The 72089-nt window shown below is 38.8% G+C and overlaps 3 protein-coding genes across 3 annotated transcripts in view; all 3 read right to left on the bottom strand.

Moving 5' to 3' along the window:
• The window catches only part of LOC139734803 (serum paraoxonase/arylesterase 2-like), a 10816-nt gene extending 4973 nt beyond the window's left edge, over positions 1 to 5843 (bottom strand). The window contains exons 1-5 of the mRNA XM_071645588.1: positions 5780 to 5843; positions 4287 to 4342; positions 2934 to 3102; positions 1527 to 1650; positions 615 to 815 (exon numbers count right to left, since the gene is read on the bottom strand). Of these exons, the coding sequence (XP_071501689.1) occupies positions 615 to 815; positions 1527 to 1650; positions 2934 to 3102; positions 4287 to 4342; positions 5780 to 5843 (614 nt within the window). The remainder of the gene's footprint in view (positions 1 to 614; positions 816 to 1526; positions 1651 to 2933; positions 3103 to 4286; positions 4343 to 5779) is intronic.
• Positions 5844 to 22908: 17065 nt separating this feature from the next.
• LOC139734780 (GRIP and coiled-coil domain-containing protein 1-like) lies at positions 22909 to 49399 on the bottom strand. The gene is made up of 17 exons (XM_071645572.1): positions 49247 to 49399; positions 48524 to 48663; positions 47612 to 47767; positions 46901 to 46990; positions 45272 to 45400; positions 44262 to 44311; positions 42101 to 42242; positions 40835 to 41016; positions 37500 to 37702; positions 36266 to 36408; positions 35443 to 35640; positions 33266 to 33426; positions 32429 to 32452; positions 29059 to 29170; positions 27521 to 27720; positions 26645 to 26774; positions 22909 to 22963 (listed from the first exon to the last, which is right to left on the bottom strand). The coding sequence occupies exons 1-17, from the start codon at positions 49329 to 49331 to the stop codon at positions 22916 to 22918; spliced, it is 2193 nt and encodes a 730-aa protein (XP_071501673.1). The 5' UTR covers positions 49332 to 49399; the 3' UTR covers positions 22909 to 22915.
• An 8155-nt stretch (positions 49400 to 57554) lies between these two features.
• LOC139734801 (uncharacterized) lies at positions 57555 to 67175 on the bottom strand. Its single transcript, XM_071645587.1, has 8 exons — positions 67069 to 67175; positions 64961 to 65019; positions 63629 to 63785; positions 62435 to 62583; positions 61303 to 61710; positions 60565 to 60780; positions 59782 to 59970; positions 57555 to 57670 (listed from the first exon to the last, which is right to left on the bottom strand). The coding sequence occupies exons 1-8, from the start codon at positions 67092 to 67094 to the stop codon at positions 57555 to 57557; spliced, it is 1320 nt and encodes a 439-aa protein (XP_071501688.1). The 5' UTR covers positions 67095 to 67175.
• Between the last annotated feature and the right edge of the window lie 4914 nt (positions 67176 to 72089).

The raw sequence follows: 72089 nt of genomic DNA, 5'->3' as shown, positions 1-72089 counted from the left end.
GTTTGCTTGTCATTAACTCAAACTTCAAGAAGAGGGAAGAGGATGGAACGTGACTACAGGGTCGGGACACTGATAATCATTGGAAAGGGCATTGGACACGTAAAAAGGAAGTCAGTGCAAGTTCTGAGCCTGCCTAGTCTAGATTCAAGTATATGTATATATATATATATATATATATATATATATATATATATATATTATATATATATAGCTAAATACATTTTTTCCGTCGTAATATATTATAATATATATACATATATATACTTATATATATATATATAAGTATATATATATATATATATATACTTATATATATATATATACCTATATATATATATATATATATATATAGTGGTCTCCCGTTATACTTTCGTTGTATCGAAATTTCGCTATTACCGAACGAATAAACAATAAAAATACATTAACTGGACGACGTTACGGCCCAAATTTTTACTTCGTTATAACCGTGTTCGTTATAACGGGAGTGCACTATATACATGTATATATATATATATATATATATATATATATATATACATTTGTGTGTGTGTGTGTATATATATATATATATATATATATATATATATATATATATATACATATTCGTTATTTACCTCCCATCACGTGAGAGCGCGATCCCGTTCGGCACTAAGAGAGGCCCCGATACGCGCCGACACTCATCGACCTCACAGTACACGACATTGCCCCACGGCAGGCGCAGCATATGCTCAACGTATTGGAGGTTGTCTGCGAGGTTGTACCCGTCGTTGGTGACGTAATACTGATTCGGAGCGAGTGCAACGATGTCGTTCAAGCTAGATACAGGATAAAAGAAAGTGTAGATTCGTGCAGCGACGATAGAAATGTCATCAGTGAATTTGTAAGTATGTAATAACCCCTGCATGAAATTTCATGCTATCGTCTCTTGACCAAAGAAATTAGTGACAGTTATTCAGATATCATCAGGATGAATAAACAAATTGTTCATTAAAAATACAATGTAGAGGAAAAACATTCAACCATTGACATATGCATATGATTATAATGTTTTTATGTAAAACGACTTTGGATTTCTCAATGTAATTTGTATATACTTTAGCATGCACTTAATGTTATGTAATTCGTTCGTTACGACCGTTTTCGACGATTTAAAAGCATTTTATTTTACACTCTTCATGTGTCTCATATCAACACCTATAGCGGGCACGATAGTTGATGAGATTCTTGAGAATTGTCGGTGATCTCATCCTCCTTACAAATCGATCGTATTTATATTTCACTATGCTCTTCTCAGTGGCGGATGCAGAGGGGGGGGGGGTGCAACCGGCGCACGCCCCCCTAGTTTTCGTTAAAACAAAAGAAATAAAAAGAAACAAAATTAAATGAAACCCGAAAGTGGCACCAGAAATATTAGTTGCGCCCCCCTTTACAAAATTCCTGGATCCAGGAAGCATGAAATTGCATCCTCACCAGTACTCAGTCAGATAAGACGAGTATTATACACCATGCGACCCTTTTTATCCTACCTGGTAAAGAGCGGATTTCTGTCTGTCCGTATGTGAGTCATGGTCCTTGTCTCTCGTTCGTACTGGAACACTTCAATTGTCTCGTGGCCCACGAGATGGTTGACCACGAACAGGTACGCCTCCCCTGGAGTCACGTGACAAGAATAAGAACGAAGAGGCAATGATAATGACGGAAAAATGACTGTTTCCGATGGTAAGAGATGGTATGATAACAACGTCTTATCAATTATAGTAATGATAATAAAGTATCAGGGTCGAATCCAGGAATTCCGCAAAGAAGGGGCGCCTTTACAAAATTAAAGGTGGGGGGGGGGCGCACGCACCGCTCCCCCATTTTTTCTTTTTATTTCTTTTATTACAACAAAAATATAAAGGGGTCGCGCGCCCAGTGCGCTCCCCCCCCCCCCCCCCCCCCCCGATCCGCCACTGGAGTACAAATGATAAAGATGTCAGCTCTGTGTCCATTTGTGCCCTAACGGAGAGAGATGCTAAGCGAATAGGATGCAACTATTTCCGCTAGTTTACGGTCATGTGGTCTCGTGTATCAGGCCAGTAGCTAGAACTTTTCTGGATTTCATTGGCTGACAAGCAAAAAAGAAAAGAAAAAAAAGGCTTCAGCGCGATTTTCTGGTGCCACTACAAGCTCCTTTCATTTCTTTTTAACGGGCCAGGGTTCCGCGACTCATTTTTCTTTTTTTAATTTCTGGGGCTGCGGGCAAACGGATGGGGGGGGGGGGGTGCCGGGGAACCCATCAACACCCTCCTAGTTACGGGCCCGAGGATTTAGATACGGAGGGATCGCTGATTCGACATCCAAAAACGCAGTGCCATCGACAAATCTCACGATATTCGGAACTAAATTTCTAGCTGCGGTAGCATCCGGCAACACTTCGAAAGACTTGCATCTCAGATAGCAACATGGCAACATTAACCGTAAATGTAGAATTATTCATCAATGTTCGATATTTCTTCCGCAATCAGCGATATAGGATTTAACATTGAAGGTATTTCGCTTGACGAAAAACAATTCTGTAGACGAAATCAATGTTAAATCAATGTTATAGTGTATTCTGACACTAGAATACTTCTTTCGGATGCTCTTGTGTTCCATTCACCTGCTTTTTCGTTTGCCTTTTTGTAATCGTTTTTTTATTCTTTGAAACCGGAGCTTGAGCCGAATTAGATTCAGTCAAAGTCATGTAGAACAAGTTCGGGAAAGCCTCTTGGTAAACGTTGCTGTTCTGCGATGGCATATAAAATTTGAATGCACAAAGATACCCATCTTCGTCTTCGATATAGGATACGACTCACTATAACTTTATTCACAAGGAACTAGCTGCACCCATGCTTGCATGAAATGAATGTCACTTTTTCCTCGTTTCCTATTCTATTCCATGGCGTATATACCTGTGTCGTCGTCCTCGTACAGACTGAAGCCGTGGGGGTGCAGGTCTCGAGGGTCAAAGTTCCCCTTGATGAGGACCTCCGCCGCCTCTTCCTCGAGACGGTCAATGGTCAGAGAGTAGATATGACCCCTTGGCATCCCGTCCACGCGGAGTGAGTTGGGAATGTAGCCCTATACATGTTACAGAAAATACAGAAATAGTGGCTTGACACCATATTATTGGCTTACTTGTATTATTTAATTCTAAAAAGATGAATGATTGCTTTAAGTTTGGTAGGATAAACATCACCCTTGTATTGCATCTAAGGTTGAATGGATGGAATAACGCAGATTGTATTGTTAGGAGAAGACTTTAACTTCCTATTTACAATTGCCATATAAAATGCATATTCACAAACACACAAACACACACACACGCACGCACACACACACACACACACACATATATATATATATATATATATAGATATATATATATATATAATATATATTGAGGAGGTTGTCCACACATGTTGGCGAGATAATAAGATAAAAAACAAAAGTGGAACAAAGTTCATGCTGTATTCACCAACGGTGACAATAACAAAAATTAAATTTTTGTTGTTTTATTTTTGTTCCAGTTTTGTTTTTTATTTCATATATATATATTATATAAGAGTATAATATATACATATACATATATATAATTATATATATATATATATATATGTATATGAGTATATGAATATAAGAACGACCCAAGTCCAATTTTTGGCCAAATTCAGTTTTTAATGGGAAATTGTAGCTTTGGACTCATCTTGTGTGTAAATGATAAATCCTAATTACCCCCGGAAGTGCCTGAAATGAATGAGTTAAATCTTATATTAATGTAAGAATGAAGGACTTGGGTCATTCTTACATTCATATAATAGCGCCCTCTCTCATCCTTCTCCCATCTCTATAGCAGAATATCATGTATATGAATCAAAGAATGACCCAAGTCCATATGAATCAAAGAACGACCCAAGTCCACCACACAAAATGGCGTCTCCACAATTAATGTAAATGTTAATTGTCATAATAATATATATTCTAATTTGTATATACAATGTTGCCTTCCCATCACAGTTGAATAGAATATTATTGGACAAATAAAAAAGATATGAAGTTTTTTTTAGTTTACTCGAAATGATCCTCCATGGACTTGGGTCGTTCTTATATTCATATACTCATATATGTAAGTGTGTGTGTGTGTGTAACACATACATACTTCTGTCATATTCTACTTAAGAAATCGAATATGGGGGTGGGTTTTGTTACATTATTGCAAAGTTTCCTGAATTAAAGCTAGATATGTGTCTCGATAGTTTTCTTACCGATGAAACTAAAATTGTCCCGTCAGATACCAGCTCGATGTCTTCAGATCCAGCCTCTGGCAAGCAAAAGCAATTATTGTGAAAATATTTCTGTGATACGAGCAAACTCACGTTGTCCATATTATTCATCTGACTGGATCTAATTTCAATATACAGTAACTCGTCATGGCGTGTAAAACTGAGTATATAGGGGAACATTTTACTCAGGTGCAAAATTTTATCCATTCAAAACGGCTATGTGTGTTAAAAACAAATACTAATTATAGCCTGTGTCCTATAATCCCAAAATGTTTACAGACGTCCCTGCTGGAAAGCCGTGTTATTTATTTATTTATTTATTCATTCATTCATTTATTCATTTATTTAGTTCGTTAGTTAATTAATGTATACCAAAGATCCAAAGCCGTGTTATTTATTTATTTATTTATTCATTTATTCATTCATTTATTCATTTATTTAGTTCGTTAGTTAATTAATGTATACCAAAGATCCAAAGCCGTGTTATTTACTTATTTATTTATTTATTTATTCATTCATTTATTCATTTATTTAGCTCGTTAGTTAATTATTGTATACCAAAGATCCTAAATTCATTAATTACAAGTACAAGTTGCCATTTCAAAAATATTGCTCTAAAAAAGTTTGGCATACAACTTGCTTTTGGTGGCCGTTTATTCACAGCCGTCTCGACTATAATTGGTTTGGTTGATCTAATTTGTTAATCCTTGTTTAGCATAATTTATTTTTCTTAACGTTGATTACTTCTAATCACTTGGGTCTCTTACACAGCTTATTCAAATATAGGCATTTGATGGACACTTATTGCTTTGGCAAATCGTTTTGGAAATTGCACAACAGCCGATGTGCAGATCAATTGTGAATATTTTGTTTTAATATGATAATTGAATGAAAATAAAAAAAAATTATGAATAACATCATCGATAGATTACTCTCTTAACTCTTTCAAAAATGAAATACATGTATATCAAAATGAAAATGAAAATTTAAAAAAAAATTTAATGATGATGCAATGTTATTTCAAATCATTCTATTCGAACACAAGGTAATGGAAAGATTTGGGATGAAAGTTGAAAAAGTATTCATTAATCTCCCTAAAAGTACACATAAAGAATAAAGGATATAAGTGAAGACAGCGTTAAAGTTATGTTGGAAATCTTTCAGAGAACAATTTAGTTTCTAATCTAGTTTCTAATAATTATAGCCTGTGCCCTATAATCCCAAAATTTTTACAGACTTCACTGCTAGAAAGCCGTGTTTCACTTTGTTAATTAGAGCGTTTAAACATCGTGAATACAGTGTTCCATGGTGTGTTCACATAGTACGTTAGTATATAGTCGACACTGTACAGACACTGTGTATTGGTGGAAATGACTGAATGTTACTACCTCTATGGAATCGCTGTATGGGAGGAAAATGGTGAGTTACTTCTTTAAATGGTCGAGAGTTTATATTGACAAAATAGCAAAACATACCAATGCCTTTAACGAGCTTGCAGACACCCGGTAAATGGTTGTAAACAATTCGGTTGAAGCCCATCGTTCTTCTGAAATTTCAAACAAACAGGAAAGTTAAAATACATGCGTGACTTTTAACAACTAAAATAAAATAAAAAATCACTACAAAATCCATATGATATAGGATAAATAGCACTGAAGGCACGCAAGTATCTGAGACGAATGTATACCTGTAACGCTATCTCTGGAGAGCGGGGGGGGGGGGGGAGTAGGTCTACTGTGCATATTTGGGGGCATCTAAAAGTCTCACTTCACTTTTGGCTATGACAGTATGATTACTGTTACTGTTGCTCTTATTACCATTGTTATCATCATAGTCATCGTGATTCCCTACCCACCTCCCTCCCCCCCCCCCCCCCCCTTCCAGCCCGTCCCTCGTCCTGACTTCGCATAAAAATTATTAAATTTTCGAAATAATGAACCTTGGGAATAACCGTATAATAACGAACTGTAACCTATTATTCACTCTGTCGAGTGGGATATATATAAACGAAATGATTTCTCCTGAACATGTTTTGAAAATTTGCTATAGTAATTCATTTGCAGGTAACAGGTACATTGATATTCCAACCTTATGAACAAACAATTTATTATCTTTTAAGATTTTATCTAAACAAAATCATTCATTCGTATAATGTAGGTGAGCTAACCATGCAGTGTGATTGATAATTCGAATATCACTTTTTTTTTAATCGTGAGGAGTTTTTCTGAGTGGGATTTCTTGCAATTTTCCTGAGGAAGAATACCTTAATTCACGTGAGGAGAAATCAAAGCTGAGTACATAATTAAAATTAAAATTCAAATTCAAACTTTATTAAAAGATTAAAAATATTTGACGGAACACATAACCTAAGTTTATTTAGAATTTCTGTACCGGTACTCCATGTCAACAATAATGTGGTTATGTGGAATTTCGGAGATTAGCCACTACCTATATGGGAGCCCTGAATTCATCCTGTAATAGTTTTGTCATTGATCGTGACTTGTTTGTGTGATAGTTTCAAAGAATTACTAAAAACCATCTGGTAAATTGCTTTTTTTTCCAGCTCAGTTTTGAGCGAAAACTTAATCGCCTGAATCTGAGCTTGAACATTCTTTAGCTCACTGTTCATTGTATTGACACGACTGTAAGGGCCAAGATGTGACCTCCTAAAAATAGGTTTGAATCATTGGCAAAGCAAATTAGTAGAAAGAATTTGCGAACTTACATGACTGTGAACACATGTTGGCCAATCAGCGCCAAGAGGAGCAGTGCCAGGCAGGTCCTCCACATTGTGACGTAATGCGCCTCTGAGATTCTTCTTTTGTCTCAAACCACCTGGAAGTTACTATGACACGCCCACATCAAGTCGGGATGGACGAAAACCGTGAAACTAACAGAGAGAAGTAAACGTAGGTCCATATTATAATCCATTGGTTCTAGCTGTATATATAAAAAAAAAAACGAGTGAAAATATTCACTCTAAAGGAGTGAATACAAAAAAGAGTGAATTTTGAGTGAAATTGGAGTGAATTTTGAGTGAAAATGTTCATTTTCACTCATTTTGGAGTGACCTAAGGATCACTCGAAGATTTTGGAGTGATCCCTGAGGTCACTCTGAAACGAGTGAAAATGAACATTTTCACTCAAAATTCACTCCAATTTTATTCTAAATTCACTCTTTTTTGTATTCCCTCCTTTAAGAGTGAATATTTTCACTCGATTTTTTTAGAGTTGTTTTCGGTAGGGCCTATACGCAAGCTGGCAAACAAGAAATTTCCTAAACGTATGTGATATACGCATATTTTAACATTTATATACATATCTATGCATGGCAAGGTTCTATACCCGAGGTGGCCCGGTGGCCCGAGGAAACTAAAAGTTTATGTGGGGCCACCAAATTTCCAACGGTGGCCCGGTGGCCCGATCGGGCACATCCATTTTGTTGACGTACACTTGTAGTTATCATCGCGTTGTACAGGCCTATACGAACAAAAATTGTTAGGATACTGAATTTCTTATGGACTGCTATGTTAACCTTTATTTCGGGCCACCAAAATTGCAGTTTTAAAAGTTTTAGTGGCCCAAATCCACCATAAAAAAAGGAAGTTAGTGTCGAGCCCTGCATGCATAATGTGGTTATTTATAATTATTCAATAGATGATAGAATCAGTATGTGGTGACACAAACACGCACACACACACACACACACACACACACGATGTACATGATAGTTGTGCATTTCATACAAATCTTCAATCACATATAAACACACACACACACACACACACACACACACACACATGAATATCCATTTCGAGTTGTAGTCCTAGTACTTAGTAGGGCCTTGCTGATACGCTGTTCATAAGTGAGCATCCATGTTTCATGAATTTGAATTCCATTGTGTTTTATGTATAGCTGTTGATGCCAGGCTTGTTCAAACATGCTTGAACTTCTTTGATCGAGCATGTCGCTGTTCATTGTAATTGATGCACTGATCGAGAGTTTCTTGTACGGGTAATACTATACGTACTGCATGTCGCGATTCATGGATTATCAATCGCAGCAGCTTTCATAATGTAATACATCATGCATGCACAATTTTATCTACCAAAGGGGAAATATGTTGGCTCCCCAGTACGCTATTATACCAATTCGGAGTCAACGTTTTAGAGCTTGTTATTATGTATTCATATCAAGATAGGCGAGACATAAATCCGACTCCGAGCCCAAATAATATTCTGGACTGCATGCATGGGATTAACGGAAATCAGCAACTCACAGAGTTCACAATGACCATTGCAGCAATCTAATCTCTGACCCGATTGTCACACGCGAGTTCTCCACTTCAATAACATTATGCTCATGACAGGGGCGGCGCAGCCGTGGGGGCCGTGGGGGCTCGGGCCCCCACACTTTTGTGCACCATACAAACGAATACATAAGGTGTCATCACTTTGGGCCCCCACACTTGTTTCAACCCCGTAAGTGGCACTAAAATGGGAGGGTAGAAAATGAGCTGAGGACTTTTTTTTTTTGCTTGTTAGCTGAAGAAACCCGGAAGTGGACGGGGAGAGATGAGCTGAGGACCTTTTTTTTTTTTTTTTTTTTTTTTTTGCTTGTTAGCTCATGAATTCCGGAAGTGGGCCCCCACACTTTTGAAAACACTGCGCCGGCCCTGCATGAGATTCTGAAGCACTCCGACCCGACAAGGCCCAATCTGTCCTTCGCAGTCTACCCCCTACATCATATAGGCTTATATAATCCAGTTCCTATCAATTGTTTAATATTTTTTGCCCGTAGTTGCTCCTATATAATTTCACAGATAGAAATGGGAATTATGTATTTCTCAGGCTTATGTCCCCTCATGTTTGAAAACCATATATAGGCATATAGGCCATTCTCGTCAATGTTGTTGTATTTCTAATGCTTTTATAATGATGTCTTGTTATTTGTATTGCTGTCTGCTTCTCTCCTTATGTTGATTTCTGTGGAAGTGCTAAATAAACCTGAATCAATCAATCTGTAGGCCTACAAATAGTAAAACCACTGTCATGACTGTGTGAAGAATAAATTGAACCCAGAGTTATACTAAACAAATTACCACTCTGTTTGTTACCTACCCTTTCTGTTTAAAACTCTTACAAAGATGCATGGTTTATTCTCCAGACTCACTATTTCTTTTTTGGGTCAATATTTCTTTTGATCCTTTTCAAAATTCAATCGGCATTTCGCCCACACTATACAGAGGAAACCCTCCTTGTCAACGTGCCAAACTTAATTCATCCCACAGGTATATGAACTGGGGTAATATGTTAATGCTATGATTTTACTTGATTTGTTCTCCACCTTTGATACTCTAAACCACACAATTTTGTGAAACACAAACAGTTCTCTTGGAATCAAAACGAATGGTTTAAGTCTTACCTTTCTTGGCCGCGTGATTCACAGGCTTTCCGTCGTCAATGTTAGTGTCAACAGTTGCAAGTCAATCACTATCATGCGCTCTATTAGTATGCCTCTTTATTGTGATGTACCACATTACCCAGGGTTCTGTGGGACACATTTTGCGACATCAGTACAGTACAATAATCTTCTAGGGCTGTCTACTTCACTCAATTTACAACGAACTCGGCTCTCCATTGTAGGGCCTACTGTACAAATGCTGTAAATGCAGCACCACGTATCATTACATTGTCCAAGAAACCCGTGGACAAACAGATTACCCCCATTTTGAAATCACTCCATTCGTTACAGGTCAGAGATTGTATTATCTTCAAAATTTTCATTTTTATTTTCCATAGCTTCGCAGTATGATGTATAGACTCAGTTCAGACTTACACGCTGTTACGGCACATTTTGGTAAATTACCAAAATGTGCAGTTACCAAAATGTGCCATGACTATGTGTTACGGCACATTTTGGTAAGTTGCACATTTTGGTAAATTTACCAAAATGTGCAGGACACTGACGGCACATTTTGGTAACTTTCTGCTCCTCCACAATCATCACAAAAACAAATTGTAAGTGCAGTTGGTTTTTGTCCCCACAGAATGAATTCGGCAGCCTAAAGGCCGTGTCACACCTTTCCGGGCAAGCTACGCGGGCTTGTTGCGAGTAAGGTTTTCCCAGCACGCAGGAAAATTATCTCGTAGTTGCCCGGAGCTGCGCACGCAAGTCAGATTTACCCGCAGCCAAATTTTGAGCAGCACCTCGCAGGCAACTCCAACGCAGATACAATTGTACTTCGCAGTTCCCGTATGCGGTCAGCGCAGCCAAGATAATGACATTCTGTCATTTCTGTTGGACTTCTGCCATTCCTTCAGATGAATTTCTGAGATGTCAGCCCCCACGCGCCTAGCACGCAGGTCACACAGAATACCCGCAAGAAGAATATAAGTAGCACGCATCCAGCAAGTAAGACACATATGCACAACTCGCGCAAATCCCTGTCCGCGCCCTCAGAAATTGTCCGATATGCTGGAAAATCCTCACACGCAACAAGCCCGCGTAGCTTGCCCGGAAAGATGTGACAAAGTCTTGATATGGTTACGGGTAAAAATGATTTGCGTGCGCACCTCCGGGCGACTACGGACGAGATACGTGCTAGGTACTGTTATGCGCAGGTTGTTTTTCGCAAGTCGCACGCAAGGCTTGCCCGGAAAGATGTGACACGGCCTGTAAGGCCGTGTCACACCTTTCCGGGCAAGCTGCGCGGGCTTGTTACGAGTAGGAATTTTTTTTTCAGCACGCAGGAAAATTTTCTGCGGGCGGACAAGAATGTTTACGAGTTTCGCACTTGTGTCTTATTTGCTAGACGCGTGCTACTTACCTTCTACTTGCGTGTATTCCGTTTGATCTGCGTGAGAACTTTAAAACCGATCCGTTTTCTGTTACGAGCGACTTACGGGTACTGCGAAGTACCTGCGTTGGCGTTGTCTGCAAGATGCTGCCGGTAAGGGTCTCCTACTGGTGTTCTGCGTGTACCCCGCAACTCAGTCGGAACATATTTTGAATATGCTCAAGGCCTTGTCATACCGTATCTGGGGAAGTTTGACATGCGGGGAAGCAAATTTGCTACCCGGAGCTCTTGGTCCGCACCTGACAGTACCATAGCGCGTATCTCGCCTGTGTTTGCCCGGAGGTGCGCACGGAAGTCCGATTTACCCGCAGCTAAATTTACAGCATGACCAAAACTTTTTTCCGGGTGAGTCGTGGGAATTACCCGCAGAGGTATACACGCAGAACGCCAGTAGGAGGTCCTTAGCGGCAGCACCTCGCAGGCAACTCCCACCCATGTATTTCGCAGTCTCCGTATGCGGCCAAATTAATGACATTCTGTGGAACCACTGCCATTCCATCAGAGGAATTCCTTCACTGAGTTGTCAGCCCCACGCACCTGGCACGCAGGTCACGCAGTATACCCGCACGAAAAAAAAAAAAAAAAAATCGCAATAGCTTACTCGAGCCTTCAGCCCGGGTAGTGAGCTTAATAAGTGTCTTGCCTGTCTTTACTGCAGGACCATACCACCTTAACTCCTTGACCGTATTATACATTGTAAATCTCAAGCCCATCCATGGGTTTTTAGTTCAGTTACCAAAATGTGCAGATTGTCCAAAATGTGCCGGCAAATCCACTACTGCACATTTTGGTAACAGTTGATCCCGTCAGGAATAGGTGCACTGTCGGCACATTTTGGTAATTTACCAAAATGTGCCGATTTACCAAAATGTGCCGTAACATACGCCTGTTGGATCTCGTAATACGCTCATCCTTTTCTCGCTTTCTTGTAATTCCAAAATTTGCAGCATCCTCGATGTTTGTTTGTTTTTTTGTTTGATAGATACTTTTTTTTCTGCAAATCAATATACATAAGTTACATAATCATGAAAATGCAGGAAATATACAAAGTAAATTCAGCGCAGAGTCGTTTGACTTGCATAAACCACGATATATATACGTACATAATCATGAACATGTAGGAAATATATAAAATGAATTTAACACAGTCTTTTGACTTGCATAAACAACAATATGAAAGAAATATAATATACAATATACATGTCTATGCAGCAGTGATAAGAATAACATTTATAGTTAAGAAACGATTATGCAGAGGGCCGCCATTATAAGCATTGCTTGAAAAGATGGCCGGCCCGAGGAAAAGATAAGGACGTACATACTAGATTCGTAACAATATAAATTCTGCTGCGAAGGTAGCAGGGGAAAATAAACTCTAGTGTGTGATGGTGGTGGTGGTGAATGTGTGTGCAGGTGCTTGAAGGTGATGTGGCACACGTCTTGTGTGAGCTTCTGCCCACGCCGGTCCGACCTTATGAAATAACTTAATTACCTTCAGTTTAAAATAATTTGCCCTTTATCAGATTCCTTCAAAGGTGGTGTAAAACCCCACTTGATATATGTCTCTTTTTGATTATCTACTATATTTTTGCTTATGTATTTTCTTCTGGTAAACCTTCTTTAATTCGAGCCTATACGTTAGTCAGATGATTTGGCGCATTATAAAAATTATATCACGATTATCATGATCATTATTGTTGTCATCATATCATTATGATTGAAAATTTGGGGAAGACCGTATTGTATAGAATGTGTCGTTATGTGTGCTAAGATACACTGAATATACATTGTACTGGCATCAGGGATACATTTATTTGGTGAGATATGACATTTTGGCAGCATATAAACTAGAAAAGAAAATTTTAGTAAGAAAATAAAAGAAATTCGAGAAGGTCCTGAATAATAAACACCACAGTCTCTAAATCATAATTGCGGCATTATTGTCATCATTACTTTTTCAGCATCATCATTATTATTATCATTATTATTATCATTATCATTATCATTATCATCACCATCATCATCAGCATCATCATCATCATCATTACTTTTATCATTTGCTATTATTACTATTATATATGTTTTGAAGGTTTTTAGAGTTGGCCGATTCGTTAAACTGGTCAAGGACTGTTCATTTGTGTATGTGTGTGTGTGTTTGTGTGTGTGTGTGTGTGCGTGTGTGTGTGTGTGTGTGTTCACACAGGAGCTTTGCTATAGATTTATATGGCTTTCAATCGAACCACCCGTTTCCGCTTTTGGAATAAGATACCATTTTTATAATCGTTTCTCCATAATATCATGACACACACTGCCCGGAAGTGATTCATTCTATTGTAGTTGACATGTCTTTGTTGAGTGTGAGTGTGCACCATGTGTGCACGCATGCTTGTCCAGGTGAACTTGCGTGCGTGCAGAGCGTGCGTGTGTGTGTTTGTGTGTGTGAATTTGTGTGTGTGATGTGTGTGTGTGTGTGTGTGTGAGTGTAACAGCCTGTGTTTGATTTTCTTTCTGGGGACCTACTCCCACAAGCATCTGCTTCAAAGTAGGGCCTATATAGGTTCCCACCACATACACAATTTTATTTATCCGTCATGAATGTATAATGTACTTGAGAATGATTTCAATTGATTTTGTGTCATGTAGAAATTTATTTGTATATACTGAACTTATAATTTACGTGTTACTTAACAAATTTAATGGATGGATGTTGTAAATACAACACTGTATGATTTGTGTGGAAACTTGATAAATGAAATGAAATAAATGACATGCCAGCCAATATGGGCCCAAACATAGGGTGCATGTGGATTAACGAGGACTTGACAAATGTAGATAACTTGGTCTAGCTCCAGTCTCAAATGAATGAATTAAGTGAAAAAAAAAGACTTGACTCGGTTGAGATATTGTTTTAAGATAGTTCATGCATTGGTCGATTTTCTATATACACGTATAGAGTAAAAATAAAAAAACAAAACAAATATCAAGCCATAAAAATACACACAAGATTCACGTCAGTGGCTTTCGTACGTGTTCCATATCTAATTAGATCACTATTAGGCCTACTTCAGTCAGGTTATTTGCAAGGAGTTTTTCTGCAACACTGCTCAATGATCAGGTTTCCGTTTTACCACTCTAATTTTTGCGCACTTTCTGACTGAGGAAAGGCGGAACTTCTTTTAGTGCGTGTGTGTGTGTGGGGGGGGGGGGGGGGGGTTTCTTATACGCCGGAGCAACTAATACAGTCCCCTTAAATTAGAAAAAAAAACACAAACAAACCTAAAAAACTGTGTTCGATCTCCATTTGAGGTGTAAGCCATATTTCGTATTCAATTTGGTAGCTTTGTATAAAATGTGAATTGGTCGGAAGGAAAAGAGGTGGGGCTCGAGCTGGTCCGCTTATAATTTACAGGTGTAACATCTAAAATGATGAAAGATTGTTAGTGAACAATCAGTCTCCATAGGCCTACTATACATCTGGGACCAATCATTATAGCATAATTATGTATATCGTATACGTACACACATAATGTGTATGTGTGTGTGCGTGTACCGTAACTGTGGTTTGTTTTGTTGTGTGTGTGTATGTTTGTGTGTGTGTGTGTGTGTGTGTACCGCAACTGTGTTTTTTATTGTGTGTGTGTGTGTCTTTACACTCTTATCACAGAATCTGCACAAAATCATGCGCATCTTATAAGCAACATCAACAATCCGAAAACAACCAAACTCAACTGCACCTCCCATACTCGCATCCGATCTTAAATCATCTTTGAACTGATGTATTTGTACTCGCCCCATATAAAATTCATTCTGTATGAAATTATTTGAAACGATAAGTAAACCATATCTATGTATTATCAGAGGCCGTCATCAAGATCAAGCTTCCGCGTATTTTTCCGTGCATTTTGTTCCTGATAATTTGACTGGGTAATGAACGTTTTCATTTGTTCGTGTATGACTACTTTTAGGCCAACATACACTACTTTTTCATGATTGGTATGATTATACATAATTATTGTATTATGTATGCTCGATATTGGAAAATCGTTTGTCACGTTGCATATTCTAGTATTTGCTTTGTGAAAAAATGCAGAAATCAAATCAAACAAATCAAACTTATATAAACCTTTCCGATCACTTCCCTATCAATAGTGGAAATCTTTGAATGCTATATTATCATACTTGATGGAGTGTATCGCCAATGTCAGCCATTGCTCAATTACAAAATAGCGAGTCACTTTCCACACAAATCAAAAGAAACCACATCTCACACAAAATATATGTCGCAAAAAAAAAGAAAAAGTATTTAAAACACGATTATGAGTACTTGCCTGGTTTGGTGTTTGGGTGCAGGTAAAGTACGTACGCACTCACTTCGCGACCTTTCACGTCCGCAAGTCTATCTCCATTTGTAATAAATGCCCATTTCTCCTCTAGTGTAGAGCGAACATATAGTATACAGGAAATATATCCTGACCCGTGCGTGTTACTATAACAGGGTCAACGCCAATTAAAGCGAAGGTCACACACAAACACACAAAACTCCGTGTGAAATTGTATCACAATCCGTGTAAAATTTACCATCAGGCCCGACCGACTCCGAGGCCGGAAGTGACCAATATTCGCAGTCTATTTTTGGTATAAGATAGGCCTATGATTTTTCCTAGATTAAAACTCTGAAACTGAAGCCAGTTTAGAGTTACTCATATTTTGTATTTTTTTTTATTTGTTTTACTTACCGGGTATCTATTTATTTATCTATTTAGTAAGTTAGTTAGTTTAGTTACAGTAGTTAGTTAGTTAGTTAGTTAGTTAGTAAGTTAGTAAGTTAGTTAGTTATTGTATATCAAAGATCCTAAATTCATCAATTACAAGTTGCCATTTCAAAAATATTGCTCTGAAAAAAAAATGGCATGCAACTTGCTTTTGGTGGCCGTTTATTCACAACTGTCTCGACTATTGGTTCGGCTGATCTAATTTGTTAATCCTTGTTTAGCATTTTTTTTTTCTTAACGTTGATTACTCCTAATCACTTGGGTCTCTTACACAGCTTATACAAATGTGGGCATTTGATGGACACTTATTGCTTTGGCAAATCGTTTTGGAAATTGCACAACAGCCGATGTGCAGATCAACGGTGAATATTTTTTCTTAATATGATGATTGAATGAAAATAAAAATCTATGAATAACATAACCGATAGATCACTCTTTTAACTCTTTCAAAAATGAAATACATGTCTATGAAAATGAAAATAAAAATAGGAAAAAAAATGAATGATGATACAATGTTATTTCAAATCAATCTATTTGAACACAAGGTAATGGAAAAATTTGGGATGAAAGTTGAAAAAGTATTTTTCATTGATTTCCCTAAAAAGTACACATAAAGAAATACAGGATGTAAGTGAAGACATAGTTAAAGTTATTTTGGAAATCTTTCAGAGAACAATTTAGTTTCTAATCTGATCAGATCGATTTACGTATATTATGAAGAATGTTGTGCTATATGTATTTGTGGTTCACAAACTTCAATTTTGTTTATACAGTGTAGTTATTCTCGCAATACATATACAGATTTACATTTGGGCTGTGTATAATTACACTGTGATTGTGATAGCATGTGTGGTATGTAGGCCTATGTATGTGTGTGAACACGCTTGGGCGTGTGAGTGCGTGTGTGTATGCGTGGGCATAAAGAGGTTTGTTCTTCGGATATTATCTATGACAATTCAATATGTTCCTCGTTTGGAAGTATAATGTAATTACAAAGTAGGCTTTCTGGTTATGATATTGCAAGTTTTACCCAGCAAACCATTCTAATATGCACTAATAAATGTTGCTACAGAAGGACAGCCATGAAAGACAATGAAAGTGCATGTGTTATCAAAAAATAAATAATCTTTATTTCATTTTCAATAATGGCAATAAATCACCTTGGCCCACGTTTATACACAAAAAGTAGTTTGAATCAAACCCAGTGGTTAATCAAATGGGAGGGAAAAAAGAAGAAAAAAAAAACTCAGCCCTATTACATTCATGAACATTCGGACCTCTGTTCTATGTGATTCACCAGGTGTATGATATTATCTTACGATTAACATAAGGGGGGGGGGGTGGGGCTGCAGCCTCCAATACCCCCCCCCCCCCATCCCATTCTACGGCCCATGTATATCATATCATGTCTTCAAACAGCTCAGTAGGCACAGGGCCTTAAGTTTAAAGACATCAATGCGTGACTTCCCTTTACAACAATCAAATAGAGTCAAGCGTCTAGGTTAACATTTTTGTATCTTCACTTGCCGTTCCTTCTTACTATGAGATGAGATACCAAAACACTGGCACCATATTTTTGACATCTGGTTTCCACAGTACAAATACCCTGAGCCCTGTGTCTTTAAGTTACTGCTCTCCTTTGCAAATTGATTTGATCCTAATTACCATGAGAAACATTGAGACAATATTTCGTCGGGTGCCTGTGCATTGGCCGTTAACGCAATACAATATTGTATTGCCAATGCACAGGCACCCAACGATTTTAAACTAAGAAGAAGATCTATTCAATATTGGCATAAAATGAAGTTTGTAAAATAATCAAAAACCAACTGTACCAGCACTGTGATCAAGATAAAAATTTCATGCACACTATGCTCCGCAACAAGGAGGTTTTGACCAAGGAGGTCAGTTTTGACTAAAGAATCCAAGTGTGAAAAAGACACAGATTCACTACACTTTGTATCTCTCGACAAGACACCACTGACGTGTCAAATTTACCGATGATACCAGTTTAAGGACTGGACGTCTTCAAAGTTTGTGTCTAATTCCATGAAAGAGGCTGTTTCTGACAACCCAAAAACTCCCCTCAACATCGAAACAACTGATAAGCGCAAACTGAATTCTATGTGCTGAAATGCCAAGCCGATTGATAATACAGCTGAACTCAATAGCTTGTTGCTTGGTCCATACAGAAAGAAAAAATGTGATAGAGAACATTAACAATGGATTGGTATATAAGCCTAAGGTACAGAAAAAGGTTAAAGGGATCGTACAGTTCTGGTTGAGACCTAATTTCAGGTTTCTAACATTTTTAGGTGAGATAATGAGAAATGTCATATGAAATATGAAAGAGCATGTAATTCTATGAGGAATTCAACGTTTATTTGATAAAAATTGATTTTGAAATGGCTGAAATATCCAAAAAAGAACGATTCTAATAAAGTGTGGGACCCACACTTTGTAACGATCGCTTTGTTTTACTTTGTTTTTAGATGTTTCAGTTATTCCAAACCCGATTTTCATCAAGTAAACTTTGAATTCCTCTTAAAATGGTATGCTCTGTGCTATATCATAAGTGTTTTCTTGGTATCTTGCAAAAATTCGAAAGCCTATTTCTCATCTCAACCAAAACTGTACTATCCCTTTAACTGGATATTATGATCTTTTGAACATGTCATCTTCATTACATGTTTTCATATGGAAATATTATATACAAAAGATGTCTACCGATTTCAATAAGACTGCTGACTGGTGACTGAAATTTACTAACAGGCAGATGGGTGCAGAAATGTCAGTAAAAAAAGAAATCAATCATCACAATCAAAGGAATATGTGTAGGCATGTATACATAAGATGTACATGCTTGTAGCATGCGTCGTGACTTTACATTATGGGATAGAAATCACCTTCCCGGCACACTTTTACATGCAGTCTGCCAACAACAGCTGTGAAAAACGAATAAAACACTGTAGAGAGTGGTGCTTTACCAGCAAAAACAAATGATCTTTACATGAGCATCATATTCCTCATCGGTTCTTTGAGCAAAATACCAACTTAAAAAGAGTACCTGTTTTTCCAGTGTAAACAAGATGTAGTAAAGGCTCTATGTAGCACGGCTGCCATCGTCTACATACATGCAGTGTACTCCCGTTACAACAAATACAGTTATCAAAAAATTATTGTAACAAAAATAAAATAAAATAAAAAGCAAAAGTTATCAACTCTGTATCTTAAAACAATGTCCTGTTCAGACATAACAAAATTGTGACCTATAAGGAAAGGAAACTGCTGGTCCGGAGTTTGATATAACGCAAATAACTTGTATCAATACAACATACAGATACACACTATAAAACATGATAAATACTATACCATAAACACATACTGGTACTACACATGTACATGCAGTTGGCACTGTCATAGCCTTTGCACTTTCTTGTTTCTTAACACCACTCAGGTTTAAAAATCAATTTATTTACGTTTCTTTGCAGAGACTCCAACCCAAAGCACCTTCTGATCTGGAGATTCTCCCGCCTGAAAGCCCGAGCAAACGTGAGACTCCAAGTTGATGTGTGCAAAGCGCGAAGTTCCTAGGGTTCTAGATGCTCTCTGGTGCTATCTAAGGCTTATTTTTTCATTATACAATAGCAATAAGTAAGAAATCCTTTTCAACGGGAGACACAGAGCCAGAGCGGGAGAAATTAAATCTCAAGCGGGAGAACAGGAGATTTTGCAAAAATGGGTTTTCGGCGGGAGATCTCCCGTCGAAAACGGGGGAGTTGGAGTCTCTGTCTTTGGCATCTTCACAAGTATTGAACTCTGGTAAGTGAAATTACGAATGCAGCCTTTGAGTTATAGTCGTTTGTTAAATCTTACTTGTAGAGGAGGCAATTGGGTTAAATAATAGAAAAAAAAGCCTGAATATGATGTTAACCTAAAACTTTTCAACTTTGCTACTGTTCTCAATAAGCCAGTATTGGGGTACACTTTGAACATGGGCAGAAGAAGGTCATTTGTACCAACAGGGCATGCTAGTTTTTAAATTCACCGTGGTGAGCATCTGTGATGTTATGATTATGCAAGTGCATAATTTTTATACAAGTCTTATGCTGTACTAGTCATCTGCAATTAGTTTGCAGTCCATCTCAGAGGTCTACTGACTATACACGTAAAAACAAAGCTCATCTTGGCTCAGTAATGTTCAAAACATGACTCAGAAAACTTCCCACAAATGGAGTGTGACCTTTTACTAATGTCAACCAAAGATACAACAATACCCTGATGAAGTCTCTACAAATTTCAGCCACGTCTGTATGCTTCAACTTAAGCTACATTTCTCCCTATTTATATTGGATTTGATGTCACAAAGATTAATTTCATTTCTGATGAGCTTTCTGCATCAATCCCATTGCTCATCTCTGTCCAAGTGATATTCAAGACAGGACTCTGAAAACTCCCCAAAGATGTAGTGTGATATTTATACAAGTCCAACCAAATCCAGGATGCATGCATCCCAATTTGCATTCATAGCCTTACACGTGTTATTCCTCTCTAAAAGCAGAACTAACTAACCGTGGATGACGGGGTTTAAATTGCTGTGAATGTGTTACAATCACGCACATCACCATTCAAATAAATTTTATACGTAGGACTGTCATCTTGTCCATTCCTTATGAGTTACATGTAGTTGTGATACCTTTCAACTCCCTCATGTCAAACAGAGTATTAAACTCTCAACCAACACACTGCCAAGTAGATTGCAATTTTTGAAAGCTTGACTTGTTATACATTTGTGGAAACCAGAACATTTTCCAACCGTCAGTTTTCAAGAACAGTCAACTCCGTGTCAGTCAAAGGCATGTATGTGGAATAATCAGCAAAGTCCATGAAAATGAAAATGAAAAGTCCCAATTTATATTCATTGCCTTGTAATACATGCGTCATTCCTCTGTACACCCAGAAGTCGACTATCACCAAAGTCAATGCGTTTTTCTCAGTCCCGTTAAGATAGCCTGACGCAACATTGACAGTATTGCTTTGTATAATCAAAGTCACTGTAAAATACATATCATGCGATTAACATCCGGAGAGTCAAGTCTGTGTCATACAGCTATTTCTTGCCATGCCATTGCGGGCAAGCAGTACATGAGACAATTTTAATGTCTTGAGTGCCTCACAACACATCTAAACCACTCACCCCCTCTTAGATAGTAATGTAAGAGATCATGTGATGGTAAAGACTGATCCATGGTTGATCTTAGGCACTCTCAGAGATGTATCTGTACAGGCAAGCACTCTTTGAGTTCATCTACAAATTAAAAGTATTTACTTCGTGTTATCCTAATATGACGTGCAGAGCTCTACAATCCACATTATTGGGTAGATTCTACTCATAATCCATACACAAAATATTTTTAAATAGAACAATTGCAGCAATATGAGAATGACTAAACATAGAGAAAAGCATTTGTTTCACCAAACCAATGCACATGTACTAAAACCAATGATAAAATCAAGTTTGAGGAACTAATAATGAAATGATTAAATAAAAGATAAACCCACTTGTGGTTATAACAGCTTGACTGGTGACACTCTTGTAACTAAAAATTTTAAGCATATTTAGAGTCAAAGTACAATTACAAGTAATAGTTACAGGAATGCCAAAAAGATCTTTAAAAAAAGCAAAATAAAGCAAAGGATGCATGTCTAATTCAACACATGGAAGTGACTTCATGATCAAAACTCTTGGGATAGCACCATTTTAGCAGGGAAAATCAATCCGAAATTTTGGATCACCTACTTAAAAAAAAATGCACATGGTTAGTTCCAAGTAAAAAGAACCAAGTGAAGCTAGCCAAGGTCAGTTTTCGGAAGGCAATGCCCCCAGACAAAGATGATGCTGTATAAGATATTATTTTCGTGAATTTTGCGAATCACAGATGGACCGTGAATTTCACAACATGCTGCCATGCACTAGGGTAATAGCGCATTTACAATATTCTTGGTGTCAGCTCGCGAAAGAGACATCTCGCAATAATGTCTGTCACCTCCTCATTTGCGAAAATATCTGTACGCGAAAAGAACAGCTTGTACAGGAATATACTGGGCACTCAGCTCATGTGTGGCAAAGGATTTGGTGGAGCTGGAACGTTTCAGCGTGCTGAACAGAAGACGGCTAGAAGCAATGTACACTTGCTCTCTCAGACAAATGCGTGGTCCTTCATTGCATTTGGCGGCGTTTGCTCACACTGCGAGGAAATGATGCAACTGCCGCTACCACCACCATCACGGCAAGATTCCAAATCGAATTCTCAGTCCAGGTTATGGCGATTTTCACAAGACTACCTACAGCACGCTCATTGAATTGTATGTCGTAATTGTCATGAATGATCGGAACTATGACTTTATTTGGAATGCGAGGGACCACACAAAAATCGTCAATTCTCTTTACTTGATTGGCAGTATGCGAACAGAAGGGAAAAAAACAAAAAACAAAGCCAGCATCAGGACTGCTATCATTCACCCAGCAAAATGAGGGAGGTACTCAATGCTACAAATGCACGTCAAGAAAAATATTCCTGATTCGAGGAGATTCTTACAATTTCCAATTTACACATGAAGAGATATCTATATATACAGAAATCCTCCTACGGAACTGGGAAGGTGTGATAGCACCAATGCATGCTGCAGGAACTTCAAAGTTTCTCGGAATCATCTCCTTCTAAGATCAGAAAATGACGCAGACGCCAGTGACCACAAATCTTCATTGAGTTGAGAAGACACTTTCACTTACTTTCTATTGATTGCTGTTAAAAAATGCTCTGACACATTAACTGTACGTACTGTCTGCCACTAATGAGGGTGCGCTATGTTGCTAGTTTCTGCCCCTTTTACCCTAAAGTGGACTAGAAGTGATCAATTTCTGCGTTTCCCATCAGGGAGATCGTCACAAGAATTTCGACCTGGCCTGCAGCCTCTCCTCACGTTCCCCACCAGCTGGCGCTGTGCTTCTTCAGCAGGCTTTCTTTCTGTTGGTGCCAAGAGGTAAGCAGAGGGGAAGGAAAAAAAATAAAACAGGTTGGTCAGATGGAGAGGAAACTGACAAAAAGACAAGTCAGGGACAACGAAATACAATGGATGTATAGGTGCATGATATACATCCACATTACGGTCATCCAGGCGATGATTAATCTATAAAAATCAGTAACATTAATGCCACAGGCATTATCAAGATAAGATGATTTCTTAATTTTTCATTTCATGACACCGCCTACAGTACATCCACAGGATTTTTTATGGGGGGGGGGGGGGGGGGACATCTGTGAGATGGGGTCAGGATTTGAACCCTGCTGTACAAGTATATACTGTAAAAGTGGACATTTTTGCGCATTTCGTGCAACCAGACACTAGCGCGAAAATAAAAGCACGGGAATATTTCAGTTTGCCATTTGTTCCTGTCCGTCATGTCTTGATTCCGCAGAATTAAAAACACGCGAAACTCTTCTGACACGGCCAAGCGCGAAAAATTAGTCGCGCGAAAATATCCACTTTTACAGTAAAGCTGCACAAAGTGCATAAAGATTGCATGCAGCAGTAAGTTAAGGCAAACAGAAGAGCAGGTTGGCGACGGGGACGTCCATGACATGATTTTACTGCACCTAATTAACTCTTTCTCTCCTGTCAGCAACACATTCATGTACAAAGTCAATTGGCATTTAGACTGGTGATGCTGAGAGAGTTAATTATGAGGAATGCCAAGGTATGCTCATGGTTGATTGAATTTTTGAACTAAAATGTCATCTACTGATTGAGATACGTTGCATACAGTTTTAAGAAGCTCAGAGTCAAAATGCTATCACGCATTCATTAATTGCAGATGCTTTCTTGAACAGGCAGATAGGTGGTGTATTAAAATTCTATTCATTCTAACTTTCATCAACATTTTGGGCAGCAGTCATCAATCGACTGACAAATAAAGTCTTCAAGACAAGTGTAATACAACTATGCATTTCATTGAAATGGTACACTTTCCATGCAGGCAACATGCTGAGCTTATCTCGGTGTTACACCCATTAGTGAAGGTGTATTTCTGGTGTTATGTCAGGGCCTGGCCTGTGTACAAAGTCTACGGAGATATGGCAGTGCTAGTGTAACAACAACACTGTAACATACTTGTGTATACATTTGGCACAGTAAATTGATTCTATGCATATACCAGGGCCCTGTTGCATAAAATTATGGTAACTGTACAAGCAACATTTGGCATTTCTACATTAACTACCACAGCAACACTATTAAATAGCCAATGAAAGCCCCAAAATAACTGACGGTTACCAATAATTGCAGAGTTGCTTTTGATTGTAAAGTAAGCATACTTCTAGGCAACCGGGACCTGGAAATAAATAATTTTCACAGCAGAACCACGAAACTTAAAACAACACAATGCAAGTGTTAGTCACGTACTCTAGGTAAAATCTTTTGAACGAATGAGATTAGGCCATGCTCCCCATCAAATGTGACAAGAACAAAATCAGGATTGATACTTGACGATACATATTCATGTGATTAATCATGCATAGTAAAGTATTAGTCAAAACACACAGGTTCCACAGTCAAATCATAGGGGCCTACCATTACTAACAAAATATTGTTACTTGATAGATTTTTAGATTTTTTTTTGTCATTAATTGCCAGTGAAAAATGAGTGTCGATTTATGTAGTATAAAACTTTGAAGACTACAAATACACAGTAGTTACAGAAAAGTATGATGAATTTCTATAGACCATACACTCTGTAACTGCTAGCACATACTAGAAATATCACTTAAGGTGATTAATACCCCCGCCCCGTGACGACAGTCTTACCCAAGGAATGATCTTTCCTTGATCTTCTGCCATTTAAATGCCGTTACCATGGCAACGCAGCTTTCGACACGTCCGAAAAATATGTCTTGCACATCTTCCCACCAAGACTATTGTGTGTGCCACATTTCATAAGCTTTTGTCAAAAACTGAGGAAGTAGTTCAATCCACAAGATCTTTCCTTGATCTTCCGCCATTAATATGCCATTACCATGGCAACGCAGCTTCCGACACCTCCAAAAAAATGTCTTGCACATCTTCCCCCCAAGACCAATGTGTGTGCCACATTTCATGAGCTTCAGTCGAATACAGAGGAAGTAGTTCAATCCGCAAGATATTTCCTTGATCTTCTGCCATTTATATGCCGTTACCATGGCAACGCAGCTTCCAACACGTCCGAAAAATATGTCTTCCACATCTTCCCACCAAGATCAAGGTGTGTGCCACATTTCATAAGCTTTGGTCAAAAAACTGAGGAAGTAGTTAAATCCGCAAGATCTTTCCTTGATCTTCTGCCATTAATATGCCGTTACCATGGCAACGTACTTTCGGGTACTGTCAAAAAATGCGTCTTGCACATCTACAACCAAAGGCACACATCTGTACCAAGTTTCATGGAAATTGGGCAAAAACTGAGGAAGTAGTTTGCAACACAAAATTTTTCATCATTTTGGCTCATAATATGTGAGCTGTTACCATGGCAACATACTTTTTGTCACTGTCAAGAAATGTGTCATGCTGACCTATATCCTAAGACAAACATTCAATATGAATTCCATGAGAATTGGAAGAACACTGATGAAGCAGTTTTGCCATGAAGCATTTTGCCCTATATTTTACCAATAACATGCCGTTACCATGGCAACGCACTTTTTGCCACTGCGGAAATATGTGTCTTGCACATTAACATATTCAGATGAACATCTGTACCTAATTTCATAAAAATTGATCAAAAACTGTGGGAGGAGTTCGCGACGCAAGATTTGTACCCATTTTTGCCCATAATATGCCGTTACCATGGCAACATACTTTTGGGTACTGTCAAAAAATACGTCTTGCACATCTACAACCCAAGGCACACATCTGTGCCACGTTTTATGGGAATCGGTTGAAAACTGAGGAAGTAGTTCGCGACGCAAGATTTGCAACGGACCGACCGCCCGACCGACCGCCCGACCGACCGCCTGACCGACCGCCCGACCGACCGTCCGCTGATTCCTATATACCCCCTTCAAACTTCGTTTGGCGGGGGTATAATAAGGGAAAATAACATTGTTTTCTTTGAAAATGTGTCGTAAAATATTTGCATAGATCTGAATGTTTGTCAAGTCACATGTTTTCTATGCCTTATCAAGAAGACTGCAGTAAAAACAGGAAATTTGGATTATCTTGCAAGTGGTGTCTCCTTCCCAATACTATCAGCTTTTAGGACATCCCCCCCCCCCCTTCTATGCACCTTTTTCGCATTAATGGATTGCATTTTTGGATGAACAAACCTTGAAATGACTCCACAAATGTTCCAATCAACAAACTCTTTTTCATTTTCGGATTAAAACACCTTTGGAATAGGTCCAAAAATGTTCCACTTCCACCTAATAAACTCTTTTTCATTTACAGATCAACAAACTCTTTTTCAAGTTGGGATTAATGAACAACTACTAGTATACAAAATTTGTCTTTTGGAATGACAAACGTTTGAAATAGCAAGCCTTACTTCATTTCCCAATTAAATGAACTTTTGGAATGAGAAATGTCATCCATAAAAAAAAGACTTTGAAAAGTTAGTACACGAAAATGGCAGAAAAGCAAGCATCATTCTGCCGAGATACGCACTCAACACTCAGTACCTCCTTCCTGGTGAACTGCAAGATGGCGGCGATGGCATTGAACATCTGGCGCTTCGTGGAGTAGCTGTCGGTGTTCAGGTACGACAGCACCACGTTCTTCAGGTATTCCATATTCGTTCCTTCCCTTGACCTAGATGTAGAAATGATGCCAGATTATTATTTCATTTCACCATACTGTATTCATCCTCACAAAACAACTCTGTGTGCATCTGTTTTTAATAGGGGAATCAGCCACAGGTGATCCGATACGATGCTAAAATTGGTAGTGCATTACTCTTGACCATGCTGCTTTAACAGGATAGATTCCAAACGTACTCTGGCTCAGTCCCATGCATAAATTTTCATGTGATTTCATAGGTACAGCACTTCCTAGTCCCACACATGCTCTTTGATGTAGTATCTATACTACCCTACTGGAACATCACTGACCCATTTTGCTGGCAAAAGGTAGATCTTATCTCCCATCTCCTCCATCTGTTTCTCTTACCATTGAATCACTCTACACATCAGTGCATCAGATGCCATAAAAGCACAAAGTTCTGCAGGAATATTTGTGTGTGTGTGTGTTGCGATTTAATAGCTGGGTTAGACAAATTTTGCATGTCTTTAATATTGAGGAAATTAAGCATGAAATACAGTATTATTACACATAACAAGCAACAAATTTGCACGCTTTACCTCTGCGTGAGTTTCATGTCATGCAAATGGCGTGAAAATTTCCACCCTTTCAGTGAAATGCATCTCACAGTCCAGCTCAGTCCCACAAATGCTATTCGGTGCGATGCCAGGTGTTACAATTGTCAATAGTCCCATATACCCATAATCTTGTTGGTGTGGTGTTCATATCAATCAGAGCACTCTACGGTCATCACTGACCTGTTTCTCTGCCACCTGTCCACCTCCTCCCTAAGTTCCTCCACCTGCTCCTCGTAGGTCTGGACGGCGGTGGCGTGCTTGTCCTGGAGCTGGCGAAGGGCCGACTCCAGCTGCTGCTTCTGGCGCTTGACCGTCGTCAGCTCCACCTCCTTTCGGGCCTGCTCCTCCGCGAAGTGGAGGAAGGAGGAGCCACTTGCACCCTGGGGGTGGGTTTGAGGGGGAGGAGGTGGGGGGGGGGGAACAAACATTCTGTTGGTCTAGTTTGGTTTCAGTGGAGACAGAAACATTCTCTTGATCTTGCTTATTTTAAAGGACAAGTTCACCCTAATGTGTAGATTGAGTGCATGCACTATAGCAGAATACATCAGCAGAGTTTGAAGAAAAGTTGACAACCTGTTCGCATGTTATGGATTTTGTGAAGTTTCGCTGGATGAGAAGACAACTCTCTCTGAAGTCATGACTGAACAATAACATATTATAGAGAATATGAAGAGAATTCCACAAAATTTTATCTTTTCTGAAAAATAGTATGCATTTCCTTGACTTGTTACTGACATGTTACACGTAATTTCACTCTCCCTGCTTTATGAAAGAGGTACTGTAAAACGTGATATATTTGCGGCATGAAATTTTCGCAAATTGGAGCCGACGGCCTTCTCCATGGCATGAAATTTTCGCGAATTGCCACTGGGATTGAATGCATACAGTGTAGACAAAAACTTTTGTGGGCATTTTAATTTCGTGAATCTTGGCGCTTGCAAAATTCGCGAAATTAAAATGCACGTGAACATTCCTTGTTTTATAGTAAGTCAAGAGCCCTTTCATTGTGGTACATAAGTGAAAATCTGTTGAATTCTCTTTATATTTTCTCTATGATAATTTGTCATCGTTCATGCATGACTTCACAAATTGTTGCAGTCTTCTCATCCATCAATGACTGAACTGAAACTTTTACAAAGTCACATCTTGAGAATGGATCGTCCAATTTCCTTGAACTTTGATGATGTGTCTTACTAACATTGCTGCATTTCCTCAATCCACCTATACAGTCTGTATACAAAAAGGTAATCCAACTTTGGAGGGCAACCATTACATAATTCCTTGTCAGCAATGGAGAGCACAATGATGGTTGTGAGGAAAGAAGAACTCTTCCTCTTTCGGTTGGTACCTAATTGTGATGATAAATGCCATGCATGACTGAGCACGGGCAATTGGACGGGCAAGGGGCCTCTGTTATGGCCCTTACGAAGGGGAATCTGTTTTGTTACGGGCATTTGGACAGGCAAGGGTAATACATTCATCAAGAAGACTTTTGTTTTCCCATGTTAACCCGTTGAGGATGAGTCTCGAGTATACTTGGGCAGGGGTCTATGGGAAATGCGTGCTGTAGCAAAATCAGCTAGTCCTCAACGGGTTAAGAAAAAGATACTCTTAAATTTTAGGAAGCCTCCTACAGAATCAGAAAGACCTTCTATCTTCAAAGAAACGATGCCAGTCATTTGCATGGATTAAACAATCAATAGACCATGTTGGCTTACTGGTGTTGCAGGAGTGGCAACGAGTTGTGAGACAGTCTCGTCCGCTTCGGACGACAAGTAATCCTCGCTGGTCACTGACTGAACGTCATCGGCCGACGTCGCACCGAGGTCGCTGCAAGAAAACATCACGAAATCGGTTGCCTGTTAAAGGTCCAGTTTACCTTTTGGAGCAGTGATTTTAAGAATGTTCAAGATGTCCCTTTTGATTCATATTATGTGTAATAGGTCAGTAGTATCACAAAACATCCTACCATAAAATTTTTTGCAATAAAGCCAAAACTATAAGGATATATCACTATTTTTTCATTAAATCATAACTGTAGATGGTTTAATCTGGAAATATTTTTATTATAACTATTGTTCAAATTTTGTATATTTAACAATACTTCACATCGATTATACTGGTTCAAATTTTGACACTGGTTGCTTCTATCCCGAACTCACATTTTGGAACTATTTTGAAGCACTAATGCTGGGTTTTTGTTTCATCTGCGAATGGTAAATTATGCCTTTAAAGCTGACAAACCCTCATATGAGTAATAATGAAAACACTGGTTTACATGATTGTATACAGAGGAAATATTATATTGCTTTAATGAAATCTGGAAGTATGTTTCTTGTTTAGAATTTAATGACATCTCATAATACTCAGCATGATTTACACTGTTTAACTTCACTCCAGCTGACAAGCTTAGCCATAGCTTTATGACAGGTACATGCCACACAAAAATCCGCATTCAGAGTAGGAACTGACTGCAAGAAAAAGAATCCTTGATCCAAGAAATTAAATGATGAATTCCTCCCTGTTCATATCTAAAAAGACAGTCAAGCCACATACTGAGCAAATCCCTTTTACGCAGCTTTCCAGCAAGAAATATTGACTGGAAGACAGACTGCTGATTTTGATTGTTTGTTTTTATTAAAAGAGAGAGAGAGAGAGAGAGAGAGAGAGAGACCACAGCCCACAGAATAAGAATGAATTCTTGCAAAATGAATGACAAAGGAATGACAAAAAAGAAAGATGTAAATTCCTGCTAATATTGAAAACGGTTCACACCATCATTATACTCCTGGTACATGCATCAATAGTGGCAGCATCAAAGTGGAATTGGTTGTTTCAATGAATGGTGGGAGAAAGGAGAACACATGTTGCCATGCAGAAAAAGCCTACCCTCATCAATTTAAACTCTTTTTGTGCCACATTTACACAAAAAAATGACTCACTATGACCTGTCAACTGCACATATTTTGCTCAAATGCACCATCGCCCGCCGACCGATTGATGAATAATTAACTTAATCACTACACACCACAGAACATGGAAAGTGTCATAACGTGTAGCTACGATAACAGCTTTTTTCATTAAATTCAAATAACAGCAAAGATTGCACTATTCTCTACAAACATGCTTTCCTGCATTCTTAGAATAAACGTTTCTATGAAAAGATAAGTGGCTTTGAAAAGCAAAATGTTTTCCGAAAGCACTCATACATTGCTCTCTCCAAGTAACAGTCTCAAAATACCAGGTAATGTGGCACACAGGGGGTTTACACCCTGGCACAGACAGAGTCATATCTTGAAAACAAGTTTCAGATAGAGTTCAAAGTTTGATAGATATCTATCACTGTTTACTGGAGCTGGTCATAGATGATCGCTGAGAATGACATGAACGCTTGCCATTATGAGCTGCAAAAGGTATGATGACAATGGCACAAAATTCGCAAGCATATCATGTGCATGAATAATGACACAGACTGGCCGCTTGTAAATACCTGTAACACCACATATGATTGATATACTTGAGGACTAAAAGTAATGTAGAATATCCTATCACAGTAGTACTGTTTTTACCAACAGCATAGAGTACAAGTTACATTATAGCAACAGTATTATTGAGACTGGTTCTAAATATGTATATAAAAGATGCCAGTTACAAATGGCAATATAACAGAACATCTTGCAGAAATGAATAACCGATACCACTTTTTAATACTCAACACCAATTGATGGTGATAATTATAATATTCACTGATAATGCATTGTGTAAATGTAATGACTTATGATTATCAATGATTATACAGTCATAACCAATGTCAACTGATATATAGGTATACCACCAAGAATTCGCCATGAGATGATCATGAAATTGATTCTAATCAATGATAGTGATAATGATGGTACTGATGATGATGAAAGATAATGATGAAATGCACTAGAAATGATCAATATTCAAACATTTTGTTTCATCCATCACAAAGATGATGGAGGGAATATCTTCTTCCTGTTGACATTTCCGCTATAAATGTTTCAGTATGAAGGTGGTGGAGTAGTATTTTTTTCTAATTCCATGAAGAGAAATTAGGCTTCACTTTATAGCAGGGACATAAGGTGTACAGTACACATTAATGCTTTCTTTGAGCAAGAAGTGAAGAAAATTACAGGATGAAATCAGGAGTCATTTTAAAAGACAAAAATTGTGGGGGAAAATGCATGCATATGGAATTCCTTAAATGCTGCAATATTAATGAGCGTGTGTGGCCAAGGTTCAGACCTCGGGCTAGAATGCACAAGGGTAGTATTTAATCTCAGGACTAAATGATAATCACAAGGAACTTGCACAAGCCTGGCATGTATTACTAGGATCTGTCGCACGCATTTCCAAGATCAAATTTTGCATAAATTCAAGGAGCACACTGAAACTGCCTTTCTGAATTGCAGAAGACAAATGTTTCGCAAAGATCAAATTCATCAGGAACTGTTATTTTTAAAAAAAAATACTGCAAGCAAAGCCAAGGAATTCCCCGTAATGTTCAAGGCGATCAAATTTGTCCTTAACTATCATTGCAAATGACATAAACATTGTAATGACAAATTATTGTCTGAATGATTTAAATGGCTGCAGGATGATGACTGCATGAACTGATAATAGCCACATGAAGGAACAGAGAGCGATACTGAAACTACACACTGTATTGCCACTCCACGAAGGACACAAATTAGCACACACAAGAGATTTCAGTCACATTGAAAAAGTAAAGGATAAAAGCACCTCCCTCGGAAAAAAAAAGAAAAAAAAAAGAATGCAAAATATTCAGATTACAGTTTAGCATTGCAAAATTGCAAATATGAGAGCACAAGAATGCATAATGAGAGATATGAAAAATATTCAGATTTTGTCTCTGATGATTTACTACTCTTTAAAGACTGGCAGCTTCCCTGATATGTGTTGTCAATGAAACAATAGTTACTGAATAAATCCACCAAGAATTACTTATGCCAATTCAACAATAAGTCAGAAAATTAAAGTAGAGCTAATGTTGATTACGCTTTGGAGAAAGGTGACTCATTGTTGAGATCTCAGTATACTTACTGGCTTTTAGATTTTCTCAGGTGTCTAGTGTTAGAACAAATTCAGGCATGCAAAGGAATATCAGAACATTAATTAATGAAAAATATCAGCAAATATTTTCATTCTTTGGTCAGAATCATTATTCAATATTTGGTTAAGTGAGTGAATTACAAAAACATTCCTCTCTGAGCTTATTATATACAAGTGAAGATATTGCACCTTCAAATTTACATATTAATTTTATCAAGTTCCTTGCACTCACAATGCTCTTGTGATAGACAGTTACCTCTTTTAACCTATGCAGAGTTCTTGAAATTATCAGAGTAATATTGGAAAGATGTCTCTTTTCTTTTATAATCACATAGGACTCTACGTGGCATGTGTATAAAGCGATGGAGTCCTGAAAATCACACCATAGTTTGTTTGTTTTTTGGTCTTAATTTAATATTTGTTTCTTTTTGCTTTGGCATTAATGATATGTTTAAGTAATCATACTATGATAGTCTATGATATGCCTGATCACTCGTGCAGTCAAGTCTAAATACAATTGTACATGTATATTTCCCAAAGGCAGTGGTAACAAAATTGTCAACTACTTGCTAGAACTCACATAAAATATAAACAAATAAATGCCTGGAGAAAGGTTTGCGTTAATCATTCCTTGCTTTGATAGGCAAGCCTTAGGCAAGCTTTAATGCTGTCTGGAAAAATCTGTGGAAAAAACAGTTTCCCTTCCCCCTGCCCCAAACCCAGCCACCCCACCCCCCCCCCCTTTCTCTGTCTGTCTGTGTGTGTGTGTGTGTGTCTGTTTGCATGTCTGTCTGTCAGTTAGTCTGTCTCTCACTAACTGGGTCTCACCTTTGGCTAGTAACCTGGTGAGTTGGTGCTGGGGTAGCCCCGGGCTGCTTGGCACCGAGCTGTCTCTTGAGGTCGTCGATCACCAGGTCCTTGTCGGCGAGCAGGGCCACCGTCCTCTCCCTCAGCTTCTGGATCTGCTGGTCGAGGTCAGCAGCTTTCAGCTGGAGCCAAGATCATGGATTAGAAGAGGAAAATTAAGAGTTTTATCACAAAATAAGCTACATTGTAACTCGACTGTTATTAAGTTGAGAGATTTGCAATTAAAACTGATAAAAAGCAAAGAAAATATAAGAAAACATGATATTTCAACCACTGCTTCAAGAATATTCATTGTCATGTTACAATCTGACTATGGACATACTTTAAAATGCTTAAAAAGGGCACATAGCCCATTTTGCAATGAAACTTTTCAAATACAAAAAGCATTTTCTGGCTAGAACTGTTTTTTTTTTTTTTCGACAACCGGTAATGAGCAAGTTTGTTGACCATTGGTTACATGTCTTCATGATACAAATTATTTCTGCTTTTTTCCTGATCAACAAATTGAAATATCCTACGAAAATCAAAACAAAGTTTCCCACTTACTGTATAAGCTGTTAGTTTCGTGCACATATATTTTGCGCAAAACGAGGTGGTCACAGACATTTTGGCATGATGTTGTTTTCGCGAACTGACACCGAAGCTATTGTAAGTGCTCGTAAGTGCACTCTTATGCCAGCACATGGGGACATTTTTGCATGTTGTTAATATTCGCAGTCCAACAGTGATTGCGAAATTCGCAAAAATTAAACCCTCCCGAAAATAACAGTTTATACAGTAACAATCCCATTCAAGCAACTGCAAACACAATGGCATTAAAAAACAAGAGACCCGCGGGTCACGCGCTCACCTGAGTATCGCAATTTCACCTTCCAGGCATTCTTGCACACTCTTACCTGAGAACATTGGAAACTTAGGTCTGCATACGGATCCCCCCTCAACTCGGGGGGGGGGGGGGGGGGGGGGGGGGGCAGGCAGCCCTGGATTTGCAGTGAACAAACTTGGAACTAAAGTCATCAATGTACAAACTCATGGTATTAACTTTGCTTTATCATTTCTGGTTCTAGAGCAGAAGATTTTAAATATTCCTTAATGTGGGGGGGGGGGGGGTGGGACCCCTAGGGGCCTCTCAAGAGGGACATGGTGCCCATTTGAAGGAATTGAGATTCTATCCCCATAGGGATGTTACCTGCTAAGTTTGGTCAAAATTCATCATGAGGTTTTTCAAGAAGAAGATGATCATGTACAATTCAGGCTCCATTACAACTGTAGGACTTCTCCCCATCCCTCTCCTGGGTCCCAAGGGGGGGGGGGGGGGCACCCCTGATTCCGCCAACCCCATGAACAAACTTGAAACTACAGTCATCAATGTACTAACTCATATATCATCTAAGCCCTATCACTTCTGGTTCTAGAGAAGATTTTTAAAGGTTCCTTAATTTTAGGGGGTTTGGCCCCCTAGGGACCCCCCAGGTGGGCAATGGTGCCCATTTGAACAAATTGAGATATTATCCCCTAGGGATGCTACCTACCAAGTTTGGTTTAAATCAGACATGGCAATCTCAAAGTGAAGATGAAAATGTACAATTTAGGCCCCATTAGGACCCCTCCCCACCCCCCCTCCCGTGGGTCCCAAGGGTGGCACCCCTGATTCCCCCATGAACAAACTTGAAACTACAGTCATCAATGTACTTACTCATAGTATCAATTAAGCCCTATCACTTCTGGTTCTAGAGAAGAAGATTTTTAAAGATTCCTTAATTTTAGTGTGTTTGGGCCCCCCTGGGGCCCCCCAGGTGGGCCATGGTGCCCATTTGAACAAATTGAGATCCTATCCCCCTAGGGATGCTACCTGCCAAGTTCGGTGAAAATCAGTCGTGGGGTTCTCAAGAAGAAGATGAAAATGTAAAAAGTTTACGCACGACGGACGACTCACGACGGACGCCGGACGAAGAGCGATCGCAATAGCTCACTTGAGCCTTTGGCTCAGGTGAGCTAAAAAAAAAACTTCCGCTAAAGTTTTCATTTCTGTATTATTCTAACAATCAAAGTGGACTACCGTACATATCTAATGTCTCTTTTCAAACAACTGTCGAAACGAAATTAAACCCTCGCAAAAATAACAGCTTATACAGTACCTTATAGTCATTCTCTGCCTGAGCGAGGGAGCCCTTGTGTTTCTCCTTCATCTTGGCCACCCGCTCCTGGAAGTCCTCCACGGAGCGCTGGTGAGCCGCCTCCTCCTCGTCAAGCTGCTGGCGGAGGACCGATACGCGTTCCCGCATCTCGGCCAACTGGGTCTGGAGCTGCTCTATCTCCTTGTTGTTGGACGAGTCCTGCAGATGGCAGAGAAAAAGGTTGGCTTTGCATTCTTCTCTGACTGCTCCTAAAAGTCTTTTGACCCCTTTGAAGACGAGTCACGTGTATACTAAGTATTCGGGCAGGTGTCTAGGGGATATGCATGTTATAGCAAAATCAGTCTTCAACAGGAAAGTGTAATTCCATTCCATGTATCTGTTATCTTTAAAAGACTGGGAGGCACAGGTATTCATGGGTGGCCTGATTTAATCCATCCTCATTCACTGTCTACTGGGTTACATTCGAAAACCGCAAATTGCGTCCTTCAGCGAATATGTGCATTGAAGTGTATGCTCATCAGTAATGGTCGACTGCACTTGCCATTCTTTGGCAGCAAGTGCGTTAACATAGAGATCAGTGAGAAAGCTTTACACACTTTGTTACAGGGAGAGATTCGCAAATACATCCAAGCCTGGCCAGTCATCTCACTCCATGGTACCCTAATGCTACGAGGTCTCTACAGGGAAATTTTCCCCTTTTGTCTGTGAATTGATGGCATAATCACTTTTTGCATACAATGCAATTGCAACATATGTCTCTGCCCTGTTAATGCACGCAAGAAATCCCTCCCCCCACCTCTTTTCGAACACAAGGAGCCCTTACTCTGACTGTCCTGTTCTTGAGGACGTTCTGCGCCCGCGTCTTGTAGGCCTCAAACTCTTCTTTCAGTTGCCTCAGCTCCTGCTGGCAGGGGCTGTGGTTCGGGTCACCATCACGGCTCGTCTCATCATCCACGCTGCAGACATCTACAGAAAAAAAAAAAAAATATGCAAACAATTTTATCACCAAGTTGAATTATCCTATAGGTTTATGCCAGGTTTAAAGGGGATGGCTAGTACCTGATCATTGGGAATCAGTGGGAATGCTGGGGGATGATTGTTCCAATACTTGTGGGATTTCTTGAAGAGTACATGATATATCTATTGTTGTGTGAAAATTATTTGCTTCAGAATGGTCTCATATTCAAGTAATGTGCAGTTTAATGTTTCCAGGTAAGCATGCCTGTACAGTGACGGGGCGATCGTTAACGGGCCGTTAACGATTGCCCCATCACTTATCCGGGAAGGCTAATCAGGAAAGGCGGTTGAAAACAAGGAGAAAAAATGGTTGTTTGAGGAGCAAAAAGGGCAACAAGCTGCTACAAAGAGACAACACAACCTAGTACTGATATATCTGTGGTGCACATCTTGTAAAATATGTTAACCATTCCTTTTGCTGTGAAGATATTACAAGCAATGTTTACTTTGGCTGTTCTGTCCAGAGCAAGGTCATTAACCTCACAAGTTGAATGAAAATGAGCAAAGCAAGTTGGATTCCACAGATGGTATGACATTTCGCTTGCTCATTTTCATCCATGTCATATATTTCTTGTCGTTTCCTCATATGCTCATACTTCATGGGTTAAAGAACTTCAATATCTTCAGCAGGAGGTTTAGTGACGGCATTTAGAAAAAGTCTAAAGGTATGTAGCAATCATCACAGTACATCTAACAAATATGAACAAAGTTTTTTTGGGGGGAGGTCTGCCTATTGTAATGTACTGTATACGGCATATATTTAGCGAGTCTAAAGTTTCGCGAATCGGGACTTCCCGATGATTTTGCGAGTGGTTAAATTCGCGATCATGGAGTACTGTATTGAACGGAGGAAGTGCGTCACATTCATATTGAGATCAGAGTCATTATTTTAGCGTGACTTTTAATTTTCCGAATAGCATCTGACTTGCGAAATTCACAAAAATAAAAACCTCACGAAATATACGAAAATACAGTAGATACTTGATAAAACGTGCCAAATCCTAATGGAGCGACACGGTGTGTGAGCGTGTCCAACTCACCGTCAATGTCTACTGGTTTTTCTGCCTTCTGACTGGCCAACTTGAGGAGTCCCTTAAGTTTCGTGATTCTCTCTTTGATCTCCGCCACGGACAGATCGCTGTACGTTGTCTCCTCCTCCTCTATCATGGCCGATGACTTGTTTGCTGCCCTCGCGAGGGCCGTGTTCTCCAGGTCTAGCTGCATGATTCTCTCCTTGAGTCGTCTTTGAGAGATAGAGAGAGGGATGGTCATAGGTGGTTAATTCTGAAGGATACAACCACTTTCCAAGGTCTCTTTACAATGAGGGTCGTAGTTACTTCAGTGACTCAGTTAACAATAATGAGCCAAAACAAGCATCACAAACCAAAAGCTTCTGACATCAATGTACTACAGTACCTTTGATAATTTCAATTTTCAAGACTTACACTGTTGCATCATGATAATCAAAATTGCTTATGTATTAACCCTAAAAAGACTGGGCTATTTTGGTAGCTCGAAAGACTGGGGGGGGGGGGGGGGGGGCCTCAAGGGCCCCCCCAAGATCTCGGCCGTGGATTGCGCGATCGCCGCGGAACTTTTGCACAATGGTAGTGTGCGATGTAATCTACAAGATCGTGTTTTTTAAATTTTAGAAAATAGTCTTCTTTTATTTTATTTTGATTAATTATGATAATCTATGCGAGAAATCAGAATCTTTCATCTAAATCAGTAAATAAAGCTCGAAAAGTGCTCATTTTTGGTATAATTATTCTTTGTGGCATTCTTAGCAAATGTACTTGAAAAAAAATTCGGTATCAAAATTAATTTCTTATTTATTACATTGTTTCATGAATTTCTTATGTATTTCTTTGTTTTTTCGACCTTTTGTTTTTGTTGTTTTTTGTAACAAAATTTGTCACAGACACTTTTTGAAGCATAATACTCCTAAAACAAACTAATTTTAGCCATTGAGAGTAAAAATAAGCATATTTATATGAACCATGCGAAAAAACTCAATTTGCATTGACTTTGTTCACAAAATCACATTTTTTAGCCATTTTTGGCCTCACGTGCATGTACAAAAAGTCATGTAACTTCAGAACCGTACCCCTAGGCATCACAAATTTGGTGTCAAAATGTGCGGGAAACTCAAAAGAAAAAAGTCATGGAGCATCGCGGCGAGAGCATTGCGTGTTGCAGAGTAATTGTGCGAAATGTCGAAGGGGGGGGGCCTCCGAGGCCCCCCCCCCCCAGTGCAGTTAGGGTTAAATGCCATCAAATGACCTTTCACACTAACATTTCTAACAATAGCTTCATACACATTTTCAGGACCAAACAAGTTTGACTCTTAGGAGAACTTCTGTGTGAGATATCAAAACAAGGTGGTGGGCTCATGGAGGATAACCCTAAATCTCCACACAGCGTGTGTTTGATAGATACCCCCATCTCCCCCTGCCCCATCCCCACTTAGTTTAACTTTACTTTCTTATATTAAAATAAAAACATATTATGTTAAATGTCATGTATTTCTGATGATGACTGCACCTATTAACCCTAACTAGGCCGGGGGGGGGGGGGGGGGGGGGGCCTCCGAGGTCCCCCCCCCTCGACGTTCCGCGCGATGTATCGCAATCGCAAAAAGCTATCGCCGCGACGTTTCATGACTTTTTCTTTTCGAGTCTCGCGCATCTTTTGACACCAAATTTGCGACGCCCGGGCGCGATTCCGAAGTTACGCATAAATATATACATGCATGTCAGGCCAAAAATTGCTCAAAAACGTGAATTCGTGTACAATTTCAATGCAAACTGTGCTTACAGGCAAATTTCATAAAAGCATGATTATTTGGGTGTTCTATTGATTAAAATCAATGAATAACATATTTTCATGTTCGGAGCGATGTCGCGGACAAATTTCATCGAAAAAACAATGAAAAACATAAAGTCGAAAAAACAAGGAAATACATAAGAAATTTTAAAAAACCAATAAAATACTTAAGAATTTTTTCTGATATCACAATTTTTTTTAATTACATTTGCTAAGGACACTAAAAAGAATATTTACACAAAAAAATGTGCCTGTTTTGAGCTTTATTTTGTGATTTATACCAAATAGTCTGATTTCATGCATCATTATGCATAAATTAGCATAATTTAGCATAAATGATAATTTTTTGAAAAATTAACTTCAAGATATTTTAGATTACATCATAGGCAAGGTGTGTGCCAATTTTTGTCGCGATTGCGCGGTCGACGGCCGAGATTTGGAGGAGGGCCTGGGAGGCCCCCCCCCCCCCCCGGCTCTATCAACTACCTAAATAGCCCGGCCTAGTTAGGGTTAAAGGAGCACACGAGTGGTCTAACAAAAATGAAAATACATATATTGTACAACCTTAAATTTTTGGCGTACCTATATTTTTGCGAATTGCTGCATGTCTGGAATTTTCACGCAGTTTTATTTTGTGGTTGCGAGGGTCTGTTCATTACTTCACCTTTCATGACATAAATAAGAACGCGTGACAAGCCACTACACTACTACTAAGACCCCGTTTACAGTGCGGGGCTGGGCCGAGCCGCGACCGAGCCCAACCTCAATTGCAGGGCCGAGCCCTGCAGTTTTGTCCGTTTACACTGCCGGGCTCGGCCGCGCTTTTAATTCAAACCTTTCAATATTTTGTCATAGTGGCGCTCTGCTTGTAAATAAACGCAGTTTGGTATAGTCTGGTTTTCAGACCCTTTGCCAACTAGATTCCGTGGCGACGAAGTCGCCGTTCGGGCAAAGGCCTTTGCCGAAGGAAAAATCCTTTGCAGGACAAAACCATCTTAAACTATACTAGTTTTAGACGTTGAGGGGGTTAATATCCTGAATAGTGAAATAGTACGGCCAGAGGGTTTGGAAGCCAGACTAAAATTGGCCGCGCATTTGGTGCAGTTTGCGTTTACACTGAGAAAAGGCCGGGCTCGGCCGCGGCTCAACCGCGGCTGAGACCACCTCCAGAGCGTGGCCAAATGCGCGGCCAATTTTGGCCCCGCATTTGGCCTTTTGTGCGTTTACAATGAAATGAAGGCGGGCTCGGCCGCGGCCGAGCCTGGCACTGTAAACAGGGTCTAAATGTTTTTCTTTCTTGTCCGTAAGTAAGGAGTGTGTTCTGCATTCAAAGTTCTGTATAAGCTTGTTGTTATGCCCCAGATATCATACATCATGCGCTGGTATGGCTTAATTCTATGTTCGAAATTATATATTCGTGTATTGTTGTTTTTGTGCACTTTTATATTCATGCGGTATTATTTTCGTGTTTCAAAGACGATTCGCCAATCCACCACAAAAATTCCATTTCTACAAATCTCAACATTTTGAGAGAGAATTTGCAACTCACTGAATGGCAGTCTGGTCCTGTTGGCGGCCACGGTCATAGCTGCCCACCGTCTCTGACAGCTCGGACAGCTTGGACTCCAGGTCGGCCACGCGTTGCTCCTCCACCGCCCGTGTCTTCTTCAACCGCTCCTCTGTCTCCCGAGCCTTCTGCTGCTCCAGCTCAATCTGCATCCTGTGCTGGGCCTGGTGCAAGGATGATGCGAGAGGTCCACAGTTACAGATTGTAAGTTACCAACGAAAGGGTGATTGGTAAGGTTGAAATGTCAGACAGAGGTTAAAGTTTAACCACTTACAGATTAACGGTCAAATGTTACATTTTAAGGAGGTCCAAAGTTAAACAGGTTAAAGGCTAAAGCTTTGGACATCCAAAATCTGCAAAAGATCATGTGAAAATTGTACGAAAAATTTGGCACATATGATAAAAAAAAAACAGGTTTGTTTAATTACCTAACATGCACTGCCAATTAACAAATTAGTTAAAAATTTTGTATTCTGCAGGCTTTTGTACAAATTCTGCAAGCAACAAAAATATGCACAAACAAGAAAGGGTTTTGATGAAAGATACTTTTATACTTATCCTGTTGAACCCCGACAGTGAATAGTAAGAATTCTGATGTGCTTTCTACCACTTGATGAGATGAAATGGTATGTAAATGAAGAGTTTTTATTGCAAAATGAGTGAACTCCATTCTTCTTAATGAGATATTTGTGATCAAAGCTGCTAAAAAAAATAATAATAAAAAAATAAATAATAATAATAATAATAATAATAATAATAATGAGATATGGCATATTCTTAATATCATGACTTCAATATTCTTTGTTGTGAAAGAAATGAGTTATCACTGGAAAGGATTAATTTTGCTCTGCCTGATGACATATATATTTTTAAAATGTTGTTAAATGGCACTTGCCCGATTTTACGATCAAACTCTTCGATTGCAGTTGAGTGGAATGAATTAATGAAACATGTGCCAAAATCAGGGGCGGATCCAGGAATTTTGTAAAAGGGGGGGGGGGGGGGGCAAAAATATTTCTAGTGCCACTTCTGGGTTTCATCAGCTGACAAGCAGGGGAAAAAAAAGAAAAAAGGTTTCAACGCAATTTACTGGTGCCACTACAATCGGTTAACAAAGATGGTTTCTTTGAAAAATTCAAGGGGGCGCATGCATTTCTTTTTATTTCTTTTGTTTTAACAAAAAACTGGATCCACCACTGACGATGAAAGTAAAAGCTCTTCCCAGAAAAGGCAAGCATGGACTCTCACCTTCATCTCGGCCATCTCCTCCTGGAGCCGGAGGAGGAGGGGAGGAGGCTTCCTAGCCGCCTCCTCAGCTGACAGCAGCTGGTTTCTGACCACGCCCAGTTCCTTGGACAGCCTCTCTATGTGCCCCTCGTATTCACTGGATCTGGGGGAGTGTGATGTCGATGTGAGAACAGTTCCAAGTTATGTACATTATCCTTGCTTTGGTGATGAAAATGTAAAATGAGAAAAAGACTCAACAATATAATTATGCTATGAATGGTTGCTGAAATGGCTTATAATAAGTATGAGGTACACATGGAAAATAAGCGGAGTGGAAATTTTCACAAATTTTGCTTGACAGGAAACTAGTGTGAAAAATAAAAACACACATTTCTCTTTTGTTATGTTTTGGCTATGTTTTGATACTGCAGAGTCAGGAATGTGCAATTCATCTTACCCAGCCTAGCTTGAAAGATTACTCGCACTAAAATTTTCACTTTTACAGCAGTTTTATGCCAGCAAGATTTAGGCAGGTAGTAAAAATTCTTTGAGAAGAGTCAACTCAAGTGAATTTGTCAAGTTCAAGTACTGGACTAGACATACTATTAAACCCTTACTGTACTGGGCTATTTGGCTCCATGAAAATACTAGGGGGGGGGGGGGGGCTGGGAGGCCCCCCCCCCCCATTGATCTCGGAAACGCGATGTCCGATGAACTTGAAAATTTGCATGCTGATAGATCTTCGCGTGCTGAATCTGATGGTGTAATTCATTTTAATCAATTATGCAAAATTTTTGCATAATTAGCTAATTAATTATTCATAATGCGTATTTTATGCATTTGGGGGATATTTTCATAATTTCAGCCTAAACAAGTACAAAATTCCATGAAAACTGTGTAATAATGAAGAATAATGTTTCCCAAATGTGAAATAAATCAGAGAGAGCAAAAAAAAATGACAAAAAACAACTTTTTTGTTGTTTTGCATTGTTTTTATTTATGTTTTCTCTTGTTTTATATTCCTTATGTATATCATTGTTTCTAAACTTTGCCCAATTCATTTCAGAACAATATAGAAGCATGAACCAAGTGGAAAACCAATTCCTGAGCAAAATTTATAAAGTAATGCAAGCCATGGTCCATGGACAGTATGTAACTGAACACAAATATATGCAGCGGTTAGCCTTTTTAATGACATGTGTATACTAATTGGCCCATAACACCCCTAGGTAGGTCTGATATGGACAAATATGTTATCAAAATGTGCGCTAGACTTCAGGGGAAAAAGTCTTGAAGCGAGAATCCGAAATTCCCAGCGGTCGCGATGCAATCGCCAAAAGTATGGAGGGGGGGGGGGGGCCTCCCAGGCCCCCCCCCCAGTGCAGTTAGGGTTAACCCTATTTTAACTGGGCTATTTGAGACCATTAATTAACTGCCCCCCCCCTTTTGTTGTCTTCTTTGTACAGTACTGATGAGTGATGCCTGGTTGATACAGTTTGCTGAGTATTGCTAGTCACATAATTGAATTCATGATCTAGAACCACACTAACAGAATAAGAAAGAAGTAATGTCCTTTTTCAAGAGGAAATTAGCAATATTTCTCACCTTTCTAATTAGCTAAGGTATACATTGCATTTGTGTAATGGGAGGCAAAGTTTTTATGAGTTGTCAATTTCACAAATATAAAAAATTGCAAATTAAACCCGCAAAAATAGCAAAAAAAAAAGAAAAAAAAAACCACTACATGGCTGTACACAATGCAATATATAAAGATACAAGTAGTCTTCCATTTTGAGGAGTTAATATTGCACAGATTTGATATGAAATTTTCAGTCATTTTTTTACACCTAATTGTAGTCTTTTGTTTCGCCACAGTCTCACTCTTTGCGCACTATTCTCGTTCATGTTTTGCGATTTTAATTTGTTTTTGCAAACTTGATGACACAAGAGAGACCCTGATGAAATTATGTCAGTATATCAGGCCAAACCTATAGCATTTGAAGCTTGCTGGATGACTATTTGGTAAAATAACATCTTTCATTTTCCCAGACAAACATATTGTGCTAGAAGACATGATGAGCTAGCCCCAAATCAATTTGATTGCGAAGCAACAAACACTAAAACACTTTTGATGCTCGTTGGAAGTCTTGAATTCAGCAAAACTTTTGGTGTGCCTACTCACTTGTCTGGGGCGGCCCTCAGTCTCATAATTATGTCTTCCAAATCAAAGACCTGTAGGGAAAGAACATCAAATACAACAGCCATAAGAATATATGTGGAAACCGTGTTAAGAAACATTTTCCCCTCCTCAAGAAAGTTTCATGGAGGTGACTTGAAAAGGATTTTAACCCTAAAGGGGCTGGAAAAGGGGGGGGGGGCAAATCGCACGTTCTGCGCATAACGCTACTATTAAAGCCATAACAATTTTTGTAATTGCATGTCACCACAAAACGGGCACGGTTTGGTGATTTTGAGTACATTTCCTATGGAAAGCAGTGTTCTGTTTTGAAAATCACAGAAACCTGACAATTTTTCCTATCTATCAGTAACAATTTTCAATGAAAAAACAAAGGAAAGCAAAATTTATAAACAGAAGAATACATAACAATTTCAGGAAAAAAAAAAGAATTAAAATGACTGTTGAAAGCTATTATGATGTACTTTTTGTTGAATATGTATGTTAAAACAGATAATTAACAACAAAATTAGACTCTCAATGATTTTCATAAGTGTTTAACTGGCCAAAAGTAGGATCTTGGGCTTTATTTGCATGAAATAAGAAATGGATGATTTTCGAAAAATTGAATGACACATTCTTGTAGATTACGCGCGATTTAGATTTAATAGCATAGTCAATAAAGGACAGTCTGATTTGGGTCAATAGGCAGTCACAGATTACCTCTGTGGCTTCTGGGGTTTTTTTTTTTGGGGGGGGGGGGGAAGGATGTTAAAAAAGCACTTTTAGAACAGATTGAAGAAAGTACCCAATTTGTAAGCCAATATTTTAAAAAAATAAATGTCTGACACAAAAATATCCTAGCGCAACAGGGTGACTCATTGCTTTCAGTGATCATCTTTTTAGAACAGGTCTGCGACAGACTTTGTGCATTCATGCATGTCAGGGGGAAAGAAGAAATTCTGTTCACTGAATGCCATGGGAGGGGAACAAAAGGGGGGCAAAAGCACACCAACCTTGTTCTCCTGCCGTTCCTTCTCGGCCCTCTCCCTGGAAACGAGGGCTTGGAGCTCCCTCATCATGGCAGCGTGGTTCAGCTGCTCCGCCTCCAGCTCCTGCTGCTGGGCTCGCAGTTTGGCCCTCGCCTGTGCCACGCCCAGACAAACAGTAGAGAAAAAAGATAGATAAACAGCACATCATTTCATTTATACTAACTGCATGGTTACTTGCATGGTAACATTTGTTTACGAGCAGCTCTATTCTCCCATTCCTAGTCAACCTGGTACATTTTGTTTTGTTTGCCTTGCTCTGTTTTTTTTTTCTTCTGTTTTTGTTCTTGTCTTTTTTATTTCTAAATTCATTTATACATCAGATTAGAGGAATGCATTACAGGTTCTGGCGTGGTTGACCACTCTTACGCATCGGAGTGAACTAGGTCTCTTGAGATTAAGAAATCTGCTTGATGCACAGAGCCAAATTGTCCAAAAGATGCATCCCTAGAAAAAAAAAAAAAAATAAAGTGGGAGGACGGTTCACTGATGACAGACCTGAGGATCCTTCATGAAAAGTAAAACCAAAAATAACAAAAACAGCTAAAAAGTTACAGAAAGCCACACGTAGGTGCCTTCAATATTTGACACACAAACTGTATGCCAAAAACTCGAACAACAATAACACAAACAACTTCATTTTAGATGACCAAAGATCCAAGAGACTCCGACCCTGCGCATCTAGCAAAACTGGAGACTCTGATCTTGAAAACATGTCCACAATATTGTTTGGATGTAGCACACGTCACTAGCAAGAAGCCTGGAAGTCCCTTGGGTAACAGATGCTCCCTGGTGCTATTTTAGCCTCATCTTGAAACATATGACAAAAACTAAAGTTGGGCAGGAGAAAGTTAGAAAATTATACATCTTAGGCGGGGAAAAACACAGTGAGAGAGGGAGGAATTTCAAAATCAAGAGAGGGATTTTTCAGGAAATGGCCTCAAAGCGAAGATCTCCTGCCGAAAGCGGGAGAGTTGGAATCTCTGAGATTCCTTCCTCTCAGTGTTAGTCTTTGGTCCTGTAATATTTTTTTACCCCTTGTGGTATATTTTACAATGTGTTGCAGCTAGCTTGACAATATGGTGTTTGGGTTTCTTTTCAATGCCTGATTCTCCACCACGCATTAAGGAAGGGAGCACTGCCACCCTGTTTGAGGTTTTTCCTGCCTCCATTTTCTTTTCATCAATGTATTATCGAAATATTTTTTTCCTCAAATCCATTTCAACCATAGCTATTTCGTAGTTGCACATGTCATCTGGAGAAACTCTATGAAATATGTGATATGAGCTGACCCCCAAATTTTGCTGATCACATATTATTCACTTTTCACTAAGTAGGTTTAGATTTTGTTTCTACTCTTTTCGAAAACACACACACAGTCACAAAGAAACAGACACACATTCATTAATTTCTACAATTGTATTAACGGTGTCTCACATCAATAAGACATGATTTTCTTCTTCTTGTTGTTGTTGTTTTTTTTTATTTCTTGGTGTTGTTTCGTTAATTGGGTATTATCTTGTCTGGATGACATCCCCTTCCTATCCTCACTGGACCCTAACAGCAGTGAATAGATAACAGGTAGGCACCCCTTACCTCAGCTAGATGCTGTGTGAGTGTCTCTGCATTCTGCTGCAGGTTGTCCCTTTCGTCTTTCAACTTCTGCTGCGCCTCCTGCTGGTCTTGCTGCAACGTGGCAACCGCATAGATGGAAAGAAAAATGACAAGAAATCATCAATTATACCACTAGTAATCCCACCTTTTTGCAGTATCACTTTTTGACACAGGATGGCCCACAAGTTTGGGTCTGTACATATTTGTAACTCTCATGGTTACCAGCCAATCATATTGAAAGTTTTGTCCAGGGCCTAAATGAATCATTGTTTTGTTATTGTTCTTGGTGGTGGTAGTGTTGGTGGTGCCATCTTTTTATTTTGTTTGACAGTTTTTTCATCGCTGATAAACCTTGACGAGTCTCTACTAGCTTCTAAATTCAACTGAAAACAGAAATCCTCAATCTTATTCACTCTGAGTAACCGCACATCAGTCAATTTGCGATTCTTTTTACAGACAATGAAGGATCGTGTCAAAAAGGTACCACGTGTCAACATATCATAGCACATAGTATGCACATTGGGGGTACTAGATATAAGGTCTTAGTCTTGAAACAAGACAAATAAAATCATCATTAGCAAACTATCATGTATGCCAAATATGTTCCACTGTCAGAGTGTTTGACATGGCATTACACGCTACCTATTTTGTCTATGATGGGATAGCAAACTTTGAGGCCGGTCTTCAACATACTCGCATCTTCTTCTTGTCGTCTTGAAAGTTTGCCTCCATCTTGGATTTCTGCTCGGTGACGGTCGCCAGCGACAACGTCAGCGTGGCTATCTGCTGCCTCAACTGGGCCGCTTCCCCCGACGTCACATCTCCTTTTGCCTCCCGCTCTTCATCACCCTGGAAACGAACAAATAAACAAAAAGCAGAGTGAATAGCTGGTAACTGAAGTGCTCTTTTGTCAAAACCTTGTAAGCTGCAAACAGCCCTGGGGGGTGTTTCATAAAGCTGTTCGTTAAGTTACGAACAACTTACGAGCGACTGGTGATCAGTTCTTGTGCTGAATTATGGAAATTCTGATAAGTATAGCATATCGAACTGATCACCAGTCGCTCGTAAGTTGTTCATAACTTTATGAACAACTTTATGAAATAGGGCCCCGGCATTATTTTTCTTCATATTACTATTTAACCACAACTTTCACTCCTTCACATAAATCAATACTGTACTTTCTGCTTAATTGCAAAGGAGTTTAAGAGCTATGCTAGCAGATTTTTCCAACAAACCAAAGTACTAATTTAAATGACAATTATAGGAAGTGTTTCATTTTCTAATAAAAAAGTCAGGGCTCAACACTAACTTTTTTATTCTCTGGTGGCCCATTTGGGCCACTAAAATCTTTGAATGTAAATTTTGGTGGCCCGAAAGAGAAATGTAGTGGCCCAAAAATGGTAGGAAATATATATCTATTTTGAACTTCAGCTGCCTGATCAGGCCACCAAAAGATAGCTTTTTTGATAACTTGGTGGCCCGTCATGTATTTTCAGTCGCCCCTGGCCATCAGGGTACCACTAATGTCGGGCCCTGCCCAAGGTAACGCCATTCTTGAAATGTAATCCTGTTTGCTATTAAAAGGTCATCCATGTTTTCTCTCACCTTAGACTCTGCATCGCCCTCTCCGGCCCCTTCCGTCCTCTCCGCATCTGGCGCCTGGCGGCTGACGGTGCTCAGCGCCTTCACGCTCGCCTCTAACGCCTCCTTCTCCTTCACCAAACTCCGATACGCGACAGCGAGATCTGTGCAGCAGTTGCAAAGAAACAGTCACTCAGTGACACTTATTACCACTGGCTTCCACCACATAACCATTTATTATCTGACACTTGCATCAGAAATTTTCTCACACATTTGACTCAATTACTTGATATCAATACATAATCTTGTCATAAGAATAAATAATTTGTGTCAGTGTATTATAAGCCTACAATTCCTGCCCAAAACATTGTCTACATGGATCTCTCTCACTCTCTCTCTCTCTCTCTTTTGAACACGTCCTTTCACTTGCTTGCTTCTCTTTTTTTTTCACTTTGATGTCAATATGATCAAGATACAAACACAGAAATATATGCATGTAATCCACACCAACAGATATGTACAATTTGTATTTTTCCATACAGATTAATACCAAGACACTACGTAAACAGTGCAGAGGATTTGAATTTCAACAAGTTTTCCTGAACAAATGTCAATCCTGTATTCATAATTAAATCTTCAATGCACACATCATCAATGTTTAATATACCGGCAATCACACATCACTGTCAACGTGTAATTGAAGATTAGAAAGGTGTAAATCTCACAAGTGGAACCCAAGGAACTTACCTCGCAGTCTTCCCTTATAGCGATCCAAATCCTCCTTCTGTTTCTCCACTGTCTCGAGGAGCTCCTTTCGACTGGATCTGTCCATCGTTGCCTTGGCGTCCAGTCAAGGCCAATGCATACTACAATGTACTTCTTTTAGGAATGAAATGAACCTGTAAGAATATCAGGAGTGAAGGGAGAATCAATTTTGTTTACATTTCTTCGTTTTGTTTCACAGTCAAAACAGACTCTGGGATCATTATCATTTATGATATTGGGTCTCTTACAATATTATCATTATCATTTGCAGGGCTGCCAACATATATTGACTAACAGGAGAGAATGAGATCTTGTGAGGGAGTGTTCCCCCTCGATCCCATAGCAGGGAGCTTAAATCGGGGCCATTTGCTGCATACTAAAGTGTATTTTTTTAGTACTCTTAAAAATGAGTATTTATGTTAAAATTAGTGATAAAATCTCTGTTGGCCACTTATAAGTTCTCCACTGGTGTGGTTAACCGGTAAGGTAAGATTGCATAGAAATGAATGCAAATTAATTGTGAAGTTGAACGTTCAAGCATGCAATATGCATAGGCCAGGCCGTATGCATGGCGTAACGCTTTCACGTCACAGCACTTCAGTTTTTGGCTTTTGCCGGCTGGCCGTGCATAGCATGTCCGTATAGGCCCTATCATGTAAAGTACATTTATGTACACAGCGCAACATTCACTGGTTGGGACAATGGTCGAACTTCCAGCGCGAGCGAACTTTTCTCACTACACAACCACATGACCGCCAATCAAATTGTTTTGTCCTTGATTGCACGGTAAACCAACCTATAGCAAAACTACAGAATGTGATTTAAATCAATACGGGGGAAATAAACTCAACTGCCCTAAAGCTTGATGCAGACTCAGAGATCCGTGGGGTTCTGCCCCTACAGGTGTATCATGAAATCAAAATGTCTGGGATTTTTGTGTGTGTGTGTGTGTGTCTGTGCGTGAGATGATGTAAGATCAGTGTGAGAGCATAAGATTTGGTCAAAATGTGTGTAAGTCTCACAGTCAGCGTCCTAGAGTTGGCAGCCCTGCATTTGTGGTTGCTTTAAAATTGCCAACTTGGTACCACGCATCTTCAATGCGCGCTTGTGAATTCAGAGTAGACTCTATTTTCTTTTCAACACATGAGACTACAATTTCAGGCAAATTATGAGATATACTGTATCTTAAATATGTTGATAGAAAAACATTAGGGTGACGATGTGTTAGACACCCAATCATTTACTAGTTGTAGTACCAGTAGCTAATGATATTGTAAAGCAGTTCAGACTATTAAAAATCATCATTCCACATTTGAAATTCTGCTGAGGCGAGATTTTTATTGTTCTGTTGCTTTTGTTATTCTTCCGCACTCTAGTGGTCTACACAACATGTAACGTTTGTTAGATCTACAAATACAGTAGAGGGTATAGTTCGAATAGACCAGCCTACCTGTTAAGTACACATGGTATCCTTGCAGTACAACATATTAGAGTCTAGTAATACAACTGTAGGTAGTTGTTTGGTTGAATATATTTGTAGAAAATCTTTAGGGGCCTGCATAGAGTCAGACTGTCTCTGTCATGATCTGATGATGAAAACCGTAGGCGTATTCAGGCATAAAAGCTTGCTAACAAAAACACAACGTAAATCTGAAATTTGGAGTTTGTAATCACTTCCTTATTTCTATTATGCAATTACATGATGAACAAACTCATCTAACTACCTAACATACGGAGATCTAACGTTAGGGTTGCGTTAACCCTGGGGCGTTCCTTGTTTGGCGTTCGGGCTGTGTTTCGCAGAATAGGGTTGCGTAAAGCGCTCGAGATTGGACTGAATTCAGTCAAGCTTGCCATGAAATGAAGTTGGTGTGTTTAATACTCCAGTTTACACAACACCCAGATTCGATTTCTTACTAATACTAGTCTAGATCTAAATTAAACCATCTTTTTGCATGAGACATTGTAGCAGTGTACACACTATCCGTTAGTCAGTGCTAGTACCACTAGTAGAGGGGTCTACGTTCGGTCTCTTTGTTAGGACAGAGTTATGTTTATAAATGCTTGACCGAAGGATGGTCTGTAGTACACTGTACATCTCATCAAGGAGGTTCGAGAAATGGAGTCACAACAGTCTTATTCGCTTTGATCCCATGCTCGAAGCCGCCACTCAAAAATATTAGAAGTAGGCCTACCAACGTACAGTTGTATGTGTCAAATTGGACCTGCCGCTCAGATGCGAAGACAATTGACTCGTGTCTCATTGCATAATCACAAGCCGCTTTCCAAGGAAGATATGTCTTTGTGATGGTAATTACTTTTCGTTATCCCTACTTTATGATGGGTGGCAGACAATGGTAAAGGCACAGGCAGGGGGCAGAGGGGTGCGCGAATAGAAATTGCTCAAATATTGCTGAAAAAGATATCAAAATTACCCGACTGTACGTGTCTGTACGCTATTAATCTGACATATTAATTTACAACAGATAACAAACTATACTTGAAGATGATACCATATTAGTTTCATTTGGTGGAAATAAGGAGAAAAGTGATAAAACCGGCTTTCCATTACTACTAGGCATTAGGGTAAAATTTCAAACACTTTCACAAAATACAGGTCAGATTTACATTTTTGTAACATTTACATATTTTCGACGGAATTGACTTTTGTTTTATATGCTTTATCATTAGGTAAAATTTCATTGCATTTGTAAATGAGCAGCATATAGGCTTGACCGAAAGATTGGTCTGTATCTGTTCGTCGCGGAATGTTCCGCGGAGACTGCGTCTGGCTTCACGGATCCCCTCTGTATGCGGAGGACGGAGGACAGTGTTAATGGCAAAATATAAAAGAGTTCTACGGACAGACGGATCTTTCTGTCTACATATATAGGCCTACCCGATATTATGTTAGCGTTAAAAATGAATCTTCAGATTGCTCAGAAAGATGGCGGCTTCAAGCATCGAACATCAAAGGCACAAATGCACCTGTGGAATTCTTTTGTCTACGTTAGTCTATCCATAGAAAACTGACAGCTCAGCTGATTGAATAATTATAGGGCACTCCATCTCTCGAACCTCCTTGATCTTATCGTCGACGTCGGGGATAACCATTGATAACCTACGTAGTAGTAGGCCTAGACCACCTAACGTTATTTTAGAGTCTAACGTTAACAACAATGTTAGTTAGACTTCTAACGTTACTACTACTAGTATAGATACTTGGGTGACCCGCACCTCGTCATAGTTAATGTTTGCGCATATTTGAATCACATTTCGCCACTGAAATTCTTTGAAATCCAACTCACATACAGGAAAAATGCTGAAAATTCCAATGGAATCACAAGCTCACTGATCGATATCGAAAATTTGCAGCTATCGTCGTCAAACGCGAACGATGCGAAATAGCTGTGCGCTAAGGAAGGGGCCCGCAACTCGTCACCCGCGCTCCCATAGACAAAGCACGTAAAAGACGTGTGCGGGTGACCGTGATGCTCCCATAGACATACACGTAAAAGATGCGTGCGGGGACAGTGGTGATACTTATAACACGTAGGGTCCTATTCCGATTAAAATTTCTGATTTTCGCGAAAAACTGTTCGGTTTTCACCAAAATTTGCTTGGTCCTGCCAAGTTTCAAGCATACTGAACACAGTCCCGGGCATAAATTTTTGTTTAGTTCGCTTAAAACAATTTTAAGCGGGGTGACGGTATTCGGGCCCCTGACGAGGTGCGGGTACCTCGCTATACTAGTAGCCTAGTACTCGTTAGGCCTAATACATTAGCTAACGTTAGTAAGATAAATTCCGTGGAGACTGTGTAACAAGTGCAAGTTACGTCTGGCAAGCCGCAGACAAGTTAAATTTACATACAGTACTTACAAAGCTTCAGACGAGATGGTATGCGTGGTTCAGCATAAATCGATGTAGACCCACTAAATAATTGTCATGTCTATTAAAGTCTCTGTAATCCGGAAATCTACACCTGTAACGTTAGGCGTCGTTTCTACCACGGGGCCATATTCAAGTCCACGTACGCAGCGCTTGATGAGGAGGATGTACCCACACCAGACAGCAGCAGCAGTGCCAGTAGTACAGTGCAGCTGTCGAGCTGTCTCGCGAGCGACTCGACAAGCCACGACGGCCACCCACGCAAACTGTTTCCTGTGTTTGGGTAGCCAGACAATCGATATCAAAACAATTCGACCACACGTATCTCCATCGACACCCCTTTGAAAACATTAATTTTTCCGCTGTCCAGCGCAGCGGTCATTTCTTGCTGAAAATTTTGCAAAAGAGACAGTGCTGAGTGCTCTTCATGACATAATTTTGAGCTATATTTGAATTATATATCAACATAGATTTATAAGATATTTCATACTTTTATGAATCACAAGGGAGCAAAAGATGCTTGAACTTCACCATTTCTGACTCTACCCTGGAAATAAAATTATGTATTATGGAATATAATTGAGCTACAGGTTTTTTTTTTCTGTAAGCGTTTAATAAAGTGTTTGATAACATGCATGTCTTATTTATTTAATCAATACTTTGGTCATTTTTCGTAATTTCTTTGTTGTTGTTGTTATTTGCATTGTATTACATATGTATTTTCTCATTGTATTGTTACCATAGGAATTGTAAAGCGCATAGAGACTTCTGAAGTCTCTATGAATGTTATTGGAAATTACAATTATTATTATTATCATTATCATTATATCTCTTGATTTAATGCCAACTTCACACTTAAAATTACAAATACTTGTAGATCCTGTTGAATTCATGATAAATGTGATTTGGCAAAGAACATTTATGGCACATAGCACTTTAACAGTGCAGTATGCTTGAGAAGACACCATTAAGTTCAAGTCATTCAAGGCCCACTAGGATATATATATATATATATATATATATGTGTGTGTGTGTGTGTGCGTGTGTGTGTGTGTGTTTGTGTATACACATATACACACACACACACACACACACACACACACACATATATATATATATATATATATATATATATATATATATATATATATATATACATACATATATACCGTAGGTAGATAGGTAGATAGATATACATATATACATGCAGGAAAAGAGAGGCATAAAAGATACCAAATTTGATTATTATTTCTTAAATGGGAATGAAACAGTGAATGCTACAATATTAGTAGAAAATGAAAACAGTAGACAAATTGTTCAAAAGTTTGTGAATTTTTAGTTTCAGTTCCTCCATTGCTTGATGGGAAGAATATTATAATGTAAGAACACTAGACTAACCACTTTCAGAAAGCAGGGAATAGTAATCTTGTCATTTGCCAGTAACAAGTCAAGGAAATGTGTACTTTCGTAGCAGAATTTAAATTTTGTAGAATTCTCTCTACAGTTCTTAAGATCGTTGCTCTGCATTAAAATCAAAACCTGCTGATGCATTTTTAATTCTCAACCAGCAATGGAGTAACCCGAGACTTTGAAAATTCATAACTTTGATAGGATGGTCCGATTTTCCCTTTTACTTCAATGATGTGTTCTACAGTCGACTTCTATTAAAACAAAGTCCTTGGGACTGGCAGTTTTCTTTCGTTTTTTTCAAAGTTTCGCTATAACTGAACAAATAAACAATACAAAATATAGAACTGATAATATGGCCTGAATTTTTACTTTGCAGCATCTGGGAATTTCAACATAACTGTGTTCTTTACAACAGGAGTGCACTATACTACTGTAATAGTGGATATTTTTGCTCGACTAATTTTTCGCGGTCGGCTGGGTAAGAAGAGTTTCGCATGTTTTTAATTCCACAAAATCATAGGACATCAACTACTGAAACATATGGCAAGCAAAAATATTTTTGCGCGCTTTTTGTTTGTGTGCTTTTATTTTCGTGCTAGTTCTGGTTGTGCGAAATGCACGAAAATTTCAACACCACAAAAATTTCCACTTTTACAGTAACGTAATATTTCTGGATTCCATCAGTCTACATGTATGTTTGGGTTTCATTCCCAAAAAGTATGAAAAGTTATCATCAGTTCTCATCAAACTTCATGGAGTTGCTTGTGTGTTTGCAAGAAATACATGTACTGTACTACATGTACATCTTCTTGAGTACAATCATATTTATCCAGCACATTGTACGAAGGAGGAATGAAAAAAAGGGAAAAGGATTAAGAAAAAATGCTGAAGAAGAAACAGAAGATATGCAGTCATATCCTCTTACACTCATACACTCATTACTCCTATTAATTGGATATGACACAGATGCACATTCTAATATAGATTATTTTTATTTACAGGTATTTGTACAAGTCTAAACATTTAAAAAAGTCATTCGTTTCCAGGGTACATAGTCAAAATCATGAAGCTCAAAACAATGTGTTTATCTCCAAACACACAGTACTCCTTATCAAACACAGAGGCATGAAATATTATTGACACCACATTAAAAGTAGCAGCATTTGCCCACCGATTCTTGGACTTGAGGTAAAGATCTCTTTACCGAGTACATTGTGCCAGTATGAAGGCATGTTTAAGGATTGTTCACATACTGTACTTGTACAATTAGAGTTTCCCTATACAGTCAACTTCTGGTATGAAGTCCTCGGGACCAGTAGTTTTCTTTCGTTACATTGAAATTTTGTTATAACTGAACAAATAAATAATGAAAAATATAGAGGTGCAAACGTTGGGGCCTGAATTTTCACTTCCAGATCCTTGTAACCGGAATTTTGTCATAACTGTGTCCGTTATAATGGGAGCGCACTGTAAACTCTTGACATATGCATGACAAATCTGATCTGTGCATCACATTGTGAATTCACACACAAACAGTAGTGTGTGAGTGAGTGAGTGAATGTGCGTGCGCATGTGTGTACGTCGGTGGGCGTGTGTGGGTGGGCGTGATTATTGTTGATTGTTTATTTTTGCTCTCTGAAAATTAAGGCACATACCTTCTTCTTCTTCTTCTTCTACTTGAAGAAGGCACGTACCAAAGATAAAAGCCGTGAAGGTTTAACAAACTTTGCTAGGAAATCTGTTTTTGGATTTTAGATAAAGACCATCACTCAGTACATTGTATCATGGGTCCAATTCAACCACAAATCAAATTTCCCATAATAAGTTGACATTTCTGTATGAATACCAGTAGTACTTGTAATAATAATAATAATAATAATAATAATAATAATAATAATAATAATAATAATAATAATAATAATGATAATGATAATAATAATAATAATAATAATAATAATAATAATAATAATAATAATAATAATAATAATAATAATAATTATTATTATTATTATTATTATTATTATTATTATTATTATTATTATTATTATTATTATTATTATTATTATTATTATTATTATAATGATAACTGATACAAAAAAAAAAGCTTTCATAAGATTTAAGTACCTGATCACTAGCATAGATTTTTCTCTTCCCCACTGGCTAGCAAGGATTAACGAACTATAGCTGTGTCCCACACTTTATACAAATCACTCTTTCTTACATCTTACCCCAACATGAATGAAAAGTGACTTGGATGTTTATATACAAATCTTGACTAGAGTGGTGTTTGCAGATAACCAAAAGCTAGCAATCAAGTTATACTTCTGAGGGAAATTTTACAAACCTGGCTAAATTAGTGAAAATGTCAACAAACACGGGCATGGAAGAAAGCTGTTGAATGCAGCTTTTTGAATTCTGGTAAACATTGAGGGAGACGATGCAAAATGGACTTTGGCGACAGTCACATCAAATGTACTTTTGACTTTATAACTATAACTGAAAAAGCAGGATTTGGGAGCTTTCACTGCTAAAGTTTGTGCCCTACAACCATTTGCCATTCTGAATAATGTTTTACTACTTTGGCTGTCATAGGGGAATGGATCTCACAGAAGGTCCATGGGACTTGAAGACTTCGGGAACGGAGGTACACATTTGTACCGGAGTAATGTTCTATTGGCCCAAATAAAATTCTCAATTGCTTTACCAGGTAAACTGTAATGGTATAGCATCAGTCTCATGTAGCCTTCCCCCCAGTCACTCATCCTGCACTTTTCCATTGTTGCCCAACGGTTCGATCCTTGCCATTTGCAATTTTGAAGACTGTTTTACTGCTTCGGCTGTCACTAAGGAATCCCAAGTGGATCCCTTTGAAGGTTCATAGGACTTTGGGAGACACCAGCTTCATGTTCTATTGCTTCTCACAGAAAGTCTGGTGGGCTTTTATTCGTAAAATGTCAGTCTCACATAGACTTCCACACCAGTCACTACTCCTACACCTTTGCATTGCTGTGCAGTGGTTTGATCCTTGCAAATTTTGACAGTCCTAGTCGAATGCCTGGACCGGGTGAGACTAGCTTGACTCCACCAAGCGGGTTGTTCCCTGAAGCTGTAAATCACAAAATAAATCAAACAAATAGTGATTGACAGACAACAAGTTTATCAGAGCATACATTGACTCTAGCACTCACAACAGAGGTAATGTTGACTTCACAAAATATGGTGTTCCCGAGAAAAACATACATCACTTGTATCACCGATGTGTTGGCTCAGTGAGTATAGCGGCTGCCCACACAATCGAGAGGTCGTGGGTTCAAACCCCGGCTACGTCATACCAAAAGACGTTGAAAGATGGGAGTTGCTGCTACCTTGTTTGCCGTTCAACAGTTGAAAAGGTGAGAGCAACGTCGATCTGGCGCTGCTCAGTGGCTGCCGGGCCCACGATCAATTGGGCAAAAAGAATTTCCATTCTCGGACAATAAAATTTGGAGTTTATATCCAAAACAATTATTATTATTATCATACATTTTGATGAATACTAAAGTATGCAGTTAATCATCAACATAAGTTATGCTTAAATAAAGGACACGCAGATAAATGTGTGATCTTGTTGCTTGCACTTTTATTACACTTCATTTTTAAAGATTAGTAATGTTTTCAATAAAGCATAACCACAAGAAGTTATATCTTGGAAATATCCCAAATAAAGAATGGGACAGGGCATTGCCTCAAGTGATACAACTATGTGTACATAAATAAATAAACATATCAATTCCAGTGCAACACTTGAGTGTACACTGTGGTAGAGAGTTCTTTATTTCTATTACATACCAAGGTAAGGTGGAAAAAAGTTCCCTCAGAGCAGAATAAAAACTCTACTCTTCCGTATTGGGTGGGTTTTTAAAAGTGTTTCCCTGAATACTGACACTAATGCAATGCCACTTAAATAGAGTTTTATGCTGATTTTGATGTTTGCATTTATTATTTCATATCACAATGTTGAAGTATGGAGAGCAATTTCTGTATATCAACAAAAAAAGAATTAGACAAAGCATGGCAAAGTATGTGCTCAAGTACATCTTTAAATTCGCACGCTTGCCTTTTCTTTATATTTTATTGCAACATTGGGCAACAACACAACAAGGACAAAATATTCCCCCTCCTTTCTGCAAATGGAGCCATACAAGGTACTTTTTTTTTTGGGGGGGGGGGGAAGGATTGCAGTTCCCAAAAATTTTGTTAGTGATTACATTTGCGATCGTGGAACACAGTATCATTGTGCATCATGTTCATGTACAGTGTACTGCGCATCAGTACAGGTACGTGTGCACGTTGCATTCATGTCGGGATCAGAGTAAATATTTTTGTGCTTCATAAAATTCACGAAAATAAAAACCCCATGAAACATATCAATGGCATATGCAAAAAAGGCTTAACATGTTCCTTCCACTATTCTAAGAGAACCGTTAATGCCCCCCAAAGGATTCTTTTTTCCCGTCAACCAAAAACAAAACGCATTAAAAAACCTGCCTGTGTGAAACACTGGCAGTCAAGCGGTACGTGCATCCCCTTTCCACAGTCAACTGCATGTGCCATCGAACAATGCAAAATGTCAATAGGACGTAATATATGAATAGGGTGTGCGCTGGGCTCGAAAATTCTTTTGTTATACCCTACATGTACATGTATAAGGGTAGCCAAATGGGGTCACCAAAAGTCAAAATCTAATAAGCCCAGCCTTTATTTGTACATACATCTTCACACGAGTTTTATAGCATAACTACTACGTTGGAAAAGGTAAATTGCACAAAAATACATGCTGTCTTGATACAGACATAGAACAGATATTTGCATGGAAAACTCTAATCTTTCGATCAAAGTCATTTTTCTGGTCAGCATAACACAAATAGATATAAATTTATGCCACATACCAGGTTCCCGTAAATGATTTGACGCTATGGAAATCTGGGCCCCATTTCATAAAAAGTTGATATGATAGCAACTCTTGCTGGAATGGCAGTTGTCATGGTAACGACAAGAATCCAACTTCCTGATTGGTTGTTGCTATGGGAAGTTGCCATTCCAGCAAGAGTTGCTATCCTAACATCTTTTATGAAATGGTGCCCAGGTATATCAGGTTCCCATATGCGAGTGGACAGTGTGGGAATGTGGTGTACGAGGTTCCCGTCAGGAATGGGTAAAAAGAGTTATATACTATACCAGCTGTGGGTGACGTCAACGGTCTTTTCATGCTCGCCAGTCCCATCCTCGGCGACGTGGCACCACTTGTCTTGAGAGTTGGAGTAGTCCCTGTTGTCTGGGATGGTGGGGTGAATCCCTTGGGAGGCCCCGCCCTGCCGACAGGAGCTCGCCGGACCAAAGAAGCACCCGGGGACTTGCTGGCCGGACCTGTGAAGAGATTAGGGAGATAAAAAGTGCACTGACCAAGGATACGGTATATAACCAACCCTGCGTAAGTCGACAATGCATATGTTGAATAATCAACTCAGTTAATGAAAATTAAAAGGTCCCAAGGTACACCTATTCATAACATCACATGTGTTATTCCCGTATACTATAAAACATAATATTTTCGCGGCATGAAATTTTCGCAAATTGGAGTCGACAGCCTTTTTTGCGGCATGAAAACTTTTGTGAGTTGCCTCTAATACTCAATGCACATAGTGTAGACAGAAATTTTTGTGTGCATTCTAATTTCGCAAATCTTGGCTCTCGTGAAATTTGTGAAATTAAGATGCATGTGAACATTCCTTGTTTTACAGTACATACAGTCAAAATCACCTTGTGTGGATTTGACTGTAAATTTAAACATGGCACCAAAAAGTCTTTTGATCATGGTATGAGTCACAAACCATTTCTGTGCAATATAGGTAAGTCTGCAGCTCCTATTAGCAACATGATTGTCAACAACATCAATGCCATTTTGAAACACTTGTCCTTTGAGGGTTAAATTGAAATTCAACAATAAAGAGCGCCCTCTACCTGGCTTTGGAGACGGCTTGGCGCCAGTAGTTCGCGGTTTCCTCGAAGAAGCCTTGCTCTCCGTTTTCTTTGCCTCCCGCTTGGTTTCCTTCTTGGATTTGGTCTGCTTCCGCTTCTTTGACTTTGATGCCGAAAAGTCCTCATCCCCTTCGTAGTCATCATCGTCGTCGTCGTCATCATCGCACGTAGGATCATCATCATCGCTGGCATCAAGACCTGGTGCCATTGCCAATTGGAGGAGTAATCGAAGAGTGAATTAGCTTAAACTTATTTACCACAAATTCATTACATCATCTTAATTCTACTATAGGTGCATATCATTACTGGCGTGGCAAGACCGTGTATCCCAAATTTTGGTGAAAATGACTTTCTTTGATTAATGGCCAGATAATCAGTTCAGAGATAAACTGTCAAATCCTATCTGTCTAACCCCCTAAAATGAAGCCAACACGACATGTCAAATGAAATTTTTCCCCATTTGATATAGTGCTTTGGCTGCCATTTTCTTAAACAAATTTTTTTTTGCTCTCCTGAACATTTGACATTTTGTAGATACCAGGTCTATATGCTACCTATACCTATACTATAGGTGCAAATTCCACAGGTCATCTGACCTTGTTCTCTGGTTACCATAGTACCGATGCATAAACACACACACACACATAAAATTCTGAATTACTGAGAAATATAGCAATGTCAAACAACCAAAATGTCTTTTCATCATCACATCTGGCTAACCTGCATCAAAGTCCTCATCTTCATCACTCTTTTTCCTCCGCTTGGTCTTGTTGCCATGGGCAACATCCCCAGCATCATCATCTCTATCAGCCATTCCCCGCTGCTTAGCAACCGCTGCCACTGCTGCCTTCCTCCTACCCCTCCTTCCGCCATCCACGACGTCCTCCACGCTGGTGTCGAGTGTTTCGATCACATCGAAATCGGCAGTGTTGCTGCTTTCGCATGGTCCACCATGCCTCGAGGACGTCCTTGGGGCAGCCGTTTCTGTTCTTGTCTTTAGAGGCGAGGATGACGCCAGCGGCATTGGGAGATTCTCTTTATCCTCATTCCCATCTGCCCCACTGGCCTTGACATTTGTGTCATCTGATGCTATTGTGGATGTTTCCGACATGACTGTAGTTGAGAGTTCTGCAACATATTTTGACCCAAGAGAGAAAATGGAAAAAAAAAATGTGTCAGGCCCAAATATTACAGCAATTTGAAACTTATGAATGAAGCACTTTGTAAGGAGGGATATCTGTATCATGGTTCTTACTTTTTGTGATTCCTGTATCATCATCACTGGCATTTCCATTATTTTCATTGTCATTATCATTACAATCATCATCATCATCATTATTAGTCGACTGCTACCATTCCATCTGCCAAAATGGGTGTGGCAAGAAACCATTGGTGGTACACTGTAGGTGAACAAAAGTAAAGAGGGAACAAACTGTGTGGAGGTTAAAGGTCCTGTTTACCTTTGGGAGCACTGATTAAAAAAATGTTCAAGATATCACAAGTTTTTGATGCATATGTGTAGGCCAGTTGTATCACAAAACATCCAACCATACAAAATTTGAGCAAGAAAGTCTAAAATATATGGAGATATCGCTATTTTTCTCATTAAACCATAACTGTAGACGGTTTAGGCTGGAAACATTTTTATTATAACTACTGTTCGCATTTTGGGTATTTACAATACTTAACATCGATTATACTGTTTCAAATTTTCACATTGGTTGTTTCTATACCTCACTCACATTTTAGAACTATTTTGAAGCACTAACGGTGGGTTTTTGTTTCATCTGCAATTGGTAAATTATGCGCCTTTAAATGGAGTTCAGTGGGTTAATGAGTGACCACGCCTTACCAGGAGCCTTGGATGTGGAGTGGACCATCACGTTGACCGCCTTGGACTTCTTCCGTGGCGGTTCCTCCGTCTCCTGGCTGGACTCTTGTTTGGACATCTCAAGGGCCAGCTCGAGCTCCCTGTCAAACATGCGGTCCTCAATAGGCTTCCTGTACGACAACGATGACGATGACAATGATGGCATGAACACAGTGAAATTACGTCTGTGGCTACATACATGTATAGACATAAGATTCTTTCTGAAATCACAATTCGCTACTGTTGAATCCGGATCTACACACTTAAGAACAGCAGTTTTGATTATTTTTTATTTTCCTCAAACTTTCACTGATGTGTTCTTCTAATATTGCTGCATTCACTCAATCAACATATGAAGGTGAACTTGTCCTTTAAAGAATCTAATGTTTGCAAAGAATGGATATGAACAGGTTTTGGATTCCATAAACATGGCGCTGCAGCTGAGGAAGCTGGGTCCCCAAATGATGATTTGGTTCTCAGAGATAAAAGTAAAAGTTCTTACCAGCAGAATGAAGGCTACAACTTTACACATATTCCAAAAGAAAGATCTTCAATATATGAAGGTTCAAAACCACTGATTGCTTTCCAAGTAATGAGCAGAATGTTGTATTCAATACGCTGTCTGATTGGTAGCCAAAGCAAATTTTTCAAAATGGGTGTAATGTGGTTCCTGTTACTTGTCTAAAGATACAACTATGGTACTGGCTCTGTGCTCTTTGCAGCTTAGCTTACTGGAAAGATGACATACAATATCATACAGCAGAGAATTTAAAGGGATAGTATTGATGGAGATGAGCATTGGGCTTTTAACTTTTTGCAAGATACAGAGAAACCACATATGAAATAGCGCAGAGCAAACCATTCTTAAGGGGAATTCAAAGTTTATTTGATGAAAATCGGTTTCGGAATCCTTGAGCCATCCAAAAACAAAGTAAAACAAAGCGATCGTAATAAAAGGTGGGTCCCACCTTGTATTCAAATCACTGTTTTGGATATCTCAGCCATTTCAAAACCTATTTTCATCAAATAAATGTTGAATTCCTCTTGGAATTATATGCTCTTTCATATTTCAAAAGAGGTTTCTCATGATCTCACCAAAATATTCAAAAAACCTGAAGTTAGGTCTCAACTAAAACTATATGATCACTTTAAGATAGACTTCTCCACGCAACATACCTCTCCTTTCTCTTCCCCCGTGATGTATCTCTGAATTCGTCGTAATCCTCGTCTGGATCGTTTGCGGGCTTCTTCTTCTTGGCCAGTTTCTTGGCCTTCTTCTCCTTCTCATCTTTTGGCTTCTTGGTGGTAGGGGGCGTGGGCTCTGTAAAGTCACCTGTAGCATCCGTAACATGATAGCAAATGGTTAAAGTCAACATTTCACAATGTTTCCAGTTTGTTTGTATTTTCTTACATCAAAGGGGAAAAATTGAGCTGCATGGTGCAATCTATTATATGCTCAATGGTGTGAAGGTAAATGCAAACTGCTTATGGGGGGAGGTCTATGGGTGATCACATTTACCATCTCATGTACAACATTTCTCACAGACAATACACATGACGACGTACATATTTGAATATTAAAACCATTCAGTGAGGTTAATGAACATGGTGGTACAGGTGATTCCCAGTGTAATGAAGTTCTCAGGACTGGCAGTGTTCTTCATTAAAATTAAATGGTGTTATAGCCAAATAGTGAATTATATAAAATTATATAGATGATGACTTTTGGACCTGAATTTCTACTTTGTCGCAACAAGAATTTTGTTAAAAACATGTTCATTATAATGGGACTGCTCTGTATTCACTTACATCTCTGCTAATACATGTCGGCATATTTCAGGAAACTTTTTTTTTTTTTCGCTGGCAAGGGTTTTCTTTTCCTCATATATAATTGAGCATCATCATACATCTCAGATAAGCAAAATACGACAGTGAGTTTGTGAAATTGGGCCACTGCAATAATCTAACAGTGTCTTCAAAGAAAAGGGACAAAACATCGTGTCCGAAGGCTCCACTTGATTTCCCATTTGCCGCATTGAAGGCCATGCACCAAAATTTATAAAAAGGCACATTGGACTATGGACTTATGGTACTTGGTATTCAACCCAAGCATAAGTTGAATATTGAATTAGAGCATATTCAGGTCTCTTGGTGAATTCCTACTCTGCACTGTTATCTAACCTAACCTGTACATGAGATCAACTACAGCCTACAGGTAAACTGCTTACATGAAAATGACAGTACCACTCAAACTTCATTTTGTGACCTATAAGAAAAAGAAGATGTTCTTGCATGACCTTAAATCAAATATTTCTGTTTCCCAGTGACATCATGAGTAATTAGATCAGCATTCAATCATAAGAAAAAGAAATATGGCAACACTTCTTTTTCTTATCACAAAACAAGGATGCTTACGCGACTTGAATTTGAATCTATTTGGAAGAGACTCTTCTGGTGGAATGTGTCTTAGAGAAATAAACAAAGAATTTTGATGTAGATCATACTAACCATCACTGTCACCATCATTATCATCAGCAAAGGCTGTGTAGTTCACTGCCTGTTTTGCCCTGTAAGAAATAAACATAATAAACAAAAGTTAGTACTCCTCTCTACTTTAAGCATCAAGATTCATCATTCTTGTTACTGTTGGGTTTAGTGGGAAATAAATTTGAGAAATTACGAAAACTTAGACAAATATCCTGAGTTGCAAAGAAGCTGTCATAAAAGGAACGTAGCTCCTAGTACGGTAGTAAGTTTTCTAGAGACTCAGACTTTAATAGACAGGTTGGAAGCTGTGCAGAACAGAACAGCGCAATTTGTTAAGGGGGGCTAAAAACTCTATCTAGGCACAGCAGTGTAACCGTGCGACACAGGGTAGGACGCATCATCACATTCCGTGAAGCCCTTGCGGGTCGCCTGTCCGTCCCAGTTCGGAAAGCCCTGCGTCTGGTCTGGAAGGGTCTCCGGAAGTCATCTTCTACAAGTTATATAGGAATCACCACACACAAAAACTATTAAGAAGTAGGGTTGGGGGTACCACGTATCGTCACCCTAAGGATCTGTAGCTTGTTTATTCTAAAAATATAATACAAATCCGCCTAATTCTTACCTCAAATATGCCATAAATCCTGCAGTTTTGAATGTCGTAACCGTCTCGTTGATTATGAATCTCCGTTTTAAAATAGCGCAATTTTAGTGCGTGCGTTCCGTTTTCTTCGCGCAGCTAAAAAGGGAACCTTGCGATCGGCACCCCCTCCCCTCCATAGGTATACACGTGAATTTCACAGCATAGGTAATACACGTGAATTTCACAGGCCATAGGTAATACACGTGAATTTCACAGCCATGCGTCGTTACTGAGCGGATGTGTAATTTTTAGCTTGGTTTGTTTGAGTTTGATTTTCGTTTCTTCGTTTTTATTGTTTTTATAGCTAATGACACTTAATCCCGCGCGTACTTTTTCGTTCTATACGCAAATAGCCATGATACGCAGGGTGCCGATGGGAAGTAGACAGAAAGATCCGTCTGTCCGGAGGACTCTTTTTATATTTTGCCATTAACGCTGTCCTCCGTAGACAGACGGAAGGTTGCAGTACCCATTGCTGTGTGGATGTTCTTAACCACTGTCTCTATGGAAAATTGGGTGAGGTACCTCACCCTTCTCGATTGCGTCTAATTCACGGCCCTAGGTCGGCAAATTTAAGCTTATATGGTGAAATTATTTTTTTAAGAATACGTTACACTCACCAGATTAATGAATAATCCAACATGTTAGGAGAATTTTCAACGTAAAACACAGCCTGTCGTGTCGTCACATTCAAACTGCAGAAACATACACTATGAATCTATTAGCCAATCACATGCGAGGTAGTTTCTACGTGTTTGTTTTACTAAAACACGTACCTCGCATGTGATTGGCTTAGCAATTGTTGCAGATTCAAAATGGCGACTTACTGCTCGCGAACGGCGATGTTGCGATATCGATACAATTTCTGCATTATAACCGAGGTTATGTGAGTATTTCGATTGCACAATGTGAGAAATTTATCCCAAATATTGCTGCATAATGTGTCATGTCATGTCATACTTGTTTGAATGTAAAAAAGCTGTCTGAAATTTGGTTTATCGTAACGTTTGATCTGTGCGCGACTGCTCCACACAGGAGCCGCAATCATTGACTTCGGTCTGTATACGGAGGGGATCCGTGAAGCCAGACGCAGTCTCCGCGGAACATTCCCCGACGGACAGATACAGACCGATCTTTCGGTCAAGATGGGAAGGTGCCCTGTCGATAGGTGGTGCCCCAACCATACTCATTCATTCCAAGAACTATATCACAGATTGGACCACACTCCCGACAGTCACCAGAATCACAAACAAGGAGTCTAAGGACTCCTTCAATAGAAGAAGAAGGAGAGCTGAGAGTGTCTATCTGTTTCTACAGAATACAGCCTAACTCAGTCTCAAATAGAACCTAGTGGGGTCTATTTACTATAGACTAATATAAATTTACCACTATTTAGACTTCCTCTACAATCTCTCTACATGTACCATACATAGATTGGCACGCGTGGGACTCATCCCGGCCCGCCATTTGTGTTCTTATTCACTCTTACCTGGAAGATCTGCGACTTTCCGTCATCCTTGAATGGCGAAACGTCCACTCTTCTGCTCTAACTCTAAACTAATTAATCATAATACAATGTGGCTGTCTTTATGTAAGCCTAATACACGTCTTTTTGCAGTAAATGTGACATCTTACGTTCGAAACGATGGCAAAATATTTCCGTTTTGTTGAATTCCGCGCGCATCTCCTATAGAACTAGATCTAGTCTAGATTTCAAACTTCAAAACACTCTGAAAATTTTTGAATCATGTTTGATTCAGTGAAACGCAATGATATTAATTGTTAACTTTAAAATTTGTCGAATAAATATTATATAGCACTGATTATTTACAATTGGTAGAATTCTTAAGCTTTTTGCACCAGGTCAGAGTGATTTTAAGATAAAAGTGGTGAGATTTTAGACTATGGTACAGGTGGCACGGCCTGTAAAGTTCGACATCAACACGATTCGACACAATAAGTGGCATATCGGCATACTACACTTTGACTCGGTTTTCGAACCATTGGGATGATGATTGTGGCGGATGATGGTGATGATGGTGATGGTGATGATGGTGATGGTGGTGATGATTGTGATGATGATGAGGAGGAGGAGGAGGAGGAGGAGGAGGATCCAACTCTCCCGCTTTCGACGGTAGATCTCCCGCCGAAAGCCCATTTTTGCAAAATCTCCCGTTCTCCCGCTTAAGATTTAATTTCTCCTGCCCTGGCTCTGTGTCTCCCGCTTGAAATGATTTCCTATTTAGTGTCATCGTATGTTGAAAAATAAGCCTTAGATAGCACGAGAAAGCATCTACAACCCTTCTGCTTCCAGGACCCTTAAGCGGACCCTGGACCCCGGCCGCAAGAAATTCGCGCTTCGCGCACATCAAGTTGGAGTCTCCCGTTTGCTAGGGGTTTCAGGCGGGAGAATCTCCAGATCAGAAGGTGCTTGGGGTTGGAGTCTCTTTATGATGGTGATGATGGTGATGATGATGATGATCAGTGATGATGATGATATAAATGATGATGATTGTCATGAGTATCTTCTCATTGTTTATTATTGTAATGTCTCCTCAATGCACGAGAAATGAAACGCCTTTGTTATGTGGCTATCGAAGACATTGTCTTGGAGAGAAATACATCACAAGTCCATTAATTAGAGAAAACATAAACTGTTAATCGAATGCAGTATGTTATCATTTATATACCCTGGCCCTAGATTCTGGAATTCTTTAAGCTGTGATATAAAAATTTCTTTATTTTTGAATTGTTTAAGCGTAAGTTGAAACTTTTTTTTGTTGAATTCATACTAAGATACTATTCATTACTTAGCTGGTCTCTACAACCTAAGGGTTCATCGTCAATCATTGAATTCATCATTGTGTATTTTTTACATTATCTTATAATATAAGTACAAACTTTGCTCAGCTGCTCGAGCTCTGAAGCACCTCAAGTCCCTCTTCCGATCCCGATGTTCAGCGTGCTGTCTTTTCCTTTCATATCCTTTTTTCTTTCTTTCCTTTCTTTCCATTATTCTTTTGTGCTTTATTACTTTCATTGGGTATACCCTTCTGTCAAGTCATGTAATGTCGTTGTGTTTCTCCTGTCTTGTTCTGTTCTGTCTTTATAAACAAATAACTGTCACAAGAATCCTTTGAGTGGTCCACAATTTACAAGCATGCTTTTCAGTGGACCTCTCAATTTCTTTTCCTTTTCTCCAGACATAAATTTGTATTTTGCCAGAATGCATGTATAATTTTGTACAGTGTATTTGTTAACCGTTATCTACCACGTAAAGTCGAATACATGCCAATGTTATATCTTCTGATACATGTCGTGTTATGTTTGCCAAAAAGAAAGAAAGAATGAAATAAATGAAATGAAATGAAATGAAATGAAATGAAATGAAATGAAATCATGGTTATTACTGCCCTTATTTCATTATCTTTTTGGCCATATGGGAAGGCTCTTTCACTATGCAATAGAAAAATGAAAATAAGATACATTTCATTTGTATATACATTTTCTTTATATTGTTGCTCTAATGTGATAGTAAAAAAAAATAAATAAATAAAAAAAAGTGTTACATCAAACAGACCGACAGAGGTATAGCATGGATTAAAGAAATCTTCTCGTCCTGAGCACTGCGACAAAACTTGTCATGATTATCGGTTGCCGTGCTAATGTCGGGAAAATCATCATATCTCATTGAATAACAGTTTTGATAGGGAAAAAACTGATATGGTCTTTGAAAATGTATACCAAATTTACCACGAGAAGTGTGCGTGATAAAGAGAGCGACGATCTATACTTTTATTCTTCTTTTTTTTGACCGCAGCAATTACTTTATAGTGTGGTGTTCATGGTGTTACAACGATTTGATTACTGTTCTGTTGCTTGATCGAATAGATTTAGATCTCATATATGACTAACCTGGAAAAAAAAAAGATCAAAAGAAAGCCGCTCGAATAATATTGAGTGAATAGTGTATATATGACACACCGTAAGGCTGATTTTTTTCGCAAGTCTTAAAATAATGGATGAACAGACAATCGTTTTGAGTCCAGTCGGGTTATGATGACATAAACGAAAGCTTTCATAACTTAGATCCTTCTTACCTTCAGGTAGACTTGATAAACCTTTAAAAAATTACACTGGCACAAAGCAAAGATAACGAAAGGCTACGTTTTCCAAGATATCGAACTGCCAGTATATAACAATTGTTATAAGTGTATAGCCCAATTATATCTTCTATATTTGAATGGAATAAGCTTGATAATTCAGTCGGGACTCTGTAGTGCGCAGTCTGTTAAAAAAGTATAGCTCTTCCTTTGTTAATTCAATCGAAACAGCTTTTCCCATCTGTTTATTTAAAAGATTGTTGATACAAAGTTGTGAATTATTTATAAATGACACAACTAAATATCGACTAGAGCAAATTTGATGATACTTAATCATTAAGATGCACATAGTGGCAATTTAATTCATATTTGTAATTTCTTCTATCTCTATGCTAATTTGTTTTAATACACTTCTGTGTATACCATGCGTTTTGCTATTTGATATACATTATGTTTATACATATTATTTAGGGCCCCAAGGAAGACCACTACTCTTTGATGAATGGGCTATACATAACCTTGAGCATCTGAATATAAGAACTACCCAAAGTCCATGGAAGGCCATTTCGAGTAAACTTAAAAAACTTCATATCTTTTTTATTTGTCCAATAATATTCTATTTAAATGTGATGGGAAGCCAACATTGTGTATACAAATTAATACATATGAAGAGTTTGTTTGCAAAAACCGATAAGTCCATTTTTGACGATTTTGAAGTACGGTCTCTGCCATTAAGTACAAAATAATACCCTTTAAATGATATATTGGTCACTACATTATAAAGGTATACATTTTTGAAGTTATGGTCAAAAGCAGCAAAAATGTTCTTATCATTCTCTTTATTTTTCTTGACCTTTAATCGCATCAAATATCTCCATTTGGCAAATCTGGACTTATCGCTTTTTTCGAACAAACTCTTCATTATGACAATTGACATTTACATTAATTGTGGAGAGGCCATTTTGTGTGATGGACTTGGGTCGTTCTTCGAATCATAATACAGGATAGGCTGCTATATGAGATGAGAGAAGTGATGAGAGAGGGCGCTATATGAATGTAAAAATGGGCCTGCTTCATAAAACTTGTCATCATTGACAAGTATAGATGTAACAAGCTACTGAAATCCTCGCAGCTGATTGGCTGAGAGCAAATTTGTCATAGAAATGTGGCAGCTGTCACTGATGGCAAGTTTTATGAAACGGGCCTCTAGACTTGGGTCATTCTTACATTCACATAAGATTTCACTCATTCATTTCAGGCACTTCTGGGGGTAATTAGGATTTATCATTTTATACACAAGATGAGGTCCATGCATAAGCTACAATTTCCCATATCAAACTGAATTTGGCCAAAAATTGGACTTGAGTCGTTCTTATATTCAGGTCTTCGATTAAAAATACATGAATAAATGAACAAAAGAAATATCAAGAATTTGGGCAGTTCTCTTATTTACCAAATTATGGTACACAGACTTAACCAAATTTCGTTAAAAAAGAAAGAAATAACTGATGCTACAATATTTTAGCCTGCAATGAATCCACGTTTTTTTTTTTTTTACAAGTAAATTCCAGTTTGCCCTACTTTCGAACCTTCACTTAATTTTCTTTTCTTTTCGAATGGAATATAATGCAGTGTGTCCACTTAATTATTCGATTTTTTCCCCCAGCAGTAAGGCTTCAAGTTGGTTAGTGTTTTTTAGATTGTTGACTAAAACATAATTCATCATGAATGGAAATTTGTGAGGTATGGGCATAACTTTCTCATCTATGTTGTTTTGTAAGTCTGTAGTAGCGTCATTATTACTTGAAGCATGTAGAATTCTAAATTCATTATTCATTATAATTTTCCAAGTGACTATAATGATGAAACATCCTGCTCGAATATGATTTTATTCTCACAACTATTTGAGGTGAGAGTGAATCTGGCGTGATGGATGGAATAGCTCCTTGAGCCATTCTCTCCACGAAGGAATTCGAGTTCGTTTCATATGGGGAAATCCCCTTTGCACTTTCATAGAAATGCAACAAGAGCAGGCACATGAAATTTGTCGTCATCGTTTGAAGACGTGTCATACTAATGATATCCGCCTTTTTTAGAATTTTCGTACACAACGAACTGTGCGCCAGCTGCGGCTCAACGGACGAGGAGAGCTCAGTGACTAGCATCCACCTGCAAAAGTTTGTGTGACCTGCCTGTGAGCCAATCAGAACGTCGAAATAACCTGGCACGATGCCCCGCCTACTCGGCGGCACGACGTTTCACCAGCACCTATCGTAAATACGGTAATAATTAAATGCAAACTTTGAAAACAAAGAACTATGAAATTACTAGGAACTGTGTATAATCTATAAAAATTAGACTTAATCATATATTTTAACACCAATATGTCACTATAACATTAGATCAA

This window comes from Diadema antillarum, unplaced genomic scaffold (genome assembly GCF_040938485.1).
Source record: "Diadema antillarum isolate AM-2024a unplaced genomic scaffold, OU_Dant_1.0 seq00000547_RagTag, whole genome shotgun sequence".
Lineage (NCBI taxonomy): Eukaryota > Metazoa > Echinodermata > Echinoidea > Diadematoida > Diadematidae > Diadema > Diadema antillarum.
Note: the sequence above shows the minus strand (reverse complement) of the source record. Positions and strands in the feature narration are given on the sequence as shown.

What these genes read in the sequence shown, in the direction of transcription:
- LOC139734780 (XM_071645572.1), bottom strand. Translation starts at nt 49,331, where the DNA reads ATGGACAGATCCAGTCGAAAGGAGCTCCTCGAGACAGTGGAGAAACAG. An exon ending in CACCAGGTTACTAGCCAAAG is followed by an intron (nt 32,453 to 33,265) that starts GTGAGACCCAGT and finishes TTCTAACACTAG; the next exon opens with ACACCTGAGAAAATCTAAAA. An exon ending in GACAGGTGGCAGAGAAACAG is followed by an intron (nt 26,775 to 27,520) that starts GTCAGTGATGAC and finishes TTCTACATCTAG; the next exon opens with GTCAAGGGAAGGAACGAATA.
- LOC139734801 (XM_071645587.1), bottom strand. Translation starts at nt 67,094, where the DNA reads ATGACGGAAAGTCGCAGATCTTCCAG. An exon ending in GAAAGTCGCAGATCTTCCAG is followed by an intron (nt 65,020 to 67,068) that starts GTAAGAGTGAAT and finishes TATTTCTTACAG; the next exon opens with GGCAAAACAGGCAGTGAACT. An exon ending in TAATGATGGTGACAGTGATG is followed by an intron (nt 63,786 to 64,960) that starts GTTAGTATGATC and finishes CGGATGCTACAG; the next exon opens with GTGACTTTACAGAGCCCACG.